Consider the following 71,644-nt stretch of genomic DNA (forward strand, 5'->3'; position numbering starts at 1 on the left):
TCAGGAGACAGAGAATCAGTAAGGAAGCACTGCCCCAAAGTGGGCGGCTGACCGCCTTGCCCCACAGACGTCCGACCACCTGCCCAGCAGCGGCGGGTCCACCGGCTTCCCCGCACACAGTACCCACCAGGAAGCACCACAGGTTGGGTCCCCGAACACGTCTAACAGATCTACAAAGACTGACCTCATACCGAGTAGCTTTTCTGACCACAATGTCGTGAAACGTGTCACAGCAGGAAAATCCGCAAACGCGGGCAGACTCAGCAACACAGTCGCGAGCAGCCCGGGGCAGAAACGAAATCAAAGGGAAACCAAGGAATCGTCTGAGAGCAGCGCAAGCGGGAACGCAACACGGTAAACCACGGATTCCGCGAAAACGGTCCGAGAGGAACCGCAGCCACAAACGCCTACCTTGGGAAAAAGCAAAGCTGTCGCGGCTTGGTGGCCCGTCGGCGGGCGCGCGGCGCTCGGTCTTGGGCTTGAAGTTCGAGCGCCACGTTGGGTGTAAAACCACCTACTCTGTACCTCGAGGAAATAAAAACAGAGCGAACTAAGCCCAAAGTACTCAGAGGGACGGAAATCGCAAATTCAAAGCAGAAATAGTAAAACGGAAACCGGAAAAACGAGAAAAAGCGTGGACGCGACCCCGAGCCGCGGGCAGGACCCGAGGGGGACGTTGGGGTCCCGCAGCCGCCGGCACGTCGCACTGCTCTCCCGGCCTCGCTGGGTCTCCTCCGGCGGCGGCCGAAGTCACTTCCCAGAAGGAGCCCGAGGCCTGTGTCCGCTCCCGCACCCGACGCGGCCTCGCCCCCTCCGCCGGGAAGCCCTCCTCCCGCCGCCGCGCATCGCACCTGCTCAGGCTCCCGCCCGCCGCACCTGCTCTCACACCTGCCCGCCATCCTCGTCCCCACACCCGTTTGTCCTCCGCCCCGGTCCGCTCCTCCCCTCCACGGAGCTGGGCGAGGGGTCGCCTCCTGACCCGCGGGTGGACTCCCCCGCCACAGGGCTGACGCCGGGAGCGAACCCCGCGTCCTGCGGCCCCGCGTCACCTCCAGCAGCCGCGGGCAGGGAGCCAGCAGGCTGTCGCTGGTCCGTCCGATTAGAGGGACCGCAGATGCCCTGCCCTCCGGGGCGCTGGGTTTTACTGGGCCGCGTGAGCCCCACGGAGGCTTCCTTACCTCCAACATCTGCCTGAGCCTCCCGCCCCGCACGGCCTCCTGTGGCCCCTGCGGCAGCCCCTCGCTGCGGCCTCACGCCCGCGTCCGTCAGCCGGGGCCGAGACGCGGGGCTCGGAGGGAGGCGGGGACGCGCGTCCCGCCCCGTCCGCGCAGGTGCACGAGCGCACGCCCGTTCCTGCTCCCGGGTTCGCCCGGAGCAGGAGGAAGCCCCCGCCCGGCGGGCCCCGCTGCGGAGCTGCGTGCGGGGAAGCGCCGGTCCGTCGAGCCGCGGTTGCAGGGACGGGGCTCCCGGCCCGACCTCCCCGCGGAGGCCCCCTTTCCGGCCGGCCCGGGTCGCGCTGACCCTCCGCGGGGAGCGCGTGGGCCGCTCGGGGAGGAGCCAGTTTCGTCCCGGGAGCAAATCACCATCATCGTCCGCAGGTGCGGCGGGTCAGCCGCGGGCTGTTCCGGCGGAGACGGGGAGGGGTGTGGCGGGGCAGCGGCGGGCGGTTCCCGGGGGGACGGGGAGGGGTGCGGCGGGGCAGCCGCGGGCGGTTCCCGGGGGGGACGGGGAGGGGTGCGGCGGGAGAGCCGGCCGCGCTCCCCAGCCCGGGGACCAGCTCGGAATCGCGGCTGGGGTCCGGCGTCGAGGGGACACGGAAGGCGCACAGGGAGTCGCGGGGAGCCCGATGGCCACGTGACCCCGGGCCGCTCCCGCGCCTGCGGCCTCTCGAGTGGACGGAATCTCCGGGGGGCGGGGCGCGGCTCGGTGGGTCGCGGGCCCGGGGTCCGCGGGCACCCTGCCGAGGGAGGAGTCGGCTTCTCACTCCCTCCACAACGCACCCCTGCTCTCCTCAAACAAACTAATAAAACCTTTAAAAAGAGCGGAAGACGTGACCCCGGGGGCGCCGGCGCGGCTCAGTCAGCTCAGGTCCCGACCTCCTTCCGGCCGCGGGGTCGAACCCCCGCCACTGCCCCACCGCGGGCTCCGCGCTCAGCAGGGAGCCCGCGTCACCTCCCCTCCGGCCCCCTCCTCGCGCCCTCGCTCAGCCTCCCGAGCTCTCCAGAGAGCTGTGACCGCCGCGCTCCCCGCGGCCGCACCCGGTGCCCGTCTGCCCCTCCCCTCTCCCGACCTTGGGACGCGCGATGGCTCGCCCTTCCCCCTCCCGGGGCCGCCCCGAGCGCACGGCCTTGGGACGGTGACCGACGCTGCGCGGACCCGCAGGGGACCAGTGCCTGAGCCCGGGTCGCAGCTCGTCGCACACCGGAAGGTCCGGAGGGCAGAGGCGGGGTCCGCGCATCAGGCGGCGGCCGGAGACCGGCCTCGGACGGAAGCTGCCTTCGCCGTTCAAGTTCCCACCGACCCGCCCCGGGTGGCCGCCTCCTCCCGGGTCCCTTCCCGCCTCCGTGCGTGGGGCCAGCCTCCAGCCCCCGCAGGAAAGCGCCCCGGAGCACTCCCGGTGCGGGATTTCCAGGGCGGCCTGCTCCTCGGTGTTTCCTCCCCTTTTCCAAATAGTGACCGTCCCCCCGGGGCAGGACGCTGGTCTTCCTAGACGTTAAATTCCATGCTTCCTGCCATTTACGGCCCGAGCTCTTTTTGGTCGGAAAATACCCCATTTCGAAAGCATCTTTCCCAGCCCAAATGCAGGTATCCCCAGTCCCCATTCGGCCGGCGTCCTGCACCTCTTGGGGTGTGACCAGACTCCCCTCTTGACTCGGGTCACTTGCGCGGGTGACGCATTCCCGGGCCTGCACCCGGGGCTGAGGGCAAAGCCATGCAGGAGACAGAACGTGCTCACAAGGGAACTCAGACCTCCGGCGCCCGCCACCCACCGGGGTCTCTGCACGCCCACAGTGCCCCCCACCCCTGGCACGACCATACACTCCGCATGAGTTTCCAACCGTCTTTTCACCAAGAAACTGCTCCTTGCTATCTTTTGTTTACTGTTGACTCCCCCCTACTTTCAGGGCTAATTCTGTAACACTGTTCTTCACCCACAATGTTTTATTTCAGTTTGAACACTTATAATTTTAAAGAACACTGTTTCACACTTGCTCATTAAAATACAAAATTCAGAGGCGCCCGGGTGCCTCAGTCAGTGAAACGTCTGCCTTTGGCTCAGGTCATGATTGCAGGGTCCTGGGATCGAGTCCCACACCGGGCTCCCTGCTCCTTGGGGGGCCTGCTTTTCCTCTCGCCTCTCTCTGTCTCTCATGAATGAATAAATAAATAAAATCCTTAAAAAAATAAATAAAATATGAAATTAAATAAAATGCAAATTTTAAGTGCCCCTGGCTGGCTCAGAGGAATGTGCAACTCTTGGTCTTGGGGTCATGAGTTTGAGCCCCATGTTGGATGTAGGGTTACTTAAATATTTTTTAAAAAATTAAAACATTAAAAAAATAAAATACAATTTTTAAAAAGATTTTATTTATTTATTTGACAGAGATCACAATTAGGCAGAGAGGCAGGCAGACAGAGAGAGAGAGAGAGAGGAGGAAGCAGGCTCCCTGCCGAGCAGAGAGCCCAATATGGGGCTAGATCCCAGGACTCCAGGATCACAACCTGAGCCAAAGGCAGAGGCTTCAACCCACTGAGCCACCCAGGCGCCCCTAAAATACAATTTTTAATGGATGTTTTCAAGCACACAAAACTAGACAATAATAGCATGACCTCCGCCCTACACACACACAATTAGGAACGCTTTGTCTACTTTAAACCACCATTTGCACGTCCCCCACAGCTCCCTGCCCTGCAGAACCATGCCCGTGCTCTCACGAGGCACCGCTGGCTGTTCCTGTTAACAGACCTAGCTATGACGAGGCATTCTAGGGGTGAAAACCTTGGTCAGTGAGTTCAAAGGGGAATGAACGGCTGGGGAGAGCTCACGATGGGGGTCTCGCAGAATTGCTGCTCTGCTGCCTTCTGGAACATCCAGGTCAGCCACTTCAAACCTCCTCACCAAACTGCACAGGTAAACTAATTAAGTGCCATCAACTACAAGCCTTACGAAGGTGACTAGAGCACGAAGACAGTGCATCGGCAGGTGGTGAGAGCAGAATAAAGCAGAAACGTTCAAAGATGGCACCATGGCTGCTGTGGTTGCATCTCTGCTCTGATTCATAAAATGCTGAAAGACCGAATGGGTTGTGTGTGTCACTGTTAGGAGCAGAAGATCTCAGCCCAGACGTAAATTCGTGTGCTTCGATAAAAAGGACACACAGATGGGTAATCTCTGCAGCCACCGGAAGGAGAGCTGTTGCCCCCGATCATTGATCATTGATCATGGATCATCTCGGGCCAGTGCCTGTCCGGGTCGGCCACGGTGCTGCGGGTTCCGAATCCGGCCTTTCGCCTGCGGTAACGTGGAAAGTGCTCAGACCTGCCGCCTCCCATAGGTCCCTTCACTTGCTTTCCGAGAGCTAGGCTTCCTCAGAGCCGGTCACTTCCGGAGCTCCGACTGGGAGTCAGCTGCACTCGCTCGTTCCCCAGACGGGGTGATCTCGGTGTGCACGGCCCCTCGAGGGCTCACAGCTGTTTGGACTTGGTTCTCTCAAGGGCCCGAAGGAGAAGAATCCGGAGCGAAGGCCTCTGGTTCCAGTAAGATTGTGTGTGGAACCAAGAGAGACGGGCCGTCACAGCCACATGAGCGTGCTGAGCCCAAGACCTGTCCTTGGGTGGTTCAAAGCTGCACATCCTGTGGAGTGGAAAGTGTGGGACTCAGGAGTGGGCGAAAGTCAGGGCAGAAACCACCATGGCCTTGGGGCGGCCAGATGTAAGGACTGAAATGAATTCCCGTGAAAACCAACTTTGGGGCTGAAGTAAAAATTGATCCTTCTAGAGCTGGCCACATAAAATATCAAAAGAATTTTTTTAAATGATGAAATAATTTTTTTCTACCGTGGTTGCCAATCGATGAGAGTCTCCTCCCATCCTTCCTTCTACATCTCCCAGCTGCTCCCAGAGGCGTCCACCTACCTTCGGTGCTGGTGCCGCTGCTCCCGCTGTGCCATCTTGGGCAAATGCAAGGAGAGAAGCCAAGGGTCAGCCTAGGATTTTGCCCGTAAGAAAGACCTTCAGAACGAGGGTGACACATCCTTCTCTCCTTCTCTCTCCTTCCGCTGTTCATCCCTCGCTTGCCACGTCCTTCCCCTCTCGGGCTACCCCAGTGCTGTCAGGGGGACCCTCTAGATCTCAGGGCAGTGAGGGCAGAAGCGGGCATAACCGCTGTGTCGCTGTGTGTTTTAGTCACCACACACGCAGGGACGCAGGTGGTGCGGAGGTAGGGGGTTGGGGGAGGGACAGCGGCCACGCGGTTGTGTCGCATGGGGGTGCCGGAGGGATGGGGGACAGCAGGCAGAGACGCTGGCGCGGCGCGGTTGAGTGGGAACCTCGCGCGGGTGCGCGTTCAGCAGACACCGAGCCTGCGGTCGTGGCTGGGACGCGGGGTTCTCGCCGGCGGAGGGAACGGTTCCAAGCAGAGAAGAGGGACACGCGCCAGGGAGTCCGCGGGGCTGGACCCGACGGGAGGAATTCACGCGGGAGCGCTTCCGGCTCATCACGGGGGGGGGGGGGGGGACGAGGAGCGACCCGCCGAGAGGGGCGGGCAGCGGCCGACTGGGGCGAGGCTCGAAGCGCAGAGCAGGTCTCGGTCTCTACAACCGGCCTCCATCGAGGGGTCCGCATGGCCCGGCGGCGCGGGGGACCCCACGGCTGCGTCCGGAGCACCGAGGAGCCGCGGGGATTCCGTCTGCTAAACCCGCAGCGGCCCCGCGGCCAGCCCGGGGCGGTATGCGCGGGGCTAAGAGCAGTGACGCCTCCTGCGTCTCCGCAGTTAAGTTCCGCTGCCGGGACTCAAAAGTTTACACATTTCTAATCCGGGTTTTTAGCCTCTACATGTTTCCCCAAGATGGAAAGAACCGCAGCGGATCTGCGTTCCCGCGTGGGAGGGCGGTTGGCAGAAAGCCGGGGGACACGTTCCCGCCGTCCCTGTTCCCTCCAGCTGTGACGACGGTGGCCTGATGCTCTCCGACGGTCGGAACAAACTCTGCGGAGAAGGAACGTCCGGTGACACCGGGAGTCCGACGACATTCGAGCTGTCCCGCCCGCTTCGCGCCGCACAGACGCACCTGCCCGCTGTGTTGTCGCCGCGGGCGCGGCCCTGCCGGACGCCGACCGTGTTCCCGCCGCGGCAGAGCGGCCGGTTCTGCGGGGCCACACGGACCGGCCACAAAGCCCAAAGCACGCGCCGCCCGACGCGGGGACACCGCGCCAAACCCCAGGCTGCCGTGTGGGCACGAACCGCCTCCGCCCAGCGCCCGCCGGCTGCGTCCCGCATGCGTCCGTCCCCCCGCCTGTCCCCCAAGGCCCGCCTGTCCCGTCCTGTGACTTTATGGGAATCCAAGCTGCTGCTGAGCTCGCTACTGTCGCTGCTTTGATGCATTTTTTTCACTTTTCTTCTGACGGGTTCGCTCCGACGGGAAGATCGGGATCCGAGGGTCTCTCAGCTGCTACAAACCCAGCCGTGCGGTTGCCACGTCTCGGGACACCGCGGACGCTGCGCTGCTCCGAGCACGAACCCGACGGCCGGGGCTGGCGGCGTCTCCGTTGTTGACTTGGCGCGGCCGCGCGGCCTGTTCCCGGGCTGACACCCCTCGCTCTCCAGTTCTCCCGCTTCTTTATTCCATCGGGAAATTCCCCCAACGACGGGCTCTCTGGGCGCGAGTTTCAGACCATTGTGACCAGGACGGAACGCTTCAAACACGCCAAATCAGGCGACACTGTGACGAGTCCCACGGACCCATCCTCCAGCCTTAATTACAAACTCGTGGACTTGTTTCTCTGTACCTCAAGTCCTCCCCAGCTCGGTTTTGAAATAGATATAGGACATCCCGTTGTTTCATTTTTCAATATTTCTGAGTTTCTCTAAATGAAAAGGTATATTTTTAATGTAATAATTCCATCACACCTAAATGGTTGTTAGTACAGGTTGGATCTTGTGGTAAATTGAATTTGTGGGAGATACCAAATGTCGGCTTTCACCTATGTTCCCTGGATTCTAAATATAGATCATCAATTTCCTTACGTTTCCTGATTAGATTTCTCAAAATGGTATCATGTTGGTCTATTACTTTGGCTTTCTTTGATATTACTGGCATGGACTATGTTCTCATCAGCATTGCAGTTTGCATTTACTGATTATCTATAAAAGCAAAAGGTGAAGAAATTTTCTGTTGTCTTTGTAAAGACTGTTAAGAAATTACCACCGATAATCCAATAATATTATTATTTCCCAGGTATCAGACTTGGTCAAGACCATAAACTTGATCTTTGACAGATATTTTCTTTATGCCAATGTTACTTACTGCAGTGGTCCTGGTTTTAAGAATTCCATTTTCACATTAAAAAAAAAAAAAAAAAACCTACAGTGGTGCCTGAGTGGCTCAGTGGGTTAAGCCTCTGCCTTTGGCTCAGGTCATGATCTCAGGGTCCTGGGATCCAGCCCCGCATTGGGCTGTCTGCTCAGCGGGGAGCCTGCTTCCTCCTCTCTCTGCCTGCCTCTCTACCTACTTGTGATCTCTGTCAAATGAATAAATAAAATATTTTTTAAAATTGAATTAAAAAAATTTAAAAACCTACAAAAATAGAAAAATACCCAGATTATTAGATATACATGAGACCTATCAACAGCATGTCAATAACCTACGGTGATGAAAACATTCTCAAATTAGATGGTGGTGGTGGTGGTTGTGAAATTCTGAGTGTGCTAAAAACCACTGAATACACCCTTGAAATGGATGAATTTTATGATATAGTATTTCTCAAATCTATCCAAAATATCCAACAGGAAACAAAAAGATGTAGACTTGAGATAAAATTATACCTACTTGGAGCACCATTATTTTTAAGACTTCATTTATTTATCGGAGAGAGAGAGTGTGTGCACAAGCAGGGGGAGCGGCAGAGGCAGGGGGAGAAGCAGGCTCCCCGCTGACTGAGGAACCCGATGTGGGACTCAGTGCCAGGACCCTGAGCCCAAGGCAGATGCTTCACCTCCTGAGCCACCCACGTGCTCCTCCTTCTTTCTTTTCTTTTCTTACTCCCGACCCCACCCCCAGGCCAAGAATTATAAGGATTTTTCTTTTCTTTCCCCAGATTTTCATTTCAATTCCAGGTAGCTAAGATGCAGGTCGCTTTGGGAGTGGACCTTAGTGATTCATCACTTACACACAACACCCAGTGTCCCTCACAAGTGCGCGGCTCCCTCCCCCGCACCTTCTAACCCACCTCCCCACTCCCCTCCCCTCCAGCAACTCTCCGTTTGCGCTCTGTAGTTCAGAGTCTGTTTCGTGGTTTGCCCCTCCTTTCCCCTCCATTGTCATCTGTTTTCTTAACTCCACATAGGAGTGAAATCATATGGTATTTCTCTTTCTCCCACTTATCTCGCTTAGCAAAATACTCTCTAGCTCTCTCCGTGTCATTGCAAATGGCAAGATTTCATTGTTTGTGGGTCGATAATATTCCATCTCGTATACGTAAATTAAAAGCTTCCGCACAGTGAAGGAAACAACCAACAAAACTAAGAGTCAACATACAGAATGGGAGTCGATGTTTGCAGATGACTATCTGACAGCGGGTTAGTATCCAAAATATATAAAGAACTTCTAACACCCAACATCCCCAAAGCAACTAATCCAGTTAACAAACGGGCAGGAGACATGAGGAGACACTTTCGGAAAAAGACCTACAGACACAAGACAAGGTGCTCAACATCACTGATTATCAGGGAAAACATATAAATCACAACTACAATGAGCTGTCACCTCCCACCTGTCAGAGTGGCCAGAATCAACTCCACAGGGACCAACAGGGGCTGGCGAGGATGCGGAGAAAGTGGAGCCTCCCACACTGTTGGTGGACGTGAAGCTGGTGCGGCCACTGTGCAAAACGACGGGGAGGTTCCTCCCTACCCCTTTTCCATGATACCTTCTTCTAGAATATCAACGTAGCTCATGCTGGCAATCACTTGCTGGATCCCTCTGGGGCCAGATATGCCCCGGAACAACTTGGGATTTCAGACAATTCTACACGAGACCTTTTTCTCACAGTAACATGGGCATTCCGCGAATGTTTCCACAGAAAAATAGATGACTCAAGACTATAAGGAGCTGTTTTAGTCTACTTGGCATGTGCTGACATCCGGCGAGCTCAAAGCTGCTCCTGTGTCTGACTGCTCCGGCCAGTCGCCGCCTCCCTGTGGCTTTAGGCCTCACTTCTGGATGTCCCCATCCCCTGCCACATCGCAACATCTGAGATACCGTCTTCCCAGCGACCTGTCGGAAGGGAGAAGAGGGTCTGGCTCCGTCGGCACGAAGGAGAGAGGCCCAGGAAGAAGTCGCCGTCTGCCGCCGTGAGAGCAGCAGAAACTAGGAAACGCGGGCGGGAACCTGTTCCGAGCCTCCGTGCTCCGTGCTCGGAGCCTGCCCGGCCGCACCCGACGGACCGGCTCGCGCTGAAGCGCCGGAGGGTCCGCTCGCCGCGTCCGGAACCTGCGCACCCAACTCAGCCGCGGGTGGGCGCGCCGCGACCTCCCCCCCGACCGCGCGGCGCTGCAGGCGCTCGAGGACTCGGGCCGTCGCCGCGCGGTCGCCCGCCCGGACCCGCGCCCCCAGGTGCGTGACCCGGACCCGCGCGCCGCTGTCACGCGCACCTGCCACTCCGCGTGGGCTGCGACCCCCGACTCGGGTCAGAACGTCCGCGCGGCCGGCCCCGCGCCTCACGAGAACGCTCGGACCGAGCAGGCGGCGCGCGCGCTCCCATGCGGCCGCTGCCCCGCGCGCGGCTCCGTGTCTCGGGGCGCGGCCCCGGCTCCGCGCGCGCTCGCGGCTCCCGGCGCCTCCGCCTGCAGGAGCGGCTGGTGCAAGCCCGGACGCCCGCTTTCTCACGCCGCCCTGTCTTCGGCAGAACCAGATCCAGCCGGGTCCGCGCGGCCGCTTGAAACCGGCGACAGGCGGATCCCCGGCTTCCAATCTCTCCTGCCCTCGGCGCTGGAGGTGCACGTCTGGGCACGCCAGAAGGTTCGGGAAGGGCTGCGAGCCGGCGCACCCGCCTGCGCACAGCTCTCCCCTCTGCGCCCCGAGACCTGCGCCCCGCGTCCGCCCGCCCGCCCGCCCGCCCGATCAGGCCACGGAGCTGCCGTCCCCCGAACAGGGACTCCCGACTTCTGTCCCTGCGTGGTCTGGCTCTTGCCCTGACCCTGTCACACCCGCTGCTCCTGGCTCACCCTGCAGCATCCTCCCTAACCCCGTCATTCCTGCTCAAGTCCCGCAAGCGCTTTCCTGCCTCGGCACCTCTCCCCTCGCCCAAGTCCGCTTACCCGGCTTCCCGGACGCGCGCACGGTTCGCTCCGCTTCACTCAGGCTTCTCTCCAGCTCGCTTCTTGAAGGAGGACTTTGCTCGCCCCTGCACGTCTACTCACAAGTACTGTCTACGGCACGTCAGGCATCGTGCTAGGTTCCGAGGGCGCAGCAGAAAACCAGAAAGAGGATGGAATTCCAGTGGGTAGGAATAAATGACCAAGGAACACGGCAGGGGTGTCCACTGTCACCACTGTTATTCAACACAGGATTAGATGGCCTAGCCTCAGCACTCAGACAAAGAAAAACACATAAAAGGTATCCATATCTGCAAGGAAGTCAAACTCTCACTCTTTGCAGATAACATGATACTTTATGGGGAAAACCCAAACACTCACCCCTAAATGACTAGGTCTCATACAGGAATTCAGCAAGATGACAAGATATAAAATCAATGCACAGAAATCAGTTGCATTTCTATACACCAACAGCAAGACAGAAGAAAGAGAGATTAAGGAGTCAATCCTATTTACAATTGCACCCAAACCATAAGATACCTAAGAATAAACCTAACCAAAGAAACAAAGTATCTGTACTCAGAAAACTATAGTACACATATGAAAGAAATGGAGGAAGACACACCAAGAAATGGAAAAACATCCCATGCTCATGGCTTTGAAGAATAAACATTATTAAAATGTCTATGGTACCCAGAGCAATCTACACTTTCAATGCAATCCCTATCAAAATACCATTGACATTTTTCACAGAGCTGGAACAAACAATCCTAAAATTTGTATGGAACCAGAAATGACCCTGAATAGCCAGAGGAATGTCAGAAAAGAAAACCAAAGCTGAAGGCTTCAGAATTTTGGACTTCAAAGCCTATTACAAAGCTGTAATAATCTAGACAGCATGGTACTGGTGCATAAACAGACATATACATTGATGAAACAGAAAAGAGAATCCAGAAATGGACCCTCAACTCTATGGTCAACTAATTTTCAACAAAGCGGGAACAAAAATTCAGTGGAAAAAAGAAAGTCTTTTCAACAAATGCGGGCTGGGAAAATTGGATAGCCACATGCAGTAGAATGAAACTGGACCATTCTCTTACCCCACACACAAAGATAAACTCACAATGGATGGAAGACCTCAGTGTGAGACAGGAATCCATCAAAATCCTAGAGGAGAACACAGGCAGTAACCTCTTCTACCTCGGACATGGCAACTCCTTGCTAGACACGTCTCCAAAGGCAAGGGAAACAAAAAGGGAAAAGAACTTTTGGGACTTCATCAAGATCAACAGCTTCTGCACAGCAAGGGAAACAAAACAAAGAAGCAACCCATGGAATGGGAGGAGATATTCACAAATGACACTACAGATAAGGGGCTAATACCCAAGATCTATAAAGAACTCCTCAAACTCAACACCCAAAAACCAAATAATCAAATCAAATGGCATGGAGCCCTGGGTGTTACACACAAACAATGATCTTGGGACACTACATCAAACACTAATGATGTACCAAATGGTGACTAACATAATTTTTAAAAATTTTAAAAAATATATAAGAATTTTTAAATGTTTAAAAATTTTAAAAAATAAAAATTTTTAAAAGTGTCTTCCAAAGAAGACATACAAATGGCTCAGAGACACATGAAAAAAATGTTCATCATCATTAGCCATCAGGGAGATTCAAATCAAAACCACATTGAGATACCACCTTACACCAGTTAGAATGGCCAAAAGTACCAGGACAGGAAACAACATGTGTTGGAGAGGATGTGGAGAAAGGGGAACCTCTTACACTGTTGTGGGAATGCAAGTTGGTGCAGCCACTTTGGAGAACAGCGTGGAGATTCCTTGAGTAATTAAAAATAGAGCTGCCCTATGACCCTGCAATTGCACTCTTGGGTATTTACCCCAAAGATACAGATGGAGTGAAAAGAAGGGCCGTCTGTACCCCAATGTTCATAGCAGCAATGGCCACAGTCGCCAAACTGTGGAAAGAGCCAAGATGCCCTTCAATGGACAAATGGATAATGTTTTTATCTGTGTATAGTTGATGCAAAGTGTTCCATTAGTGGCAGGTGCACAGTACAGGGAGTCAGCTTCTCCACAGTCATGATCTGTCGCCACACAGCACTCGCTCCATATCAGTGACTTTAGCTTCTGTGATGGGCCATTTCATTCCCATGACTTACTTTTCCATCACGGGCAGCCTGCCCCTCTTGCTCCCCTTCGCCCGTCTTGCCCATCCTCACCCCCGCCCCTCTGACAACTACCCGTTTGTTCTCTGTACTTATGGGTCTGCTTTTGGTTCGCTTATTCATTTTTTTTTAAAGATTTTTATTTATTTATTTGACAGAGAGAGATCACAAGTAGACGGAGAGGCAGGCAGAGAGAGAGAGAGAGAGAGAGAGAGAGAAGCAGGCTCCCCGCTGAGCAGAGAGCCCGATGTGGGACTTGATCCCAGGACCCTGAGATCATGACCTGAGCCGAAGGCAGCGGCTTAACCCACTGAGCCACCCAGGCGCCCCATTTGTTTTGTTTTTATATTCCACATGTCAGTGCAATCATACAGTAACTGTCTTTCTTACGTAGCAGTCATAGTTTGAGATGGAGATAACTACATCTTTTTTTTTTTTTTTTTAAATAAAAGGCTATTGACTGCCAGACAGGCTAAGTCACTTGTCCACCTCGAGTGGATAAGAATCAAATAGGAAACTCCTCAGGGTGGGGCAGACCCTGTTTGCCTCCATGTCCCTGGTGTGCCTAGCCCAGTGCACACTGCATTGCCAATGCTTGGTACATGTTTTTGGATGAAACACAAATCCTAAATAGTCACTTTGCACTCTGATTCTGGGCTGAAGAATTCCAAAGCGACCTTTGAAATTTAATCAACTTGTTCTTATGTATAATAAGCAAAAAAAAAAAAACAAACCAAACCAAACCTCTTGGTATCTAAGGTGCCGGCTGTGACGTCTGACCCATGGGACACTTCACAGCCCAGGCAAATCTGGCGCAGGGACAAAGGGAGGGACTGTAAACAAAGCAGGAGCACAGAGCAGGGGCATCACACAGAGGAAACCCAGACGGGGGTGGACAGGAGGAGAAGAGGGCAGTCGGGGGGGGGGGGCTCTTGCTTTGCACCAGCCGGAGCTCTGCTGTCCCCTTGGCTGGATGGGCTTGGCTGGAGACTCCCACTCAGGACCCCGGGGAGCTTCCTGGGTGCGGGGACGCTGTGGGCGGACGTGGGGTGCCTGTGTCAGGACTGGGCACAGCTCCAGCCACTGTTAGAGCCAAGCGCACAGACTTCACGTGAGCAGTGAGTGTGTTCATCTCATTGCTGCTCTCGACCCTCTCTGAGGTTAGAAGTGCGATCGGGGGACTCAGGACTCCACGTGGTGAAGGGACCGGGTGACGATTGCTCCAGAATGCAGATCTTCATCTGAGCCCAGCTGAACTGGGGGCCACCTCCACAACCGACTGACGTAAGTTCAGCACCGCCTTATACTTTCTACACCTCTGATTCCTCATCAGTAAAACGGGGCTAGAAAAGCTTCCTCCGCAGGTGAGTGCCACGGTGACACAGGGCCCTGCCTACAGAGTCTTTGTCTGGGAACCCAAGACCGTCCAGCCCCAGCCACTTGACATCTGGTATTATGGGAAACTCAAATTTGTTTTTTTTTTTTAAAGATTTTTATCTCTGTATTTGACAGGGAGGGGAGCAGCAGAGGGCGAGGGAGAAGCAGGCTCTCCGCAGAGCAGGGAGCCTGACGCAGGGCTCGATCCCAGGATCCCAGGATCATGACCTGAGCCGAAGGCAGACGCTTAACTGGCTGAGCCACCCAGGCGCCCCTCAAGTCCATTCTAACCAGGCGATCACAATATCGAACGCAGTCATTCACCCGGGTAGGTAACCAGTTCCCTCCCATAAAAAACGAGCCCGTCAAACTGAGAACCTTCAAATGGTCCTTCCAGCCCTAAATTTCCCTTCCTAGAGTAGAAGAATAATTTCCTTTTCCTCTCTTCCAACGTGTTTCCAAACAAGTAAAATGAAAATGTCACCCCAAATCCCAGGAGAAGGAGAATACAACATGAGTCACAGCATCAGCCTACCTGGGAAGCTGAATCTGTATTCTACGACTTCCTGCTGGGAGGCCTCGGGAAACAAACGGACCCTTTGATCTTTAGTTTTCACATCTGAAAGATGGGATCATTGGAGATTACTTCACTGCGCATGGAGATCCCTGTAAAAGACAGAAGCCAGAGTAGGATTGGCCTAAAGGTCATCTGTGCTGTGAATTTGGGATGATGCCAGGGAAGGTTCTGGGACAGAACGGGACTCATGGAGCTCTCAAACAGACCAGGGACATGTTTCCTAAATAGGGCAGCCTCAGACGGCGCACCAGTAGGTGGGAAAATCAGGCAGAACTGGTTTGAAAAAAAAAAAAAAAATCCCAGTGTCCTCACTTTGTGCTCGTAGCCCCAGAGAACCTCAGCGATCTTCTTTGGAGAAGAAGGCACCGCACATTAACGGTGACATTCCACTGTTTTGGAACAAAGACCATTTCCTGCTGTGAACCAGGAGGAAAATCTTCCTTTTGTTGTGATAGGTAACACAGACACCAGCAATACAAAGACAAAAGTAATAAGATGAAAAAAGAAATGGCTATCTTCCTCTGATTTATTTGAGGGCGGGATCTTAAAAGGTCTCCCTGCCTGGTCCATTCCCCTGTGGTTTGTGTTTCTTCCGAGGCCTCCCTGGACTCATCGACCCTGGGGCTGGTGGTCTGGTCATCGTCTGGTTCCCAGCTCCTGCTGAGGAGCGTGACACCTGAAAGTCCCCTCCGGTGCTCCATGCTTTGAATGAGCACGTGGAGAGCCCGTGACAAACCGGGCAGTGTACTGCTTTGCTAGGTTCTGTGGTTAGAGCTCCGAGTGACATAGACCCCACCTCTTTCCTCAAGGGGCTTACAGTCCAGTTGGAGAGACATTGCACAACTGAACAAGCATGCAAGTAATTTCATTCATTCACTCATTCAAATCCCAGTATCATCAACACCCAGTGTTAGATTTGTCTCACGCATACAATATAGTGATTCAACACTTCTCTACATTACTCAGTGCTCATCACAAGTGCACTCCCGAATTCCCTTCACCTATTTCTCCTGTCCCTCCTCCTGCCTCCGACAACCTCCAGTTTGTGCAAATAATTTAAAATAAATGAAATGAACAACAATCACTCTAGAAGGAAGTAGGGGGTTGCAGGGGTAAGGAATAATGACATTGGGTCTGATAGGAGATTTTCTAAGGATAAGACATTGAAAAACTCATGCAAAGGATGTCAAGGATTCCCCGAAATGGAAAAACAAGAATGGAGAGAAGGCTGTTTCAGAAAGAAGGGAATTTGTGTGGGAATTATTTCAGGCTGGAAGGATGTTGGAGTATTTGAGGAAGTAAAAAGGGCACCAATGGGGGTCCAGTGGGTATGACAAAAGGAGCCATGGCATGAGTTAAAACTGAAGTAATTGGCAAGGAACAGAAAATTGGGGGCTTGAGAGCCATGGTAGGACACGTGATGTTTGTTCTAATGATAATGGGAATGTGTCAAGGGCTTTAAGCAGTGGAGTAACCCTTTACGATCAATGATTTTGAAAGACCCCCCTCCCCCCCCGGCAGCTGCGTGGACACGGAGCAAGAGTGCAGGGAGAGTAACAAGATACGAGTTTATTTCATTTACTTGGTGGCATAGACGCTTGGATCTGTAGGAAGGCAAGCTGTGGAGAGAAACATGTGCAAAATGTATCATCGATGTGTTTGTTCTCAGATGGAGAGGTCCCTGGAGTCGGGCAACATGACCAGAGTCCGGGAGTTTGTCTTGCTGGGCTTGTCCTCCAGGGCAGACATAAGGGATGTCCTGTTTGCCGTCTTCCTGACCCTCTACGTGCTGACCCTCCTGGAGAACACGCTCATCATCTACCTCGTGTGCAGTCACAGTGAGCTTCGCAAGCCCATGTACTTCTTCCTGGGCAACCTCAGCTGCCTGGAGATGTGCTACGTGTCAGTGACTGTGCCCAGCCTGCTCGTGGGGCTGCAGACCGGACCCTGCCATGTGCCCTTCACAGCCTGCATGACCCAGCTCTTCTTCTTCATCTCCCTCATCTGCACGGAGTGCACCCTCCTGGCGTCTATGGCCTATGACCGCTACGTGGCCATCTGCCGCCCACTCCACTACCCTCTGATCATGAGGCCCCAGGTCTGCCTGGGCTTGGCCCTGTCCTCATGGCTTGGGGGGCTGCTGGTCTCGGTGGTCAAGACGTCTTGCATCGCCAGCCTGTCCTACTGTGGTCCCAACGTCCTCAACCAATTCTTCTGTGACGTCTCCCCTCTGCTCAACCTGTCCTGCACTCATGTGGCCCTGACCGAGCTGGTGGACTTCATCTCCGCCATCGTCATCTTCTGTGGGACACTGTTGGTAGCACTGGCCTCCTACTCCGCCATCGGGGTGGCCGTGCTCCGCATGCCGTCAGCCGCCGCCCGGCGCAAGGCCTTTTCCACCTGCGCCTCCCACCTGGTGGTGGTGGGCATCTTCTACTCAGCAGCCCTCTTCATCTACTGCCGTCCCAGCCGCATCAAATCCATGGACCTCAACAAGGTGCTGTCCGTCATCTACACGGTGCTCACGCCCATGTGCAACCCCGTCATCTACTGCCTGCGGAACAGGGAGGTGCACGCGGCGCTGCAGAGAACTCTCCACTGGCCTTGATCCCGGTCTCGGGTCACGGAACCTCTCGTCTCTGGACTGAAGATCGGCCATGGCCACGAAATTCCACACAGAATACCGGAAGGCGGAAGAAAAGCTGAAGGACTACGTTTCCCATCTAATAAACAAGGAGTTCACGTCAATGAAGAGCAAAGTCTGAATTACCCACGGGAAAAGTGAGCAATGTCTGTGAGAAAGTGGGTCATCACAGATGAATGACAAGTGACTGGTAAACTCACACGACAAGATGGTCCACCTTATTAGTAAACCAAGAAGTGCAAGTTTAACCCCATCATTTCATTCTTAGAATGAGAAATGCTTACGGATGTTTCTATGTGTCCCCACAAGTAGAGCTAGGTCACCGATACGGAGATATTTATAGCAACTTTGTAATGAAAAGAGAATGAGAAACAGCCTAATATCCATCCACAATGAATGGAATAAATACATTACATTCATTCGGAGATAAACACTGGGCCTGTAAATAAAAGGAAATAGATTTATATGTTTGACATGGTGATATGCTGATACATATATGTTAAATAAAAAATTAAGGCAAGGCTTTTATGTCAATCCCTTTGGACGATTACCTATCTATATTCTTTTTAAAAGGATATATTTATTTTTTTTCTTTGTTTAAGAGAATGTGTGCATGTGCAAGTGGAGGGGAGAGTTAGAGAGAGAGAACCAAGCAGACTCCACGCTGACCGTGGAGCCCGACCTCACCACCCTGAGATCATGACTTGAGCTCAAGTCGAGAGTTGGATGCTTAGCCAATGGGGCCATTCACATGTCCAACCTATCTATATTCTTAGTAGTGCCTTTTTAAAAAAAGATTTTATTTTTTTTACTTGAGAGAGAGAGAGAGGGGATGAGCAGGGAGGAGTGGTACAGGGAGAGGGAGAAGCAGACTCCCCACCGAGCAGGGAGCCTGAACTGGAACCCCATCCCAGACACTGGGACCACAACCTGGGCTGAAGGCAGACGGCTTAGCCAAGTGAGCCACCCAGGTGCCCCAATAGTGCCTTTTAATAACAGAAGCTTTCAATTCTGGTGAAGTCTAAATGATGAATATTTAACTATACAGGTATTATTTTTATATCCTAACAAAATCTGCCTATTTTCTTGGTCACATTGTCCTAAATGGTTCATAGTTTTAGCTTTCTAACTTGTGTGTAGGATGCCACTCAAAAATGTGTGTGTGTGTGAGGTAGAAGTTGAGCTTTATTTTTTCCATACATAATCCGTTTTTACCAAAACGATTGCTGGAAAGACCCTCTCATTGAGCTGCACTGGCATCCTTGTCAAACATCAGACTGAGCATCACAGTGTGATCTGCTTCTAGACTATTCTATTCTCTGTGAATCCACTGCTCTATTGTTTCACCAATGTGACACTGTCTTGATTACCAGAGCGTTATTGCAAGAATTACTGTCAGGAATTTTAAGTCCTCCCACTTAGTTCTTTTTCAAGATAGTTTTGGTTCTTCTAGGTTCTTTACATTACCATACAAACTTTAGACAACTATTTATTTCTATAAAAATGCCCCCTTAAATTATAAAGATGACTTCTTTGAGTCTAGAGATCCTTTTGAGGAGAATTGACATTTTTTGACAACATCAAGTCTTTCAGATCATAAATATGGCACACCTTTCCATTTACGTAGCACTTACAATTTTTGTTGTGTGTGGCTGACCCATGTTTCATTAGTTTCAGGTGTACAACAGGGTGACTCCACAAGTTCAAACACTATGCTATGCTCACCACAAGTGTAGCTGCCACCTGTCCCTGTACAACCGATTCCCATATCACTGACCATATTCCCCATGCTGTACCTTTCACCCCTGTTATGTATCCATTCCATCACCAGAAGCCTGTGCCTCCCGCTCCCCTTCACCCAGTTAGCCCATCCCCCACCCCTTCCCTCTGGGAACCATCAATTTGTTCTCTGGGTTTGCAGGTCTGATTCCGCTTTTTGATTGTTTATTTATCCTTTTTATTTCTTAGATGCCACACAGGGGTGAAGTCATATGGTATTTGTCTTTCTCTGTCTGACTTCTTTCACTGTGCCTAGTCCCCTCCAGACCCATCTACGCTGACATGATCTCATCTTTTCTAATGTCTCTGTAACATTCCAGTGTGTATGCGAGCACATGTGTGTGTGTACACATAAACACCACATATGTCCGTGTTCATTCATCTGTGGGGGACTCTGAGGTGGCTCCCATATTTAGCACTTTGAACCTTTAGCTGTCCTGTCAGCAATGCTTCAGATTTCTTACTGTGGAGGTCACGTGGGTATTTCTGTCAATTTATTTCGGTGTATTTAATGTTTTCAATACTTTCGTATACTTGTTCTGTAAATTTTATTTTCCCATCACTGCATCTAGCATTTAGAAACAAAACTGGTTTCTGTGCACTTGTCCTGTATCCTACAATCTTCCTAATCTCAGATACTAGCTCTATTGTGTGCTCCATAGATTCCTTAGGATTTTCTGTGAAAATAGACAGGTTACCTGCAAATAGTAATGCTTTTCCTTCTCTTTTCCAATTTCTATACCTGTTCCGTCCCTCTTCTTGGACCATGTGTAGTTTACACACCGAGCCCTGGGAGCTGCAAGCCCATGGGAACCCACTCAGCACTCGTGCATCTGCAGCTCCCAGGGCTCAGTGTGTAAACTACACACAGTCCAAGAAGAGAGACGGACACTCGTGCAGACCCACAAGGGCTGAGTGGGTTCCCATGGGGCTGCTTCTGGTCCACTTGGACACACCCGGGGCATAGCCTAGAGGTGCTGTGCTCTCCAGTTACCCTGTGTGCAGCTCATCGGACTCTGGAGCAGGGGCATGCTGGTTTATGTCTCTCCTGTGCCATGACTCCGTGCAGCTTGCCAAGGGGTGCCCTCCCTCCTGCAGCTGCCCAGGGACCCAGAGTCTTTCCTTATAGCCCCCATTATCCTCCAGAGCCTTGGGGCTCCCCACTGAAACTCTGATCTGTAGACAGGCAGGGAAAGAGAGAGGGAGAGGCAATGAGAAGGAGGCATCACCCGAGTCTGCAGGGCCAGGTCTGGCAGTTATAGGTGTCGCTGCTGCCCACACGTCATTGGCCAGGAATGAGTCACATGGTCATACCGATGTGCAGGGGATGCTGGGAGATGCAGTTTAGCGGCACGCTCCTGATTCTGCCCCATCACTGCTAGACACACAAATGAGCACAGAAAGAATAGTGTCGTTTCTCATCCGTGAGGTCTGAAAAATGGAGACCATTTAAGAGAATGAGTGTGATTGAAGGGGTATAAAACGTGCATTCTCAGATGTCTTTGATGGAAGTGAAAATTTACTTTTCAGATAGTAATTTTTTGGGGGAGAATAAATATTTTTATTTTATTTTTATTTTCTTAAAGATTTTTTTTAATTTTTTATTTTTTCAGCATAACAGTATTCATTATTTTTGCATCACGCCCAGTGCTCCATGCAATCCGTGCCCTCTCCAATAACCACCACCTGGTTCCCCCAACCTCCCATCCGCGCCCCTTCAAAACCCTCAGATTGTTTTTCAGAGTCCATAGTCTCTCATGGTTCACCTCCCCTTCCAATTTCCCTCAACTCCCTTCTCCTCTCCATCTCCTAATGTCCTCCGTGCCATTCCTTATGCTCCACAAGTAAGTGAAACCAATGATACCTGACTCTCTCTTCTTGACTTACTTCGCTCAGCATAATCTCTTCCAGTCCCGTCCATGTTGCTACAAAAGTTGGGTATGCATCCTTTCTGATGGAGGCATAATACTCCATCGTGTATATGGACCACATCTTCCTTATCCATTCGTCCGTTGAAGGGCATCTTGGTTCTTTCCACAGTTTGGCCACCGTGGCCATTGCTGCTATAAACATTGGGGTACAGATGGCCCTTCTTTTCACTCCATCTGTATCTTTGGGGTAAATACCCAGTAGTGCAATGGCAGGGTCATAGGGAAGCTCAAATTTTAATTTCTTGAGGATAGTAATTTTGTAACGTGGATAAAGATGTTGAATGTACATTGACCAGCAGTCCGAATTCCTAATTGTATATTACAGATCTGTTTCTGCGTGGGGGCAGAATGAGCATGCCAGGATATCTATGGAAGCAAGGTTTGCACTAGCAGAAACTGGACAGCTCTACAAATATCCCCTAATACAGGACTGGGAAATACATTAGGGTCCATTACGGGCCAGCCCCGTTCCAGACTTTCCTTCTTCCCTCCAGCATTCCCTCTGACCACACATCCCTAATGTTCCATGGTCAAGTATTCCAAAGTTAAGGCAATTGCCTTTAAGAAAAACATCGTCAGGGCAGGGGCCGGATATTAGCCTCCCCCAACCCCCAAATCAACAAACATCTCATTGCCAAGAATACAGAAATAAGAGTCTCTTCTCTGCGTGAGATCACATTTTAGTGGTACAAGAAAAAGCAAGGAAGGACTGATAATAAAGCCAAGAAGAGCCATATTAGTGTCAGGAGCTAAGCAGGTTCTAGACTTTAGGGAAAGACTTAACATAAATTGACTGTTGTGTGTCCATTACGGGGCTAGATCTGTATACATCTGTATTGATGTAACTTTAGATCCTCTCTGAGAAGGGCATGTGATCTCCATCTGACAGGTATCAAGAACACAATCAATAACTACCACTTCCTGAGCACCTAATACGTGCTAGGAACCATCATAGGTGCTCCATGGGCACTGACGAGCTTAATCTTCACGAGAACTCTTCCAGGGCACCATCATCCTCCCTGTTTCATAGAGGGGGACGCGGAGACTCGAGGAGGTCCGAGTCACACAACCTCCGGATGATAGATCAGGAATTCAGATTCAGATTCTCACGCTCCACGTTCCAGGACATCTCCCCAACGCTGGAGATGGAGCCCAGGCATTCCTTCAAATTCCTGGATACCTGCTAGGGATCAAGCCATGTTTACCTTAGCACGCTTCTCCCTCAGCGGGGAGGAAAGGGTTAATTCCTGGTGTCTGGAACAGGACAAGTGGGTGAGAGCTTCTCTAAGCAGGTGAACATGAGTTTGAGAGACGAGTTGGATTTCATTTGGAGGGGAAGGAAAGGACAGTCTGGACAGAAGGGCCGACATGGGCATAGACGTGTGAAATGCATCGTGTGGTGCTTGTGTGTCTAGGATAAAGCTCTGCAAGTACGTGCACAAGTAGTTAAAGTATTTTAATCGTCATTCCCTTAAAGGATGGGAGGAGCAGAGGACATAGTGGAGAGAATGTGGTCACACATTAGCTCAGTGGTATTTTGTGGTGTTTGTTGACTGCAGCATATGACAGACCAATAGTTTTACGGCTCCTGAAAGAACGCTGTGTTACAGCTACGGGCGCATTACTTTTAAATCTGACTATGTCATCTGATCACACAAACGGAGAAAAGAAAAGGGTAAAATTGAATTTGAGAGTTCTCTCTCCAGTTTTGCGTTGGGCATTCCAGGAAGGGAGAGACCTGTTCGTGGGTGTCCATAGCCTAGAGAGGAAAAGGTGTGTTTCAGGCATAGGACGCCTAGAGTAAATGCTAACTCCGCAGCTAAGATATCCAGCCGGCTGTGGAGAAAGGCTATTTCGACTTTCTCTGTGAGCTGGAAGAATGTTCTGTCTCTCCGTTTCTTGTCCTGTTTCAAGCAGAGGTGATCTTGTAACACTTCTGAGAGACTGAGCTCAGACCTCCCTCCTGCACGCAGTTCCAAATCTCCAGGTTCCCGACTCTGAACACCCAAGGGCTGCTCATCTCTCGCTGTGATATGTGTATGTGTCAGTTTCGGGGTCATTATCTCAGACTCCTGGGAGCAGCTTGAGAGCAGGAATTGCGTCTCATTCAGCACTGCCATGCCAGCATCCTGCACAAATCCTCGCATCTATTATGGGCTCCATCTGCGTGAGAACGGACTTGGAGCCACCCTCAGCGGCGAGCCGCCCTCCCAAGCCCCCACACAATTCATGAAAAGTTTTCTCTTCCATCTTCTCTCTAAATCCACAGAGATCAGGACAGCCCCCTTGGGTCCATCTGTTGGATTTAAACTGTTCCTTCTGCTTGCAGCTGGCTGGAAGGACAGAGTTCTCCTGGCCCCAGCTCAGAGAACACATGGGTGCCAACATGGAGAGAGGCAGGTGAAGCCATCGCTCAGGACCAGAGACAGCTTCTCCCAAACCTTTCTGGCGTCCTTGAATTGACGGGCCAACTCTTCAAGTCACTGGTGTCTTCACTCAAGTCCAGGGGTAGAAGCTGAGTGTCTTTGCTCCCCAGAGTCTCCTTTAGAAAAGAAAAGCAGGACCTGCGTCATCCTAGGTAAGAGGTAAGAAAACACGATCACTTGATTTGGGAACGAAAAAACGAGAAGAGCAGAAAAGTTCTCCCTCCTACCAGTCACCCGTGGGGTGCTCGGCACTGCTGGTCCCATGGAGACTCCCCGAGATTCAGAGCCCGGGACAGTGTAGATGGTCCCAACTGCAGACAAAAGACACGAGGGCAAAGAGTCAGAGCCCTGGTCTAGGGCAGGGACCGAGCCCGGGCTGGAACCAGTTTCTGTCTGATCCCCAAACCCTTCTCTTAACCCGAATGACAGGATATTTTAATCTGAGGCTTCTAAAGGAAATGCATCAGGTCAGTACTGGCAGTAAAGACCACACGGCGTGGCACACCTAGCTGTTGGTCCATGGAGCGTGTGACTCCTGGTCTCAGGTGTGTGAGCTCGCACCCTGTGTTGGGTGTAGAGATTACTTTGAAAAAATAAAATCTTCAAAAAAATCCCATGGCACAGAACATGAGAGGAAATATCAAAGGGAATCACATAGGATAAAGATAAGTGTTCTTTGATAGATTTCTGTTTTACGTGTGTGTGCGTGCGTGCACGTGCCATCGCGATGGGTAATAGCGTGAATGTGAGTGACTGCACTCCATTTTCCTGCGTGTGGATCTTGTGCACATAGAGTGCAGGGAAGAAATGAAAGCCGTGTTCACACAGTATCTTCTTCATTCCTGATGGAAATATTGTTACCATTGTCAGTGTAGTTAACTCCGGCTGAGAGAGATTAAGTATCTAGCTCATGGTTACACAGCGAGCAAGCTGCTGGTCATATACTTCTCTGCAGGGGTGAGAACCGGGTCAGCCATAAGGAACTCTCAGACCCTTGGTGCAACCGAGGTGTGACAAATGTGCGTGCAGTGTGCCGGAAATGTTTGAATCATCCCCGGGAGCCCAGCTCCTTCCCTGGTATACGTCCCCATTCTTCAGAACATTAATCAAGGGCATTCTAGAGCTTCTAATGTCATCAGAGAGGCAAGAGAGCCTCAAGCAGCCTTCAAGACGAAGTGAGGGTAATGTTGGAACAGCTAGAAGGGAGAGGCGGGCCAAAGCAGGACCAGGGTACTGCAGAGCGGACAGAGAAGAAGTCCAGTAGAGAAGAGGAGGCCATGGCCAAAGGCTGTAGCAGCAATTCATTTTCAGAACCAAGGACAGGGACCCTGCCCGCCCTTTTAGCTGCTCAGCCCTCGTTCAGGACCAAGAACAGCCCAACAGGCCAGGTGGCCTTGTTCAGAGCTAAGAACATCCACCCCAGTCTGAAGCTGGTCTGAAAAGACCTATAAGCACCAGCATTGCTGCTTTTGTCTTTCTCTGACAGACTTATTTCACTTAGCATTATACCTTCTTTTTCCCTCCATGTTGTTGCAAATGGCAAGATTTCTTTCTTTTTTATGGCTGCGTAATATTCCTTTGTGTATATACACCACATCTTTATTCATCCATCAGTTGATGGACACTTGGGCTGCTTCCACAAACCACCATATTGAACACCTGAAGCTAATATTACACTGTATGTTAACTATATTGGAATTTACCTAAAGAATAAAATAATAAAGTAAAATAAAGACATGATGACTCCCTTGTACACATTAGCTATCAGCACCACGCTCTAACCAACTGAGCTAACCGGCCAGCTCACACTAGCTATTGTAAGAACATGACTGTTCATCTTTGAAACCCCTGTGTGCTCTTCCTAGACCACTCCTCCCTAGTAAGATGTATCCTTCCCGAATTTTGGGCTCGTTATTCTCCTATTTTATTTTGCCACATGACTTTGCATCCCTAAACAATGTATTTCTTAAAAATTGTTGCGCAGTTTGACTGCTATGTAAAAGGAATTATGAGTGTTTGCACACTTATGTAACTTTTCCTTTTTGGTTCAATACAACACTTCTGAGATTGATTTATTCATAATATTGATGTGGTTCTGATTCACTCATTTATTTGTAGAATAGTATTCCATTATATAACAAGATCATAATTTATTTATCAATTCTACTACTGGACACTTGGGATGTGTGCAGTCTCCTTTTTTCCTTTTTGCTAGTAAAGCAGTGTTGCTGTGAACAGCACTGAACTCCAGATATGTGCTTGGACATACAATTTCTGGGACATAGTAACATCTTAAAACGTACTACCTGATGCCAAATTGTTTTCTGAAGTGAGCATACAATTCAGACTCCCAGCAATTGTGTACGAAAGTTCTCATTATTAAACTTAAAATTTTCAGACATTTATGTTTGTGCCAATTCTGTGGATGTGAAGGGGTATCTAATTTTGGTTTTAATTTCCATTTCTTGGGCTCCTGATGAGATGAGCATTTTTCCATGGTTTGAGTGATGAATTATTCTTTGATGAGGTATACTTTCAGGACTTTTCCCCCAATTTTCAGTGGAAATAAGCTATTTTGCATGTGAATTGACCGATTTCTTCATATATCCTACATAGGGATCCTTATTACTCATTGGTATCGCAGAAATATTTTTCCAGTTTGTGACTTCTCATTGTTTTCTGGTGATCAAATTTTTTTTTGATGATTAGACTTTTATATTTTATTTTTTAAAAAAAATTTAAAGTTTATTTATTGAAGAGATCTCTACACTCAATGTGGACCTTGAAAGAAAGAAATCCAACCTAGAAAAGACCACTTAAAATCATCAAAAGAGGGGCGACTGGGTGGCTCAGTGGGTTAAGCTTCTGCCTTCAGCCCAGGTCATGATCTCAGGGCCCAGGGATCGAGCCCCACATCGGGCTCTCTGCTCAGCGGGGAGCCTGCTTCCCCCTCTCTCTCTGCCTGCTGCTCTGCCTACTTGTGATCTCTCTCCCTCTGTCAAATAAATAAATAAAATCTTTAAAAAAATCATCAAAAGAAAAGAAAGAATGATCAGAGCTCTCGCCTCCATTTTACAGACAAGATAACTGAGGCTCACAAAGGTTGTTTTGCTGAACATCACAGATTTGCTAAGCAAAACTGTGGAAGTTTTTTGATTCTGGTTTTGCAACTTCCCAGCTCAGCAGTCCTCCTGACAATGGTCAGCCTACGGCACGTGCAGTGGCTCTCGGTGCCCCTGATGCTCTTCCTCTTTTACTGTTTTTCTCCTGCCTGGATCACAGGCTCCACCTACCTATTTCTTTCTTCACTCAGATGGAGAGGTCTCTGGAGGCGGGCAACATGACCAGAGTCCAGGAGTTTGTCTTGCTGGGCTTATCCACCAGGGCAGACATAAGGGATGTCCTGTTTGCCGTCTTCCTGACCCTCTACGTGCTGACCCTCCTGGAGAACACGCTCATCATCTACCTCGTGTGCAGTCACAGTGAGCTCCGCAAGCCCATGTACTTCTTCCTGGGCAACCTCAGCTGCCTGGAGATGTGCTACGTGTCAGTGACTGTGCCCAGCCTGCTCGTGGGGCTGCGGACCGGACCCTGCCATGTGCCCTTCACAGCTTGCATGACCCAGCTCTTCTTCTTCATCTCCCTCATCTGCACGGAGTGCACCCTCCTGGCGTCCATGGCCTATGACCGCTACGTGGCCATCTGCCACCCACTCCACTACCCCCTGCTCATGAGGCCCCAGGTCTGCCTGGGTTTGGCCATGACTTCATGGCTTGGGGGGCTGCTGGTCTCGGTGGTCAAGACGTCTTGCATCGCCAGCCTGCCCTACTGTGGTCCCAACGTCCTCAACCACTTCTTCTGTGACGTCTCCCCTCTGCTCAACCTGTCCTGCACTCATGTGGCCCTGACCGAGCTGGTGGACTTCATCTCTGCCATCGTCATCCTCTGGGGTTCCCTCCTTGTGGCCATAGCCACCTATGTGGCCATCGGGAGGGCCGTGCTCGGCATGCCGTCAGCCGCTGCCCGGCACAAAGCCCTCTCCACCTGTGCCTCCCACCTGGTGGTAGTGGGCATCTTCTACTCAGCCACTCTCTTCATCTATGCCCGTCCCAGCCGCATAGAAGCCATGGACCTCAACAAGGTGCTGTCCGTCGTCTACACAGTGTTCACGCCCATGTGCAACCCCGTCATCTACTGCCTGCGGAACAGGGAGGTGCACACGGCGTTCCGTAGAACCCTACACAGGTCCCGAAGCTGACCAGCTGAACAGGCCATGGGGAGATCTCAGGTTATCAATACTTTTCATTTTTATTGAGATATAATTCACATCTCATATACTTAACCTTTTAAAACGTGCAGTTCAGTGGATTTTAGTATATTCGCAAGGTTGTGTGCCCATCATATTGATGTAAATGTTGGGTGTTCATCCTTTCTGATGCCTGAGTAATATTCCATTGTATATATGGACCACATCTTCTTTATCCATTCATCTGTTGAAGGACATCTTGGCTCCTTCCACAGTTTGGCAATTGTGGACATCGCTGCTATCCGAAGGTTATTAAGGAGGGCACGGATTGCATGGAGCACTGGATGGTAACACAAACAATGAACTATGGAACACTACATCAAAAACTAATGATGTACTCTACGGTGACTAGCTTAACATAATTAAAAAATTGTTTAAAAAAAGAAATTAAAATAAGAGTTGCATACTCTACTGACTGAGCCAGCCAGGTGCCCCAACAAATCTTTAAATTTTTAAAATTTAAAGACAAGAATTCTCAAAGAGTAAAACCACTTTCTGCAAATTTCAAGATTAATACAAGTTACTAACTGAAATTGGTACAATGCTTCTGGAGGCCAATTTGACAATATGCATCAAAATCTTTTTTTTTTTTAAAGATTTTATTTGTTTATTTGACAGACAGAGATCACAGGTAGGCAGAGAGGCAGGCAGAGAGAGAGAGGGAAGCAGGCTCTCTGCTGAGCAGAGAGCCTGATGCGGGGCTTGATCCCAGGACTCTGGGATCATGACCTGAGCTGAAGGCAGAGGGTTTAACCCACTGAGCCACCCAGGCGCCCCATGCATCGAAATCTTGAATGTGCGTGGGCTTTGACAGCATACCTGTTAAGAAGCTTTTGCCAAGAATGTAAGTTAGGATGCTTGCAGCAATGAATTTTGTGCTTTTGCTTTTTTATATTGATTTTTTAAAAGTAGGCTCCTTGCCTGGTGTGGAACCCAAGGCAGGGCTTGAACTCACCACCCTGAGATCAACACCTGAGCTGAGATCAAGAATCAGATGCTCGACCCACGGAGCCACCAGGCACCACTCCATGTGCTCTTAATTGGTAACTATTGGGAGAAAATTATATTTGGCAATGCAGGAGTAGTCAAAATAAATTACAGCACAGCCACACAATGGAGTCTTAGAGTGTCATGAAAAATAACTCCTGTAAGCACACTTACTGCCATGACCAATGTCAATCACACATTATGATGTGGAAAATTCGGGTTACCACATAACTACATTCTAATGTCTAAATGCAGTGTGTGTACATAGGGATATAGAAGAGAATGTGAAAATCCATTCTATACAAATGTTTATGGTAATTGCCACTATGTGAGAGATGTTGGGAGGGCTTTGCTTTCATTTTCATTGTGTTGTATTTTGTCGATTTTTTTTTTTTGTGTGGCCAGGATGCATGGCTTTTGTCATAAAAATGTATTTTTCAATGAAAAAGTCACTTTAATCTCTGTCTCTTGTGGCCATAAGACAGAGCTGAACCTCCTTACCCAGGAATTCGAGATCCCATTCTGTCCCTGTTTCAGCCACACTAGACTCAACATTACTCAGACATTTCAAGTCTGTCACATCTATGCCTTTGGGCTGTTCAATCCAAATGCCATGATCTTCCTTGTCCTCCCTTTGCATGCTAACACCTTGAAGGTCTGGCTTCCGGGCCCCTTTGTTATGGAGTGCTCCCTAATGGCCCTGATACTGAGGCACGAATGCGTCTCTCCTCTTTCCATTTTTCTGTGGCTCTCACTTCACACATACAGACCACAAACGGAGCGCTATAAAATCAGGACCCCATAGCTCTCATTCGGTGATGCCAGCGCTCAGAAAAAGACCTGGTATGTGTTAACTGCTCAGTGAATTTGGTCCAATAAATAAGTGAACAATTCCTTGAAGAAAGACAAAGTCTTCATGCTCTCCATCCTTTCAAAATTCATAACTATTATAATACCTGATGCTTGTAGGGAATTTGCTTAATTCCAGACCCTATGCAAAACCCCATATACAGATCAGTTGCATTTTAAGCCTTACAGCCACACTGTGAGGGAGGTATGTGTGACAGAGAGTGTTGTCATCTCCCAACCTCAGTCCTTCCTTCTGCTTTTAGTAGTAGAGCCACCAGATCTCAGCTGCAAACACAGCCACCCAGAAAACAATGTTTCCCAGCTCCTCTCTTGTCCTTACATGGGGTCATATGAGTATGCATTGGACAAAGTTTTACGTTATGTTCTTTAGAGGAAAGACACTTTCCTTGTACTACTTCCTTTGCTCTCCTTCTCTTCTGATTGGAATACAGACATGGCAGCTGGAACTGGAGCTGCTGTCTTGGATCCTGACCTGGAAGCTTCGTGCTGAGAATGGTAGAGCAAGAGATAGGGGGACTCAGGTTCTTTGACATTTTGGACTGTCTTATCAACCCCAAAATAATGCTGTGACATTGATGAGAAATTAGTTCCATCTTGCTTAAGCAACTATTTTTTTGCTGATCACCTAACTGATATGATGCTGTATTAGTCAGCTATTGCTACAATACTGCTGTGTAACAACAATCCAGAGCAATGTTCAGTGGCTTCAATAGCACACATTTTCCCCCCTTGGATTGTGGATCTGTGGCTGACTGGTGGTGTTCTGCTTCAGGCTTTGGGCCAGGTTTAGTTCTGTTCCACTTGTTTGCTATCACAGAGGTAGGATATGCTCTTTTCAAGCCAAGAAGCAAGAAGGCAGTAGACACAGTTAGTGCTTCTTTAAAAAAAAAAAAAATATATATATATATATATATATATATAGAGAGAGAGAGAGAGAGAGAGAGAGAGAGTGTATACACACACACACACACACACATATTAGAGAGCATGAGCAGGGTAAGGGGCAGAGAGACAGGGAGAGAGAGAATCCAAAAGCTCAGAGTCCCCACTGAGTGCAGAGCCCCACACAGGGTTCAATGCCAGGACCCTGAGATCATGACCTGAGATGAAACCAAGAGTCAGCCGCTTAACTGACTGAGCCACCCAGGTGCCCCAGGTAATGCTTCTTCAGGCATCAGCTCAGAACTCTCAATCTGATCCACATTCCACTAGCCAAAATGAATTATATGGTCATGCAAAAGTCATTGGGATCAGGGAAGTGTGTTTTATCCAGAGTAGTCATGATAAGGGCAGTGAGTAGAGGAATTGTGAGAAAATCATATAATATACCTGAAATAATTCTATTATTTGTATTTTATATAAGTAAATTAGCATCAAGAGATTTTTAAAACCATTTAATTGAGGTACAGTTGATATGTAAAAGGCCGTACATATTAACATACATGACTTTTAAACTAGGATCTTAAAGAGAAATCTGCATTCCCACATTCATTGTAGCATTATTCACACGAGCCAAGATGTGGAAAAAACTAAATGTCCACTGACAGATGAAGGGATAAAGAAAATGTGACATATATGTACAATGGAATATTGTTTAGCCCCCCCCCCCGCCAAAAGCAGGGGATTCTTGCCATTTGCAACAACATGATGAACCTGGAGAACATTATGGTGAGTAAAATCAGCTAGACACAGAAAGACACTGCATGGTATCCTTTTAGGGAGCAGAGATCTGGTGCCCATCCCTAGCTAAGGAGGCTCAATTCTCCAGGCAAGCCAAGATCATGAGCATCCAGGACCACAAGGTACCTGAGTCAGATGGGCACAAAAGAAGTTGTGTCATTACAGCTGCTGCCTGTGTGACCTTGAGCCACTTACCACAATTCTCTGAATGTTGGCTTCCTCATCGTTAATTGGAAATAGTCATCTACCTACCCCACACTGACTGATTTATCACATGAGGTAAAAGTTACAGAGTGGTTTGCATCAGCTAAAGGGAGGGAGGAAGTTGTATCAACTGATACTACATATTTTCCAAACTATTTGAACTAAATCGTCTCATTTCACAGATCATATTACTTAACATACTACTTCTGTCACTTAGCAATGCCTGTGTGACGCAGGCATACAGAGAATTTCCATGGCCATTTTAAAGGTTTTCAAGACATGTCTCCAAAGGCAAGGGAAACAAAGGCAAAAATGAACTTTTGGGACTTCATCAAGATAAAAAGCTTCTGCACAGCAAAGGAAACAGTCAATGAAACTAAGAGGCAACCTACAGAATGGGAGAAGATATTTGCAGATGATACTACAGATAAAGGGTTGGTATCCAAGATCTATAAAGAAATTCTCCAAGTCAACACTCAAAAAACAAATAAACTGGTCAAAATATGGGCAGAAGACATGAACAGACAGTCCTCCAAAGAAGATATACAAATGGCTAACAGACACATGAAAAAATGCTCAATATCACTAACCATCAGGGAGATTCAAATTAAAACCACAATGAGATCCCACCTCACACCAGTTAGAATGGCAAAAATTAACAAAACAGGAAACACAAGTGTTGGCGAGGATGTGGAGAAAGGGGAACCCTCTTACACTGTTGGTGGGAATGCAAGCTGGTAGAGCCACTCTGGAAAACAGTATAGGGGTTCCTCAAGATGTTAAAAATAGAGCTACCCTATGACCCAGCACTTGCACTACTAGGGATTTACCCCAAAGATACAGATGTAGTGAAAAGAAGGAGCACATGCACCCCAATGTTCATAGCAGCGATGTCCACAATAGCCAAACTGTGGAAGAAACCAAGATGCCCTTCAACAGATGAACGGATAAAGAAGATGTGGTCCATATATACAGTGGAATATTACTCAGTCATCAGAAAGAATGAATACCTACCAGTTACATGGACATGGATGGGACTGGAGGAGATTATGCTGAGTGAAGTAAGTCAGTCAGAGAGAGTCAATTATCATATGGTTTCAGTCATATGTGGAATGTAAGGAATAACACGGAGGACATTAGGGGAAGGGAGGGAAAACTGAAGGGAGGAAATCGGAGCGGAAGACAAACCATGAGAGACTATGGAATCCAGGGAACGAACAGGGTTTCACAGGGGAGGGAGGTGGGGAGAGGGGGCAACAAGGTGATGGGTACCGGGGGGACACATGCTATGATAGGCACTGGGTGTTATACGCAACTAATGAATCACCATGCAAGACAGAACAGAGAGATCAGGAGGTCTCACACTAGGAATTCAGTGGTTTGGCCTGTAAGTGACGTAATTGTTTGTTGGCCCGAAGAATTTATATGACGTCACTCATACACCGAGAGCCCAGAAGTGCCATCTTACATGTCCCCAGCAGGTACTGGGCTGGAATCACTGATGAAGAGCATTAATAACTATCTCAGTATCTATAGCACAAAGATAAAATGGCAATTGCTGTATCCAAGTATATGTGAATTTAAACTTTGATTACTATTGGCCAATTGTTCTACAAAGACACTGCCTCAATCTACAGTCCTGCAGTGTCTCAGGGAGTGCCTCTCCCCACCCCCCTTCAACCAACAATGGGTTTTCTCAAATAATTATTTTTTTAAATTTGATCTGCAGTTACTTTGATTTTCATGAGAAATGAAAGTAGTGGTGCAAGTTGAGTATCATTCCATAGGTTTATTGGCCTTTCTTATTACTTAAAACCCCAAACTATTAGGTTATTCATCTTTGGGAAAATAGTCCTGAATGGGTATCTTTGTAGTTCAGATTTTGCTCATTTCCTTCATTTTTTCCTTCAAGATAAATTCCCAACTTGGACTTGCTGGATCCAAGGGCATTCAGATTCTCAAGACTTTATGTATTTATTAACAACCAGCCCTTCTACAATGCACCCGTCTATACAGTCACAAACAACAGCAGAACATGCTCCTTCCCCTGGAGGTATTGTCAACACGAATTTTTACTACTTAAATTAAAAATTAAAGTATGCATGATAGATAAGTGGATCAAATCAACACACTGTACACCTTAAATTTACACGTTATATCCCAATTATATCTCAACAATGTGGGGAAAAGTAAAAATAAGTTTAAAATAAATTTCAGATGCGCTAGTGTGATGAGTCATCCCATAGAAGGTCATTCTTTGAATTTCTTTTTTCTCCTGTAATACATTTATTTATTCAATTATAAAGGTCATACAAGCTTACTGCTAGATATTCAAATACATACATGGAAAATATGGGCCTCCTGTGGTTTCACGCCTAAAAACCGTTTGGTATATACCCTTTCTGACGCCTTTCTAGGTATGTGGTAGCATGAATAACTATTGTAATTAGTGTCTTTATCATTACTGTTTCACAAAACTTTGACATATTCATGTATTGCTTCTTCCATCTTTAACTCAAAAACAGACCACCTCCTCACCATAGTATCTTGTAGGTATCAGTGGTTTAGTTCAATTTCTTCCATGGATCCCTGTTATTTCATAGTATGGATACAATGTAATATATTTAAATCATATCCTGTTGGTGGGCATTTGGATTATTTCCAGCAATTTCCAATAAAATAACATGTATTCCAAAGCTTATTTTGCAATAGACATTCTTGTACATGTGTTTTGAATGATAGTATTTTTCACAATGTTCTTCAGGAGGCATGGAGGAAATTGCTGTCCTCGAATTAAACTTACTAGAGAGGTTGCACATTTTTTGGAGAAGACCATCAGTCACGTTTTTCCTTGATTAACCTTCCTCTTCATGACCATTTTTCTTTTGCTTTTCTCTTGGAGTATTCCTATTTTTCTCATTTATTTTAAGAACATCTTTATCCATTTTGTTGCAAATATTTTCTTCCAGGTTTCTCTTTGCCTTTGAGCTTGTGTGTGTGCATTTGGCTGTGATAGTTTTATTGTTTTTTTAAGTTTTTATTTGAATTCCAGTATAGTGAATGGACAGTGTAATAATAGTTTCCGGTGTTCAACAGAGTGATTCAACACTTCCATGCATCACCCGGTACTCATCCTGATGAGTGCCCTCCTTTCTCCTCCTCATCTCCTTAACCCTTCCCCATAGCCACCTCCCCTCTGGTGACCATCATTTGCTCTCTTCAAATCAGGAGCGGGCAAGGTCGGTTCTCGCTGAAGGGACCCAGCGTGAGTGGAGAGTTCTCTGCAGCGCCGCGCGCACCTCCCTGTTCCGCAGGCAGTAGATGACGGGGCTGCACATGGGCGTGAGCATCGTGTAGACGACGGACAGCACCTTGTTGAGGTCCGTGGGGCTGATGCGGCTGGGGCGGGTGTACATGAAGAGGACCACGGCATAGAAGATACCCACCACCACCAGGTGGGAGGCGCAGGTGGAGAGGGCTTTGCGGCGGGCGGCTGCGGACGGCATGTGGAGTATGGTCCTCCCAATGGCCATGTAGGAGGCCAGAGCAACCAGTAACGACCCACAGAAGATGAAGATGGCGGAGATGAAGTCCACCAGCTCAGTCAGGGCCACATGGGTGCAGGACAGGTTGAGCAGAGGGGAGACGTCACAGAAGAAGTGGTTGAGGACATTGGGACCACAGTAGGACAGGCTGGCGATGCATGTCGTCTTGGCCACCGAGACCAGCAGCCCCCCAAGCCATGAAGTCATGGCCAAGCCTAGGCAGACCTGGGGCCTCATGAGCAGGGGGTAGTGGAGTGGGCGGCAGATGGCCACGTAGCGGTCATAGGCCATGGACGCCAGGAGGGCGCACTTGGTACTAATGAGAGCTATGAATAGAAAAAGCTGAATTATGCAGGCAGTGAAAGACACATGGCACGGACTGGACCTCAGCCCCACGAGCAGGCTGGGCACAGTCACTGACACGTAGCACATCTCCAGGCAGCTGAGGTTGCCCAGGAAGAAGTACATGGGCTTGCGGAGCTCGCTGTGACTGCACACGAGGTAGATGATGAGCGTGTTCTCCAGGAGGGTCAGCACGTAGAGGGTCAGGAAGACGGCAAACAGGCCGAGCCTTATGCCTTGCTTGGTGGATAAGCCCAGCAAGACAAACTCCTGGACTCTGGTCATGTTGCCCGACTCCAGGGACCTCTCCATCTGGGTGCAGAAAGAAATAGGTTATTGGAGCCTGTGATCCAGGCAGGAGAAAAACAGTAAAAGAGGAAGAGCATCAGGGCACCGAGAGCCACTGCACGTGCTGTGGGCCGCACGTTGTCAGGGGGACCGCTGAGCTGGGACGCTGCAAAACCAGAATTGGAAAACTTCCACCTGTGCTTAGCAAATCTGTGATGTTCGGCAAGACAACCTTCGTGAGCCTCAGTTATCTTGTCTGTAAAATGGAGGTGAGAACACTGATCATTCTTTCTTTTCTTTTGATGACTCTAAGTGGTCTTTTCTAGATTGGATTTCTTCCTTCCCTCCTTTCTTCCCTTCTTCCTCCTTTCTGCTTCCTTCCTTCCTTCTTGAAAAGTTTCCCAGGATCTAAATGGTTGCCTGTACTATGCTAAAGAAAGGAAGGACCACATTCCTTTGTTCTGAGATGTATACCTCTTTTAACTGGTTGAATTTCTGGAGGAAACTTGCCATTGCTTATTAGAGAAAAGTACCATCAATACTGGTTTTTCTAAGAAAGACCAATGAGTAATTTCCTTCATGAATATTTCTAAAAACAATTTTTTTTTCTAAAAACATTTTTTTTAAAGATTTTATTTATTTATTTGACAGACAGAGATCACAAGTAGGCAGAGAGGCAGGCAGAGAGAGGAGGGGCAGGCTTCCCGCTGAGCAGAAAGCCCGATGCGGGGCTCGATCCCAGGACCCTGGGATCCTGACCTGAGCCGAAGGCAGAGGCTTAACCCACTGAGCCACCCAGGTGCCCCAAACATGTTCTTTTTTTAAGGAAAGAAAATACATGTGTGAACATCACTTATGTGCCCCTATATACTGTAGTGCAATTTTATTTTTAAAAGATATTTTATTTTGGGGTACCTGGGTGGCTCAGTGGGTTAAGCCTCTGCCTTTGGCTCAGGTCATGATCCCGGGGTCCTGGGATCAAGCCCCGCATCGGGCTTTCTGCTCAGTGGGGAGCCTGCCCTCCACCCCGTCTGCCTCTCTGCCTGCTTGTGATATCTCTCTGTCAAATAAATAAATAAAATCTTTTTAAAAATATTTTATTTTATTTATTTGACAGAGAGAGCACACACAAGCAGGGGGACTGGCAGGCAGAGGGAGAAGCAGGCTCCCTGCTGAGCAGGGAGTCTGACGGAGGGCTCAACCCCAGGACCCTGGGATAATGACCTGAGCCGAAGGCAGATGCTTAATTGACACCCAGCACTTTTTTAAACACATGGAGATCAATGAATTTTCACAATCCTACAAAAACAGCCTGGTTTTACCCATTCCTACACAACTGTACTGAGGCTCATAGGCAGTAAGTAGCTTGTCCAAAGGGACAGAGCTATAGAAGTCATGGTCCTTCGCCTCTGTCATTAATTATGAGGAACCAGTGTGATTTTTTAGGTGACCGGCATGCAGAAAACATGCTCTTTGGATTTATTTCTGACTTATCATTGATCATATACACGAAATAGCAACTCTTTATTGAGTATGTATTATGCACAAGGTGCCTGAAATCAAACAGTAAACAAAACCAACGGTTGTGAACTTGAAAAGTTTATATTCTTGGTGCTGAGGAATAGAGGAAGCAAACAAAAGGACAAACACAGAAATAAATCTTATCGGGTAAATGCGACAGAGAAAGCAAAACAGGATTGTTGCCACGTCTGGAGGAACGAGCGGAATACTGAGCTGATGGAAAAGCATTTGAGGCAGAACAGGAAAAGCGAGGGCAAAAGCTGTGAAGTCAGAGAGGGGTTAGCATGGCCAGAGACACTAAGAGCCAGCGTGGCTGAGGAGAGAGGCGAGAGGGGAAGAAATTGGTTTTCCTCCCACCAAGCGCTGAGCAAAGTCCACTTCCTGGAGCTCCGTCCCCACCCCGTGTACTCTGTCTGCAGTGTTCGGGTCTGGGTCAAACATCCAGCGAAATAATGAATTCTCCGACACAGAGTAAGCGGGTGGGACAGAGCCCCGAAACTGCTCACACATGTATACACACCAGCTCAGGACAGAACTTTTATTGAAGATAAGCGGGAAGGAGAGGGGTCTTTCAATAAATGGTTTTGGGTGATTAGTTATTTCTGTAGAAAAATAAAAAGAACTGGGAGCCATGCATCACACCACAAGATGTAAATCAATTTCAGGTGAATGACAACATCAGGGTAGAGTACAAATCTCTGAAACTGTAAAAAAAAGTTTATTTGTATGGCCTTGGTGGTGTAGAAAACCGTAAGAGTCTAGGAAAAGAATTCAATACTTGGATGCTTTAAAATGTAAAAATCTAATCACCAAAAGGAATCTGGTCATTACAAAAAAATGGAAAGTGACAAACTAGAAAAATATTCCTGCAATAGGTAAGAGTAACAAGGGTTCCTTATGTAGGATCTACAAAGAAATCGGTCAATTAATGTGCAAAACAGTCTCTTCCATAGAAAACTAGGGAGGGGCACCTTGGTGGGTCAGTCTGTCAGGTGTCTCACTCCTGATTTTATTTTATTTTATTTTATTTTTTTAAAGATTTTATTTATTTATTTGACAGAGAGAAATCACAAGTAGGCAGAGAGGCAGGCAGAGAGAGAGGAGGAAGCAGGCTCCCTGCTGAGCAGAAAGCCCAATGTGGGGCTTGAACCCAGGACCTGGGATCATGACCTGAGCCGAAGGCAGCGGCTTAACCCACTGAGCCACCCAGGCGCCCCTCACTCCTGATTTTAATCTCAGGGTTGTGAGATTGATCCCACATCAGTCTCCCTGGGAGCACGGAGCCTGCTTAAGATTCTCTCCTCTGCTCCTACATCACACCACCCACTCGTGCCCTCTCTCCAAGAAAAAAAAAAAAGAAAGAAAGAAAAGAAAAGAAAAAAAGAGAAAAAACTGGGGAAAAAGGCCTGTAAGTGTATCTCACCAAAGAATTTCATCACTCGAAACATGGAAATATGCTAATCTCCTAGGAGCCTAAAAATGGAAATTAAAATGAAAATTAGGTGCCGCTTCACAACCATGGAATTAGAACAAATATAGATGTCGGAAAATATTAATTTTAATAATGAGAACTTTCATACATGATTGCTGGGAGTCTGACTTGTATGCTCGCTTCAGAAGACAACGTGGTGGGGAGCCTGGGTGGCTGTGAGTTAAAACCTCTGCCTTTGGCTCAGGTCAGGGTCCCAGGGTCCTGGGATCAAGCCCCACATTGGGATCTCTGCTCTGCGGGGAGCCTGCTTCCCCCTCTCTCTCTGTCTGCCTCTCTGCCTACTTGTGATCTCTGTCAAATAAATAAATGAAATCTTTATATAAAAAAAGGAAGGCAACTTGGCATCATGTAGTAAGTTGTAAGGTGTGACCATGTCCCAGAAATTGCATGTCCAATCATATATCCAGAGTAAGTGCTGTTCACAGCAACACTGTTTTACTAGCAAAAAAGAAAAAAGGAGACTGACACATCCCAAGTGATAAACTGTGATCTCTAATACCGAGGACCTGAGAGGTCCTTGTGGCTAACGGGGATCTCACCTATGCAGAGCAGTTTATGACCAGCAGCTTGCTCGCTGTGTAACCATGAGCTAGATACTTAATCTCTCTCAGCCGGAGTTAACTACACTGACGATGGTAACAATATTTCCATCAGGAATGAAGAAGATACTGTGTGAACACGGCTTTCATTTCTTCCCTGCGCTCTACGTGCACAAGATCCACACGCAGGAAAATGGAGTGCGGGCGCTCTCATGAGTTTCTACCCTTGTCGCAGCTAAGAAACACATTCACCCTATTACCCATCGCAATGGCATGTGCACACGCCCGCACACACACACGTAAATCAGAAATCTAACAAAGAACACTTACCTTTATCCTATGTGATTCCCTTTGATATTTCCTCTCATGTTCCGTGCCATGGGATTTTTTTTTAAGATTTTATTTTTTCAAAGTAATCTCTACACCCAACACAGGGTGCGAGCTCACACACCCGAGACCAGGAGTCACACGCTCGATGGACCACCAGTTGGTTGTGCCACGCCGTGTGGTCTTTACTGCCAGTACTGACCTGATGCATTTCCTTTAGAAGCCTCAGATTAAAATATCCTGTCATTCGGGTTAAGAGAAGGGCTTGGGGATCAGACAGAAACTGGTTCCAGCCCAGGCTCGGTCCCTGCCCTAGACCAGGGCTCTCTTTGCCCCCTCGTGTCTTTGTTTGCAGTCGGGACCATCTACACTGTCCCGGGCTCTGAATCTCGGGGAGTCTCCATGGGACCAGCAGTGCCGAGCACCCCACGGGTGACTGGTAGGAGGGAGAACTTTTCTGCTCTTCTCGTTTTTTCGATCCCAAATCAAGTGATCGTGTTTTCTTACCTCTCACCTAGGATGACGCAGGTCCTGCTTTTCTTTTCTAAAGGAGACTCTGGGGAGCAAAGACACTCAGCTTCTACCCCTGGACTTGAGTGAAGACACCAGTGACTTGAAGAGTTGGCCCGTCAATTCAAGGACGCCAGAAAGGTTTGGGAGAAGCTGTCTCTGGTCCTGAGCGATGGCTTCACCTGCCTCTCTCCATGTTGGCACCCATGTGTTCTCTGAGCTGGGGCCAGGAGAACTCTGTCCTTCCAGCCAGCTGCAAGCAGAAGGAACAGTTTAAATCCAACAGATGGACCCAAGGGGGCTGTCCTGATCTCTGTGGATTTAGAGAGAAGATGGAAGAGAAAACTTTTCATGAATTGTGTGGGGGCTTGGGAGGGCGGCTCGCCGCTGAGGGTGGCTCCAAGTCCGTTCTCACGCAGATGGAGCCCATAATAGATGCGAGGATTTGTGCAGGATGCTGGCATGGCAGTGCTGAATGAGATGCAATTCCTGCTCTCAAGCTGCTCCCAGGAGTCTGAGATAATGACCCCGAAACTGACACATACACATATCACAGCGAGAGATGAGCAGCCCTTGGGTGTTCAGAGTCGGGAACCTGGAGATTTGGAACTGCGTGCAGGAGGGAGGTCTGAGCTCAGTCTCTCAGAAGTGTTACAAGATCACCTCTGCTTGAAACAGGACAAGAAACGGAGAGACAGAACATTCTTCCAGCTCACAGAGAAAGTCGAAATAGCCTTTCTCCACAGCCGGCTGGATATCTTAGCTGCGGAGTTAGCATTTACTCTAGGCGTCCTATGCCTGAAACACACCTTTTCCTCTCTAGGCTATGGACACCCACGAACAGGTCTCTCCCTTCCTGGAATGCCCAACGCAAAACTGGAGAGAGAACTCTCAAATTCAATTTTACCCTTTTCTTTTCTCCTTTTGTGTGATCAGATGACATAGTCAGATTTAAAAGTAATGCGCCCGTAGCTGTAACACAGCGTTCTTTCAGGAGCCGTAAAACCATTGGTCTGTCATATGCTGCAGTCAACAAACACCACAAAATACCACTGAGCTAATGTGTGACCACATTCTCTCCACTATGTCCTCTGCTCCTCCCATCCTTTAAGGGAATGACGATTAAAATACTTTAACTACTTGTGCACGTACTTGCAGAGCTTTATCCTAGACACACAAGCACCACACGATGCATTTCACACGTCTATGCCCATGTCGGCCCTTCTGTCCAGACTGTCCTTTCCTTCCCCTCCAAATGAAATCCAACTCGTCTCTCAAACTCATGTTCACCTGCTTAGAGAAGCTCTCACCCACTTGTCCTGTTCCAGACACCAGGAATTAACCCTTTCCTCCCCGCTGAGGGAGAAGCGTGCTAAGGTAAACATGGCTTGATCCCTAGCAGGTATCCAGGAATTTGAAGGAATGCCTGGGCTCCATCTCCAGCGTTGGGGAGATGTCCTGGAACGTGGAGCGTGAGAATCTGAATCTGAATTCCTGATCTATCATCCGGAGGTTGTGTGACTCGGACCTCCTCGAGTCTCCGCGTCCCCCTCTATGAAACAGGGAGGATGATGGTGCCCTGGAAGAGTTCTCGTGAAGATTAAGCTCGTCAGTGCCCATGGAGCACCTATGATGGTTCCTAGCACGTATTAGGTGCTCAGGAAGTGGTAGTTATTGATTGTGTTCTTGATACCTGTCAGATGGAGATCACATGCCCTTCTCAGAGAGGATCTAAAGTTACATCAATACAGATGTATACAGATCTAGCCCCGTAATGGACACACAACAGTCAATTTATGTTAAGTCTTTCCCTAAAGTCTAGAACCTGCTTAGCTCCTGACACTAATATGGCTCTTCTTGGCTTTATTATCAGTCCTTCCTTGCTTTTTCTTGTACCACTAAAATGTGATCTCACGCAGAGAAGAGACTCTTATTTCTGTATTCTTGGCAATGAGATGTTTGTTGATTTGGTTGGGGGAGGCTAATATCCGGCCCCTGCCCTGACGATGTTTTTTTTAAAGGCAATTGCCTTAACTTTGGAATACTTGACCATGGAACATTAGGGATGTGTGGTCAGAGGGAATGCTGGAGGGAAGAAGGAAAGTCTGGAACGGGGCTGGCCCGTAATGGACCCTAATGTATTTCCCAGTCCTGTATTAGGGGATATTTGTAGAGCTGTCCAGTTTCTGCTAGTGCAAACCTTGCTTCCATAGATATCCTGGCACGCTCATTCTGCCCCCACGCAGAAACAGATCTGTAATATACAATTAGGAATTCGGACTGCTGGTCAATGTACATTCAACATCTTTATCCATGTTACAAAATTACTATCTGAAAGTACTGCATGGATTTACACTCCCATCAAAGACATTTTATACCCCTTCAATCACACTCATTCTCTTAAATGGTCTCCATTTTTCAGACCTCATGGATGAGAAACGACACTATTCTTTCTGTGCTCATTTGTGTGTCTAGCAGTGATGGGGCAGAATCAGGAGCGTGCCGCTAAACTGCATCTCCCAGCATCCCCTGCACATCGGTATGACCATGTGACTCATTCCTGGCCAATGACGTGTGGGCAGCAGCGACACTTATAACTGCCAGACCTGGCCCTGCAGACCTCGGGTGATGCCTCCTTCTCATTGCCTCTCCCTCTCTCTTTCCCTGCCTGTCTACAGATCAGAGTTTCAGTGGGGAGCCCCAAGGCTCTGGAGGATAATGGGGGCTATAAGGAAAGACTCTGGGTCCCTGGGCAGCTGCAGGAGGGAGGGCACCCCTTGGCAAGCTGCACGGAGTCATGGCACAGGAGAGACATAAACCAGGGTGCTGAGGTGCTCAGTGAGGTCTGTCACAGTCGCCGATCGTGTCGTGCTGCCCTTTGCTGTCCTCTTAGACTCATGTCTTGGCCCAGCCCCTGCTCCAGGCTCCGATGAGCTGCACACAGGGTAAGTGGAGAGCACAGCATCTCTAGGCTATGCTCCGGGTGTGTCCAATAGTACCAGAAGCAGCCCCACGGGAACCTACTCAGCACTTGTGGGTCTGTGGCTCCCAGGGCTCAGTGTGTAAACTACACATGGTCCAAGAGGAGAGACGGAACAGGTGTAGAAATTGGAAAAAAGAAGGAAAGGCATTATTATTTGCAGGTAACTTGATTATTTTCACAGAAAATCTTTATGAATCTATGAAGCACACATTAGAGCTAGTATCTGAGATTAGGAAGATTGTAGGATACAGGACAAGTGCACAGAAACCAGTTTTGTTTCTAATGGGCAAATAAAATTTACAGAACAAGTAAGTATACAAAAGTATTGAAAACATTAAATACACCGAAATAAATTGACAGAAATACCCACGTGACCTCCACAGTAAGAAATCTGAAGCATTGCTGACAGGACAGCTAAAGGTTCAAAGTGCTAAATATGGGAGCCACCTCAGAGTCCCCCACAGATGAATGAACACGGACATATGTGGTGTTTACGTGTACACACACACATGTGCTCGCATACACACTGGAATGTTACAGAGACATTAGAAAAGATGAGATCATGTCAGCGTAGATGGGTCTGGAGGGGACTAGGCACAGTGAAAGAAGTCAGACAGAGAAAGACAAATACCATATGACTTCACCCCTGTGTGGCATCTAAGAAATAAAAAAGCACGGGTTGCAGGGAGCACTGGGTGTGGTTCATAAACAATGAATCTTGGAACACAGCATCAAAAACTAATGATGTATTGTATGGTGACTAACATAACACAATAAAAATTTTTAAAATTTTAAGTGCTAAATAAATGGAAAGTCGGGCCATATTTATGATTTGAAAGACTCAGTGTTGTCAAAAATGTCAATTCTCCCCCAAACGATGTCTAGATTCAATCCAATCATCATTATAATCGAAGGGGCATTTTTAAAATAAAAATGTATAGCAGAGTCTAAAATTTATATGGTAATGTAAAGAACCTAGAAGTACCAAAACAATCTTGACAGAGAGAGAGAGATCACAAGCAGGCAGAGAGGCAGGTAGAGAGAGAGAGAGGGAAGCAGGGTCCCTGCTGAGCAGAGAGCCCAATATGGGGCTCGATCCCAGGAACCGAGATCATGACCCAAGCCAAAGGCAGAGGCCCAACCCACTGATAATGATAATAATTTATTTATATATTTATATTTATATTATATTTATATACATTTATATTTATTTATATATAAATATATATTCTCATATATATTTATATTCTCATATAAATAAATAAATAAATAAAATCTTTAAAAAAAAAAAAAGAAGGCACTATTAAGAATACAGGTCGGGGGGGCGCCTGGGTGGCTCAGTGGGTTAAGCCTCTGCCTTCGGCTCAGGTCATGATCTCAGGGTCACGGGATCGAGCCCCACATCGGGCTCTCTGCTCAGTGGGGACCCTGCTTCCTCCTCTCTCTCTGTCTGTCTCTGCCTACTTGTGATCTCTGTCTGTCAAATAAATAAATAAAATATTAAAAAAAAAAAAGAATACATGTAGGTCGGGCACCTGGGTGGCTCAGCTGACTAAGCATCCAACTCTTGATTTCTGCTCAGGTCATGATCTCAGGGTGGTGACATTGGGCTCCACACTCTGCACAGAGTCTGCGAGAGATTCTCTCTCTCTCCCTCTGCACCTCCCCTGCCCACGTGTGCATGCACTTCCTCATAAATAAATAACTAAATCTTAAAAAAGGGACCTTAGATAAGTAATTGCTAGTAACAGAGAAATGGGGAAGAAATTGAGAAAAGGCCCTGTCTTAATTTTTTATTCTATATGTATATATCAGCATATCAGCATGTCAAACATATAAGTCTATTTCCTTTTATTTAATAGCCCCAGTGTTTATCTCCGAATGAACATAATATATTTATTCCATCCATTGTGGATGAAAATTATGTTGTTTCTCATTCTCTTTTCATTACAAAGTTGCTATAAATATCTCTGTATCTGTGACCTAGCTCTACTTGTGGGGACACATAGAAACATCCGTAAGCATTTCTCATTCTAGGAATGAAATGATGGGGTTAAACTTGCACTTCTTGGTTTACTAATAAGGTGGACCATCTTGTCGTGTGAGTTTACCAGTCACTTGTCATTCATCTGTGATGACCCACTTTCTCACAGACATTGTTCACTTTTCCCGTGGGTAATTCAGACTTTGCTCTTCATTGACGTGAACTCCTTGTTATTAGATGGGAAACGTAGTCCTTCAGCTTTTCTTCCGCCTTCCGGTATTCTGTGTGGAATTTCGTGGCCATGGCCGATCTTCAGTCTGGAGACGAGAGGTTCCGTGACCCGAGACCGGGATCAAGGCCAGTGGAGAGTTCTCTGCAGCGCCGCGTGCACCTCCCTGTTCCGCAGGCAGTAGATGACGGGGTTGCACATGGGCGTGAGCACCGTGTAGATGACGGACAGCACCTTGTTGAGGTCCATGGATTTGATGCGGCTGGGACGGCAGTAGATGAAGAGGGCTGCTGAGTAGAAGATGCCCACCACCACCAGGTGGGAGGCGCAGGTGGAAAAGGCCTTGCGCCGGGCGGCGGCTGACGGCATGCGGAGCACGGCCACCCCGATGGCGGAGTAGGAGGCCAGTGCTACCAACAGTGTCCCACAGAAGATGACGATGGCGGAGATGAAGTCCACCAGCTCGGTCAGGGCCACATGGGTGCAGGACAGGTTGAGCAGAGGGGAGACGTCACAGAAGAATTGGTTGAGGACGTTGGGACCACAGTAGGACAGGCTGGCGATGCAAGACGTCTTGGCCACCGAGACCAGCAGCCCCCCAAGCCATGAGGACAGGGCCAAGCCCAGGCAGACCTGGGGCCTCATGAGCAGGGGGTAGTGGAGTGGGTGGCAGATGGCCACGTAGCGGTCATAGGCCATGGACGCCAGGAGGGTGCACTCCGTGCAGATGAGGACTATAAAGAAGAAGAGCTGGGTCATGCAGGCTGTGAAGGGCACATGGCAGGGTCCGGTCCGCAACCCCACGAGCAGGCTGGGCACGGTCACTGACACGTAGCACATCTCCAGGCAGCTGAGGTTGCCCAGGAAGAAGTACATGGGCTTGCGGAGCTCACTGTGACTGCACACGAGGTAGATGATGAGCGTGTTCTCCAGGAGGGTCAGCACGTAGAGGGTCAGGAAGACGGCAAACAGGACATCCCTTATGTCCGCCCTGGTGGACAAGCCCAACAAGACAAACTCCTGGACTCTGGTCATGTTGCCCGCCTCCAGGGACCTCTCCATCTGAGGAGAGACAAAGTTTGTTGACATCCTGGTTTCTTCAGAGACACAGTAGTTAAGAAAAAATTAGGAAATTGTTCACAGTGCATGGAAACCCTAGGACTGGGTTAGCCAGCTTCTGTTGGAAACTATTACAGACAAATGCTGAGTAGAATCTGTGGGCCAAACTCTGAGCATGAGATCACAGTCTTTACTCAGATTGGCCTCACTAAGTTTGTGTCCTTACACAATCAGACCTCCTGAAAATTGGGAGAGAATCATTGGCTTCCCATGAGCTTGTTTTAATAAATAAAGGAATGGATGGGAATTGGTATACCAAATAAGAAATAGGGATTGTTATTATTTCTGTTCCAAAAATGTGATTATTGTAGGTTATATTTTTCCTTTCTTTGTGTAATCTGTGTAGGACTTTGGAAGTAGTCTATAAATCTGGAGTAGAGCAAGATGGTCAGCCCTTTTGTTTGAAAGTGGTCCTCTTCTCAATGCAAATTTATTTTCAGAATCATATTAGGCTGTAGGTCACCAATGATGATGTTCAAGAAGAGTGAAGAGGGAGGAATCCCCCAAAAGACTGACACTCCTTTCAGCAGAAGGCTGGAAATATCATTTATTGTATCAATGTGTGTGTTATCACAAATACACATGGGCATTATTTCCCCCCAAAATAGTTATTTCCCCCCAATACATTTCAAGAAGCTGAGGCTGACTGAAAAAATTGTTATTGTGCTCTAGAACATACGATCTCATAATGGAAACTTCTATAACTCATTGAGGCCCTCATATGCATTAGTAACTTGCCATAAAACCTACTTATATTCATTGGTTTTATGCCATAACACAGATATGGAGCCAAACAGATAAATTCACTTGCCCAAGACCATACAGCCAGGACACAACAACACAAAGAAAGACACACGGCTGGGCCAGACGTCTATGCTGTGCCAACTCCACTCCATTTCATCTTCACGATCAAGCCTGTAAAGTCTACACCCGGGACATGGAGAGTAAAGAGGTCAAGTGACCCAACTAGAGAATCCTTCTGACTCTAGGCTGTCATTCACCAAATTCACTTGATGGCACTCATTAAACTTCCCTTTCTATGCTAGGTGTTGGGAGTACATGGGTGAAGAAGACACATATAGTCCAAGTCTGTGGCCACTGATTTCCTAGGAGAAAGAGTCAATGAAACAAACCAATAAAAAAAAAATCCATTCCCGATTAGAGGGGGCTGTGAGATTGGTATTCAAGGCTATACGAGCAAAAATAATTGAGGATGAACTTATGACAGAGTCAGCATCTGCCAAGCTTTCATAAGAAAGACGTCTCCTCTGCACAGCAATGTTAGGGAAGAAAGGTGTCCTCAGAGTCAACCTCTCAAGTTACATTAGCAGGTACCTGGGAGAACTTCCTGCATGAAAGAATTTGTCACTCTAAGTTTTCTCCTAGCTGCAGAGAGCCAGAGTCTTCCCAGAGGCTGGATTTGTAGATCCTAAGGTTCTTTGCAAAGGCACAAAGAGCACAAGCTAATTCAATTCTCAGGACACACAGGTGTTGTGTACGTTACTGCACAAACACAGACAGGGCAGCCGCGGCTCAGAGATGTGACCACCACCCACTTCACAGCTGTCAAGAGGAAATTGCACCCCAGTGAGCGCTTCCTGGACAGGAGTCCACTTACCTTCCATTTCCCATACGCCTTAGTCCTTCCCCCCAACTGAGACTTCTTGTTCCTCATCTTTTCGGTTCCGGCTCTGATCCTTACCTTCTCATCCGCACCCCCTTGATACTCCTCCGCCCACCCTTTCCTGAGTGTCTTCCCCAACCTAGGACTTCAGATGAACCAAGAGACCCTTGGATAATGTGCAGCAAGACCAGTGAGAGCAGCCCTGGAGGCCACAGTAGCATCCCGAATCCCAAAACTAGATATTCAGACTATTCCATCCCCAAACTCGTTGTCATCCACGAATTCTTTGCTAAGAGCTGCGCTAGGTTCAAGGGAGCTGTGGCGGTCTGGTCCCCAGGGCAGTCTGGGCCACAGAGCTTTATCTGCCATCTCAACCACTCTACTCAACTTCAGGCGTATGTTATTCAAAAGGACAGATAACCACCTCTCCTCTGAACTGTACGGTGTCCCCACTCTCAGGAGAGGGCGACATAGTGTAGTGGTTAAATCCTGAGCTCAGATGTATACAGAAGTGGGTTTCGTTCCTGTTGTTCTAAATGAAACCCAGAATTTCTCTCATGAGAAGACAGACCCTTGGCTGGTGAAGTCTTTAGCGATCATTATTTATTAAGTAAGGGGCTTTGTGCAAAGAAGCAGTGCGCCAAAAGTGATGGCCACGTGAGCACGAACCAAACTGGTTTTAGCCTCAAAGTGCTCGAGAACGTTCAAGCAGTGGAACTCTGGGAAAGTCACTCAATCCATTTAATCCTGCCTATAAATTAACATACAATACATGGATAAGTACTAAGGGAGGGTTAGATCATTAATATTTCCAAAGTATTCATAGTCAGTACCTGGGATGCTTTGGATATTCTATAAAAGACTGTCTCTCTCTGTTGTTCCTTGTCCTCACCCCCCAAGACGAACATCTGGTCTCCTCGCATGACGGTTGAAGGACAATAGCTTCAGATCTGTTCTGGCTGATGCCGCTCCTGGAAGAGGCTCAGATGCACTCAGCTCCTGCCCAGAGGAGGAGATACCGAAGAGTAGTTCAGTCCATGTTGGAAGAAGCTGTTCCTGGTTCTGAACGAGGCACCCACTTCTCCCACCCTTGTTTCTCTTCGTGGTTCTGGATGCTCTAAGTTGCCGAGTTGACTCTCCTCACGGTGAGAAGGAGGCAGAAAGCCTGGCTTAAATTGGAGCTCTGGACCTCAGAGACCTTCCCTGGTCTCTGTAGATTTGGAGAAGAGTTGGTGTGAAAAACACTTTTACTGATAACTCTGTGGAGCCTTAAGGGGAGGAGGAGCCGTCACGCATTGACTGACTTGCTCCTGAAAGCCTGGTCTTGTGTTTGCGTCCTGGGGGATACGGATGAGTGGTAAAATCGTTCTTGCCTTTGGTTGATAAGTTTGGTTACGGAAATACGTGTTCATAACTTGTTCTGAGAAGAGCGAATGCATCTGAGGGCCACAGGAGAGGACTTGCCAGGACAGACTGGAGGCTAAGACAGCGCTGCCCATTGAAAGTGGTGGCAGGTGTGGGTATCGCACCTCCATGTTCACATCAGTGTCATCCACAACAGACAAAAGATGGGAGTCACCCAAGTGTATGTGGATGGAGGCAATGACAAGCAAACTGCAGCATATACATAGAATGAAATTTAGCTCTCCATAACAAGGACGGAAATTCTGATGCATGCTACTACACAGTAGCATGCATGGTGGCTCAGTGGGTTAAAGCCTCTGCCTTCAGCTCGGGTCATGATCCCAGGGTCCTGGGATCGAGCTCCATATCAGGCTCTCTGCTCCGTGGGGAGCTTGCTTTCTCCTCTCTCTCTCTGCCTGCCTCTCTGCCTACTTGTGGTATCTGTCAAATAAATAAATAAAATCTTAAAAAAAAAAAAAGACATTATGCTAAGTGAAATAAACCGGTCACAAAAAGATGTTGTGTAATGTCACTTATATGAGGTGCCTAGAGCAGTCAAATTCCTGGAAAAAGAGTGTAGAATGGTAGCTGGAGGAGAGAGGAAAGGGGAATTAGTGTTTAATGGGCACCAAGCGCCCATTCTTCCAGACAAAGCCTTCTGGAGATGGATGGCAGTGATGGTTACACAACACTGTGATTGTACTTACTGCCAGAGAACTGTTCATCTAAGGATGGTTAACAAGGGCAAATTTGATGTTACATATATTTTTCCACAATTGGAATCACTACAACCTTTATACCCAACCTTAAGACATTTGTGTGACTCTTTCCACACCTTTATCCTTGCTCACACAAACATCCAGAGGCCTAAAGTATATTGACTCCTGAGGAACCTTCCAAAGTGTTCTTTCTGATAAGACATTACCTTTCCTCCCAATGAAATCCAATTCAACCCTTTAAACTTCACAGGAAACTTCAGTCTCCGAAAAATATTTATGAACCCTCTCTTTTCTCTAGTCACACGGAATTAGTTCCCTTCTCTGATAAAACAGCATGGTGTGATGTGATTACTTCTGCGACCATGGCAGGCGATTGGCAGGTGATACACATTCACGCTCCAAATGAGATTGTAGGAATATTCTTTCTTTGTTTTGTTTTGCTTTGTTTTTTTAATGAATTAATTTATTTTTTAAATGTCTTTTCAGTCCAGAATTCATTGTTTATGCACCACACCCAGTGCTCCATGCAATCCACGCCCTCCCGAATACCCACCACCAGGCTCACCCAGCCTCCCACCTCTCTCCCCTCCAAAACCCTCAGTTTGTTTCTCAGAGTCCACAGTCTCTCTTGGTTCGTCTCCCCTCCAATTTCCTCCAACTCCCTTCTCCTCTCCATCTTCCCATGTCCTCCGTGTTATTAGGAATATTCTGCATGGTTGGAGCCTGACACATGACATTCAGCTCTTGACCCAAATCTGAACAGCTGCAGAACCTTCATGATTTACTGTCTCTGAACCTCCCTATACAATAAGATAACCCTTCCTTCCTGCCAGGTTCATTGAAGGGATAAAAGTATTTAATGCATGTAAGTCCCTGGGCTCAGTGCAAATTATATACCCCGCACCTAGATGCAATAACATTGCCACGAGACAGGTATGAAACCAAGACATCTTGGAAAATTATATTAGCAAGTATGTGTCCCATGTTCAGTGTGGTAATTGACACTTAGTAGATACTCAATATATACTAGCTCATCTCCTTCCCAATGTTCAAAATAATGACCCAGTGTGCTACTACAACACTCCTCACACTGAATTGCAACTTTTTTTTTTAATTTTCCGTGTCCTTAACTACAAAGAGTTATTTCAGAAAAAGAAATTTGTCTTTTCTTTCTGTATCCACAGAGGCAAGCACAGGGTTTGACTCACAGTGCATACTTCGGGGATGTTTGATGACGGCACACGGGTAGGATAAAACTAGAGGTCTGCTTCTCACTTCCTAGAGAGTACTGGGTCTCGTAAAACACAGGCTTGACTTCAGAAGGCTTTCTCATGATACATTCAGGAGAGGAGACAGGAGGAAAGAGGAGGGATCTGGGAGAATGGTGGGCTGGAACTAAGTGTCCCAAGGTTTTGTTGGGTTCTTTGGTTGTTGGAAGGTCTGAATTAGAGACTAGGACTTAAAACTTAGGGTTTACAAGGCCATAAGGTTCTTAAATCCAGTACCCATTGGGTCATGTTTCCAAGAAGAGCCCAAAAAAATAGTGAGAAGGACAAAAAAAACCCCAAGGACATCTTCTTGAGAAGAGCATCGTAAAGTGACCTTGGCTACCACTGGGTCCAGGCCAAACACATAACTGCAGTGTCAGGCAAGGAAACTGGGGCTGAGACTGTATCATTTTAAGTCCTTTGGTTGCTAAAAAGAGAAGCTAACGTTGGGTCACTTAAGTCAAGGAAGTGGTTGGAGACAGTGGGATTGCTAAAGGACCATATTTTACCAGGATCACGGACCAGGACAGTTTTGGCAAACTGGATAAGAAGTACCAGGCCAACCACAGAGAAGAGTTGGTTCCATATTCAGTCCTTGTTTTGCTCAGCGATTCAATTCCAGGGAGAAAGTGTGGGAGTGACTTAGTTTGGGGACACCAAGCCAACACCCTATACGTGGTGAGGGCAGAGGGAAAGACTTCCATCAAACTGTCAAAGACAAAAGACTGTAGGGAATAGGGTGCATGTAGCTTCCCAAAGACAAGTCCACCTACGGTTATGGGAAGAAGGATGAAGGAGTGCACAACAGGAGAATCAACAGATGTCATGAGAGATGCCCTATGGCTGACTAAATTGGTGGCTTATCGCATACCAGGAGGCCCAGCCTTTTCCTCCTCCCCTTCTCAGCTGTACTGGGCATGGGGTTGATGGCCCAGTGACCACTTCTATATTCTAAGTGATGGTAGAACTGAGGTTCTTGGTCATAACTGTCCATAGAAGTAGGCTGAGTGGATTTCAGTGGTGAAGACCTCAGAGTTTCAAGGTAGGAAAGAGAGTTTGGTTAGATTGTAGACCACTTTCCTTTTAGTGTTTGCTTTGGGATTGATATGTGGCCTTCCTTATCCTCTCCCTTCTAGGAGGGATCTGCTAGGCTACCATATCCATAGCTCTATATTGCCATCGCCCAGGGCACTTTTTCATGAATACATATTTCTGGGATGTGATCTCAAAGTTTCTGATTTGGTAGATCGGGGTGGGGCCCACATTGGGTGTGACATCTCCGTGCTTAATGACCGCCCCAGGCATTTCTGAACCACATCTTAGGAAAATTCTGCACATTCCTGAAAGATCATGAGGGCCCAGACCATGCTGTCATATTCGCCACAGTGTCCCAAAAGCCTCAAGAGGTACCTGACACATAGTTCGTGTTCGATACACACTTGTTTGTTGTTCGACGCCAGAGTAAAGAGAAAACACTTGGGAAAGGTGAAAACATTGGCAGAACTGGTCTGATAACAAAGAACAGGAACTCATTCAGCCGTGTGCAGTAGTTGTGCCTTTAGACCGGTTGTCTCATTGATCGCCATCTTTTAATCCTGGGTGGAGGAATGGCAGGCGTTCTTCCTCAAACCCTTTCCCATTTAGACAGGGTGAGACCAAGCCTCAGAGAGACTTGTCCAATAACCCGTATTGAAGGATTTCATTCCATGCTTGAACTCCAAGTCCCCCAGTGCCAAATCCAGCCTCCTGGGAATACTATAGGATGTTTCCTCCTGAAGATAGAGCTTTGGGCTTCTAATCTATGTGGACAACTATGGGAATAATGAATGCGGATCATTAACTGAGCACCGATTGTGTTCCAAGCACCATGCTAGGTGCTTCCACACATCCCCTTGTTCAATAGTAACAATCCAGTATGGTAAGTATGGTTACTATTCCCACTTCACAGATGAGAAGACTGAGGCTCAGAGAAGTCAAGCCCTAGTCTGTACAACCAAGAAAATAAAGAGTGACAATTCACATCTAGATTTGTCTTCTAGGAAAACCAGATGCCTTCAAAGGTAGACCATAAATTAAAGGGAAGCAACCTCTTCTCTGATACACTTACCTATATTAAAAAAAAAAACATTCTTACTGAGCTTTGGAGAAGAAATGATGTCACTCGCATACCAGGTTAATTATTAGAGAAGAGATGAGTAAATCAGGGCACTGAGAGGGGCAGAACACCAAACCAAATGACTTAAGTAAAAGACATATTTACTGGTCCATCTAAGAGGAATTTCTAAGGGCAGAACAGACGTCAGGCATGGCTGAACTCAACAAAATCATAAGAACTACATCTTTCCCCCCATCTACCACTACTGGTTCTGATTTTCTTTGCAATAATGCCATTATCAAGCAGGAACTCCCCTGTTAAAGACCAGATAGTTGGTGGCATCTACAAGCTTACATCCTTAACAGCTATGCACAAAGAGAAGTTTGAACAGAAATCTCAGTGTCTGGCTCTCTAAAGGAAGTTCTAAAGGCCCACTCCTCCTTTTGCCAGTATAGTTTGTCATATAACCTCACGGTTCCTCCCACAAAGAGACAGAGTGTACTTCCCTACCTTGTGACTACGGATATGGCCATGTGACTTGCATTGGCTAATGCCATCTTCTTAGGTGTGACATGGCTAAAGGTTTGAAAATCAGTTGAAAAATTGGGCCTTCTCATTCAGTGACTGTAATGAGAAAAATCATGCCAGAACTCTGGACCCAGGAGAAGGATGGGAAACGTGTGGACCAGACTAACTAACTAAACCAAGTGTATGACAGTCAACACTCATTTGCATGAGCAAGCCTACCCAAGAGCAGAAGAACCACCCAGAAGACCTCAACCTAGATTAGCTAACCCTCAGTTGATTGAAGAGTCACAGGACTAAATGATACGCTTTCACACTCTACATACTAGCATTCTTGGGGCACTTCCTACCTAATACACTTTAGTTGACCCAAATTAGGCTCATTTGTCCACCACTACCAAATAATTGTAATCAGGGAATGAATTCTCTGCCATGAGCCTTTTCTAAAAATCAGCACCACCATGACTGCAAGAGGAAAAAGATACAGTTTCCCAGAAAAAAGTCAGAGTACTATACCACATATTTGCATATAGATCCTTGTCAAACCTCCATCAATAATTCCTGAAGAGGTCATTCACGGGGTCCAGATTCCTGGCGATGGCAACACACGCGCCCCAGGGCGGCCTTCACCTCCTTGTTCCGCAGGCTGTAGATGAGGGGGTTGAGCATGGGGGTCACCAGGGTGTAGGACAGGGACACTACCTGCTTGCTCTCGGGGGAGTAGCTGGCCTTGGGACGCAGGTGGATGACCCCCGTGGTGCCGTAGAACAGAACCACCACCGTGAGGTGGGAGGCGCACGTGGACAGGGCCTTGCGGCGCCCGGTGGCAGATGGCATGCGGAGCACGGTGGCCAGGATCTTGCCATAGGACGTGGCTATCAGACAGAAGGGAACCATGATGACCAGCACCGTGGCTGCCAACACATTGGCCTCAAAGACGCTGGTGTCCCCACACACCAGGCTGAGCAGCGGGGCGATGTCACAGAAGAAGTGGCGGATGCCATGGGGCCCACAGAAGGGGAAGCTGAACAGCCAGACAGTGAAGACCAGCGACACGGGGACTCCAGCCAGCCAGCACATGGCGGCCAGCAGGCGGCAGAGCTGGGGGCTCACCAGGGTGCCGTAGCGCAGGGGCCTGCAGATGGCCACGTGGCGGTCCCAGGCCATGGTGGTCAGGAGGAAGCACTCGGACGTGACGCACGACAGCACCAGGAGCAGCTGCAGGGCACAGCCCGCGGGGGACATGCCCCGCCCAGGCCGCAGCAGGGTCACCAGCAGCCGGGGCACGATGTCCAGCGAGAAGCAGATCTCCAGCAGGGCCAAGTGGCGCAAGAAGAAGTACATGGGCGCGCGCAGGGCCGGGTCCAGGGCGCTCAGCAGGACGATGAGCGTGTTGCCCAGCAATGTGAGCAGGAACATGGCCAGGAAGAGCACCGCGAGCAGTGGCCGCAGCGCGGGCACGTGTGCGAAGCCCAGCAGGACCAGGTCGTGGGGCGCGCAGCTCCGGTTGGCGCAGGGTGGGGCTTTGGGGGCGCCCGGGGGAGCCCCAGTGGTCGGCATGGACCTGGGTGGGCGCAGGAGCTCTGGGAGGGGAAGAGGTAAGGAGAGGCCATGAAGGGCAGAGCTGGGCCTACGCGGGCTCTGTCTCCCCAAAGTGCGCTGCGTAGATCAGGGGAGGCATCTATCCAAAGGGAAATCAGCATGGGCCACACACAGGTCCTCCTTGAATGCCCTCCATGAGCCTGGGAGGGGATCCCAGGGCCTCAGGAGGCCTATGAGGCCCTGACTGGCCCGGCCCACCCACCTTCTGACCTCTTCTCCATGGAGCTGCATCCACCATGCCTGGTCCTGCCTCAGGGCCTTTGCACTTGCCATCCTGCCCTTTGAGATGCTGTTCCCTGGATGTTTGTATCACTGGTTTCCTTTTCCAAGATCTGTGAGGACTGGTTCTTGGCTACCTCTCCATCCCCATCTTCTTCTGATCTTCTCGCTCTCTAAGTCCAGCTTTAAATACCTCCCTCTCACCCCAGGGCCTTTGCACTTGCACAATTATGTCCCCCCAGCTGTGGGTACGGTTGGACCTTTCTCATCATGCAGGTCTCCACTCAGATTTCACCTTTCAAGATCCCCTACCTGAAGGGCCAGAAAGAATGTAACCAGACACCCCCTCCACTCTACATAGTTTGGAATTAAATTGACTTTACTTTTTCTTTAATAATCTATTTTCTTCCATAGAGTGCATCATGAGAGTAGACACCTTTCCATTTAACGCCCAGCTGAACTTATTCTCCATTATATGGTACGATAACCTCTCTCTCACACAGGGTTTTTGTGAAGAACAAATGACATGGTACACAGACGTTCTGGGCACTGGGGCGGCCACATAATGAGTCCGTCGGTGTCAGTTTTCGTTACTGAAGCCAGATTAACCCACATCACGCAGCTGTTTTCATGCTCTTGTTACATACAACATGAAGCTTAAATATGAGTGCATTCAAGCTCCCTCGAGGCACAGCTCCCACACTGATTCTTTATTTAGCCAGAGAGAAGAATTCCCCGCACCGGCCACTGTAGTGTGCACGGAGCTGGGATCTGAGGATGAACAGGAAAATCAGACCTGTTCCCTGACATCGTGCTTCCTTGGGGGAACAGAGGGATGCCTTCCTCAGAAGTGAGGATGTGGAGAAAGGAGAACCCCCTTACACCCTTAGTGGGAATGCAAGTTGGTGCAGCCACTTTGGAAAACAGTGTGGAGATCCCTTAAGAAATTAAAAATAGAGCTTCCCTATGACCCTGCAATTGCACTACTGGGTATTTACCCCAAAAATACAGATGGAGTGAAAAGAAGGGCCGTCTGTACCCCAGTGTTCATAGCGGTAATGGCCACGGTCGCCAAACTGTGGAAAGAGCCAAGATGCCCTTCGACGGACGAATGGATAAGGAAGATGTGGTCCACATATACAATGGAATATCACTCAGCCATGAGGAAGGATGGACACCCACCATTGCATCGACACGGGCGGGCCTGGAGGGGATTATGCTGAGTGAAGTCAGTCAGGCAGAGAAAGTCAATGATCATGTGGTTTCACTCATATGTGGGACATGAGGAACAGAGCAGAGGACCGCAGAGGAAGGGAGGGGAAACTGAGTGGGAAGAAATCAGAGAGGGAGACAAGCCATGAGAGACTCGGGCGTCCAGGAAACAATGTGAGGGCTGCGGAGAGGGAGGTGAGTGGGGGAGGGCAAGCAGGTGATGGGGGACCGAGGAGGGCACGTGTTGTGGTGAGCACTGGGTGTGACACGCAACAGATGAGCTGTTGACCACTACACCAACAGCTAACGATGTACGATGTGTTGGCTAACTGAGTTTAAATAAAACAGAAGGAGAAGAAGGAGGAGGCGAGGCTTCTCTGTATGGCATCTCGACCCCGGGCGTCCCGCCTCGCTCCCATCAGACGCTCCCTCAACACGTCCTGCTCGAACCTCTGCCTTGCCCACGATTCTCTCCCGGCACTAACACGAAGCCTGGCTTTTCTGAGTGGCGAACATCTACCTCAGACAGTTATGTTCCCCGGGACCTACGTCAGGGTCTGGCACACACAGAAGGGGCTCAGACACATCTGTTGAGGGTGCCTGGGGAGCTCAGTCAGTTTAACGTGTGCCTTCAGCTCAGGTCATGATCTCAGGGTCCTGGGTTCGAGCCCCGCATCGGGCTCCCTGCTCAGCGGGGAACCTGCTTCCCCTCTGCCTGCTGCTCCCCCTGCTTGTGCTCTCTCTTTCTCTCTCTGAAGCATAAATAAATAAGACTTTAAAAAAACTTCTGTTGACTAGCTAGGGAGAGGATGTGTTCTCAGTTCTCACCGCGTCCCTGCACTTAAGCACACTCTCTGACCTTCCCGGGTGCTTACTCACGGCGTGCGCATCCAGCCTCCTGCTGGCCGTCCCCACATGTGTCCCCGCAGCCCCAAATCGTGCCAAGCTCAGACTGCGTGGCATCTGACTGAAGGGAGCAGGACTGGCTGGGGAACAGGTGTTGAAGCTCAACATGTGCCATCTCCTGGTCTCGCCATTCCAGCAAGACGACTCTCTCCCTGCGAGCATCATCGTCTCAGCTACAGGTGGATTTCCTATTCAGGAACCTGACTCAGAGCTACAGGTGACAGGCATGAAACCCAGAGAACCGAAGTGCCCTGAAGTCAGTGAAACCACTCTCTCCCAGCCATCTGCACACGCAGACAACGCCCCCCACGGCGGCATCGCTCACCGTGGCCCCGACGTGCAAGTAGCCTGAGTGTTCACTGACCGACAAGTGGACTGAGAGAATGGGACACACATATATAAAATAACATCTATAAAACACACATTGTATATAAAACAATATACACGTATATGTAATGTGATACACAGAACACAAATCCCACAGAATATATGTATTCCATATGCTATGCGAGATTATTCAGCCATAAAAAATCAAAGGAAAATCTGGCACTTGGGGCACCACAACAGAGCTAGAGTGTGTTGTGCATAAGTTAGAGGAATACAAATACTGCGGGACATCCCTCAGAGACAGTCTTTATTTTCTAAAAGTATTTATTTATTTGACAGAGAGAGAACACAAGCAGGGGGAAAGACAGAGGGAGACACAGGCTCCCCGCCGAGCAGGGAGCCCGATGTGGGGCTCAATCCCAGGACCCCGGGATCATGACCTGAGCCAGAGGCAGAGACTTAATGGACTGAGCCCCCCAAGTGCCCCATATATGGAATCTTAAAAAAAAAGTTGAATTCATCGACACAGAGTGGAGTGGTGGGTGTCAGAGGCTGGGGGCATGCAGAAATGCGACGTTGGGGGCACATGGGTGGCTCAGTCAGTTATGTGCCTGTTTGCAGCTCAGGTCATGTGCCCGGAGTCCTGGGACGGAGCCCTGTGATGGGCCCCCCTCTCAGCAGGGAGCCTGCGTCTGTCTCCCTCTCCCTCTGCCCCTCCCCCTGCTCATCTTGCTCTCTCTCTCAAATTAATTAGTTAATTAATTAAAAGGAATGAGATGTCGGCCAAGGGTACAAACTTTCTCTAAGATGTGGATAACTTCTGAGGATCTAGTGCACAGCATGGTGGCTATAGTTAATAACACTATACTGTATTATTTGGAATTTGCTAAGAGAGTAAACCTTAAGTGTCCTCACAAATGTGCCCCCACAAGTGTAATTGAGCGTGATGATGGACATGTTAACTTAATTGTGATAATCATTTCACAGTATGTACCTGTATCAAATTATCACCTTGTATACTTGCAAGATATACAATCTTATTTATCAATTATGTCTTAATAAAGCTGGAAAAAATCAATAAAACAAAACAGAAAAAAAAAGAAAAAGAAAACTAAGCCCGGAGAACATAACTGTCCTGCTCAAAGTCAAGAGGAAACCAGCATCTTTACACCGAACAAATTCCCCAAAGTCCCACCACCATTAAGCCGCGGACCAGATATTCCCCTTCAAGCCCTTCCATCTACCCGGTCCACACTCCACCCCGACGGGAGCATGAGAGCTCTGCGGGAGCCCCTACTTGGGATGTCATGGAGACCGCTGGGTTTGCTCTCATCTGAACCCCAGATGAGAGCTTCAGGGTGGGAATAAACATCTGGGCATCGTCAGGACAGAGGGAATGTCCCGTCGTGGATCGAATGAGCTTACTGGGGGACATGTTGAGTTAATTTCTCCAAATTTCCATCTCCTCGTCTGTAGTAGGGGGAGGGCATGGGACTTGCTCCCCTTACCTGGGCACTCACTTTAACTGTGTGAATTGCTGTTGTCCTATCTTCCTTGCTTCCCATATGGGGAAACTGAGGCCAGAGATGTTAAGTGAGCTTGCCCAGGTGAATGGAAAAGCATGGATCTGAGCCCAGTGTCTGGCTTTGGGATGAGCTCTATCCCATGCAACCTCTACATGCCGCAGACTACAGTTTATAAAGGAACACCCTAGTCTCCTCCCACATGCTTGTCCTGTTCACCGCAAGCCCACGCAGAGCACCCCTCCTCTTGCCTCCATCAGTCCTGGAGGATGAAGGCAGCCATAGAGTACTCACACTTGTGCTGAGAATGATGGCCTCCGCTCCCCTGGAACCACGAGAACATGAGCAGAGCTCGGACAGAGCAGGGTTCGAATCTAGGCCCCAACTTCTTCTGACCACATGAGCATGGGCAAGGACCTTTGCCTCTCTGAACGTCCCCTCCCTAGTAAAGAAACTGGGAGAAAAAAAAATTTTTTTTTAAAAAAGACCCATCTGCAGGGTCATGGGAATCCGATGAGGTTACATGTCAGAGACAACAACACCTATAAAACCCAGCTTGGAGAAACACACTGCCAAGTAGCGGCCGACAAGACACATACAGGTTGTAGCGAAATGACAAGCTCGTTTCACTACAAAAATTGAGTATTTTTCAAGGAACATGTGTTCATACACTATTACTATATCCCTCAGTTTCGCCTCCTGTAAAGTGGGGATGATGGTGGTTTTTACCCTAGATTAATCAGTACGGCAGCGCCTGGCCTCCAGTAAGAGCCAGAGCAGCAGTGACCATGTTACGGTTAGGCAGAATCACCCCCGGTGCCCTCCGAGCTGCGCGGCCTTGGGCAGTTTTGGCCCTCACGGAGCCTCTGCTTCCGCACAAGCAAACTGGGCTGAGAAGACCTGAGCCTCCAGGTTGGGAGGGCAAAGTTTCATTTCTGTGGATACGCAGGCACTTGTCAGATGTGAGTCCTGACATTCCTCTGGATGCTGAGAGATCCAAGAGAGGCACCCGGTCTCTGGCCTTTCACGCACAAACGTGTTGAGGGTGGGAACTCAGGAAGCATTTGACGGGTTGCGAACCATACTTCCTGCAGCATGGATAGGGTTCCTGGTTAAAGAATTTTAGGTTCCTTCAAGCGACCTCTCTCACTTCCCTACTGTGATTCTAGAGCCATGACTAACACAACACCCCCACCAAGTACTCGTTGAGCCCTTGCTTACATTTCTCTTATGATGGGGAACTTACCACCTCTCATGACAGCCCCTCCATCCCTTGACTTTGAGAATGATCACAAAAACCTTCCCAGCAGCATTCACATATATGGTTGGCCACAGTGTAAGCTGGAACAGATTCTTTGAAGAGCACAGTGACGATATCTGCCCATGTTTACACTCAGGAAATCTGGCCCCGCAATTCTACTTCTAGGAATGTTTCCTACTGATAGATGTGCATATGCACGCAGAGGTCTGTGTGTGAGGTTAGTTAGAGCTGAGCGCTATTTCAAAGAACTGAAGACTGAAAAGAACCTAATGTCCCTTGATGGGCCTGGGGTATGCACTATATTGTATGCTTACAGTGCCCAACTCCACAGTCCTCCTGCATGAGCAGCGTTAGCGCGTAGTAGCAGGTGCACAACGCTGCAGGCTGTGCTGTCCTTTCTAAAACGGCAGAAGTTATGCATACATATACACACACATATGTACATATATATGCAACAGATATTTCTGGAAAGACATGAAAGATTCTGCTAACAGGGGCTGCCACTGGAGAGTCTCACTGGGAGTCAGAGACACAACAGATATTAGTCATCATACATCCTTGGGACATTTTAAACTTCGTCCGTGGGTATGTATTTTGCTTAGAAAAATTTTGCCTCTGCAGAAATTTTAGACATTGAAGAAGTAATGAAAGCCTTCACAAACAAACGTACTTGCTATAAAAACATTTGATCCACTTATAGGAGGTATCCAGGGGTGTCGAATTCATGGAGGCCAAAAGTAGAATGGTGGGTGCCAGGGGCTAGGGGAAGGAGATATGGGGAGTTGCTTAAGGGGCACAGAATTTTAATTTGCAAGATGAGAAAGTTCTGGAAGTTGGTTGCACAACAACGTGAATATACTTAACTATAGAACTATATACTTAAAATGGTAAAGATGGTAAATTTATGTTATGTGTATTTTATCACAATTTAATAAAATAAAAAATTTAAATACATTTGAAATAACACAAGTATGTACAAAACAGAGCATTCCCCAGAAACCAATGCCCATTTCGAAGTAATAATCAGGATTTATAGTCTGGCCTTGTAGCCTTCAGATTTTTATGTACATGAAATGTTTTATATGATTTCATTTAACACTTCAGAATCAGCAAAAAATTAAGGTTACAAAAATTGACCTGTAACTCCACAAAGATCATCCCCATGGATGTTCAATGCAGTACATACATAGATACAGATTTCATTTTGAAAACGAAATTAATTTTCAATCACATTTTACATTTTAGCATGTCCATGGAGGATTTTTCCATATTAATAAAAATATTCATGATCATGATTTTAATTAGTCACAATATCTTGTCATATGATGTTGGCAAATAATATTTAAAGAAGTCTAACTTACATAAGTGACCTGAGGCAGTTTTGTTTCCAGCTAAATTAAGAGAGTAAAAGTAGTTACCTCAAGGTTGCGGTAGGAACAAATGGAGCTCACACATCAAAATTCTTAACACGGGCTAAGAATTTAACCTGTTAATTAACATGTTAATTTAACACATGGAGAGCATTTGATGAGTGCTGTCTTACCATCATTGCTCTGTGATCAAGTTGTATTCGATTTTTTTAGAACTCTAGAGAATGCCACAATGGATACCTTTTTGGGTAAGTGTGGAGATTGTTTCATCTTTTTAAATGAATTATGGTAAAAAAAGGATTGAGAGAATGAGGAGGGGTGGAAGGATGAAGGAGGAAACGGGACAAGGGGGACAGAGGGAAGGAAGGGAAGGAGACTGGGAGGATGAGAGGAATTATTTTACAATTATAGAATGTAAAGTTTTCTAGGAGATCAGCCAATGCCCATCATTTTTGGACAGAAAAGGTGAAGCACAGAGAGGGCCAGTCTGCCTACATGACCCACTGGTCCCTTTGCCACACCCCCATGCTCTTACTGTCATCCTGTTCTGTAGGGTTATCTTCAGATGATGGATGAAGCAGGAAACAGAAGCTCAAAGAACTTCACCAATTCAGAAAGCAAAGCGGGGGGCATCCATACCTCCTGCTCCCCCATCAGATCCTCAGAGAACCATCTTTTTCTCCCTGAATAACCAAATGATGCTCTACTTGCCAAGAAGACTCTTGGCAACCAGTGCATCCACAGCTCAGAAACTTGGCTGAAGGCAGGCTCAACGAGATATAAACTTCTGGCCAGGGACCTTGAGGCTGTCATTCTCCCCGAAGACCTCAGAATCAGGGCTCACTCACAAGCAGTGGGGACATGGCCCTTGCTTTCTATCCACCCCTTCTCTGACACAGCTGAAAAGCAATATACCTCTCCACTGTGCAAAAACCCAGTTCCATGGCAAGGGGGCTCGATGTTGGCAAGGGTGTGAACAAATAGGTCTGCTTCTAGCTTCTAGCTTCTAGCTTCTGGCAGGTGCACCAACTGACACAGTCATGCTGGTGCATGAGCAGATAGACAGGTTAAAACGAAAGCCTGCCTTCCCTGATGCATCTTACACCTGTTATGATGTTTATAATCAAAAAGAGGGAAAAAAAGAAGAGATAACAAATGCTGGAGAAGATGTAGAGACGATGATGATGGAGAATATGATGAGGATGATCATAGTGATGGTAGAGATGGTGGTGATGGTAATGATGATGAGGATGATGGTGGTGATGATGATGGTCATGGTGATGGTGAGGATGATGGTGGTGATGATGGAGATGATGAGGGTGATGGTGATGATCATGATCATGATGAGGATGATGATCATGATGGTGATGGTGATGGTGGTGATGGTGATGATGGTGGTGATGGAGATGATGATGGTGATGGTGATCATGATGGAGATGATGAGGGTGATGGTGATGATCATGATCATGATGAGGATGATGATCATGATGGTGATGGTGATGGTGGTGATGGTGATGATGGTGGTGATGGAGATGATGAGGGTGATGGTGATCATGATGGGGATGATGATCATGATGGGGATGATAGTGGTGACAATGGTGGTCGTGGTGATGGTGAGGATGATGGTGGTCATGGTGATGGCGACAGTGGTGGTGATGGTAATGATGGTGATGATGGTGAGGATGATGGTGGTGATGATGGTGGTGATGACGGTGGTAGTGGTAATGACGATGATGGTGGGGATAATGGTGGTGAGGATGATGATGATGGCGATGGCAATGGTGATGATGATGATGGTGGTGGTGATGGTGATGTTGGTGATGATGGTGATGGTGATCATTATCAGGATTTTGTTATTTTTTTTCCAGGATCCTGAGGAAGGAAGGCATTTGCAGGAGATAAGGTCAAAGGTGGCAAATTGTATTTGGGGGGATTTTATTTCTGTTACAATGGGAGATGACTGCAGAATTTTAACTCAGCAAGGGACATGATCTAATTTAGGTTCTTCTGAGTTCCTTTCATGAAGCTCAGGATGAGAATTAAGAAAGTGACATAGATGAAATGTGTCACTGGGGTTGGCACACAGTGGATGCTCCGTGAGTCATGGTTGACATGTCACTGGCTAGCTCCTCCTCTAGGCTAGGAGTTTCTTGGGGACAGGGTCTGTGTCTGATTTATTTCAGTGTCTCAGGGCCCAGCATAGAGCATGGCACAGCACAGGTGTGTGTCTGTTAGAAGTCTTCAGTTGCAAGCAACAGCAACCGACTCTGTCAGGAGCAAAGGAAGTCCAGTCCTCCATGTCTGTATCAGCAGGAGCGGAGGACCCCCTAAAATCTGCACACTCCTTCTAAGAATTCCCCCTTCTCTCCCTTTCTACTCTAATACTCTCAACTTTGCCATTGCTCTCTGCCTTGAAACTATCAGGATTTAACTCCTTGGGTCCTTTTCACTCAGTATATGAAAATCAAGTCTCCTGGGCTATTTCTTATTCTTTGGACTCAAATTCCCTTACATATCTATGGGCAGAGAGGCAAAACACCCAGGCATTCCCCATTCCCTTTCTAGCTTTTATAGTCTGGGATCATTGAAGCTGCTAGATTCAGCCATGCCTGAAACCCACCCTGCTCTCCATTGCACTTATCACCATCAATCATGCCATGTACTTCATGCATTTTGTACATTGTATGACTCTCCCACCAGAATGAGGGTAGGGCTTTAGTCTGTTTTGTTCACTACGGTATCCCCCGTCCTCAGAACAGCTGGTAAAATCTGTGGAAAAGGCAAATCACGTTATCTCAGAAAACACAGAACTGAGACAATTTCAAGAATACTAAAGGATTCTCTTCTGGAATCTTAGTGCTAAGTTGACTCTGAATGTTTTCCATCCTTGAGGCACAAGAAGGAATAGATGAGCCACCCTTTGGCCAAAGGAGGACATGGTGTCATAGTTGGACATCTCACCAAACATAAGTATAGTACTTCCCAGTTTCTGTAAGAGTGCATTCCAGCTGCAAGATATCAAATGTCTTTTAAAAGTGGCTTAAGTCAGAGAACGAGAAGAGAAGCCACAGGCTAAAAGGAAATACTGCAAAAGACACATCTGATAAAGGACTGCTATCCACAATATACAAAGAACTCTTAAAACTCAACAATAAGAAAAAGAAAAACTCAGTCTAAAAATGGGCAAAAGGTCTTAATAGACACCTCACCAAAAAGATGTACAGATGGCAAGTAAGCATATGAAAATACACTCCATATCATATATCTCAAGGAAATGCAGATTAAATAAGACACCACTACAAACCTGTTAGAATGCCCCAAATCCAGAACACTGACACCACCAAATGCTGGTGAGGATGTGGAGCAACAGGAACTCTCATTCACAGCTGGTGAGAACACGAAATGATGCTGCTACTTTGCAGGACAGCTTGGAGTTTCTTACAAAACTAAACATATTCTTATCATATGATTGGGTGACTGCACTCCTTGAAATTTACCCAAAGGAGTTGAAAACTTAGGTCCACACGAAAATTGGAATGGGGGGTCTTTATAGCAGCTTTATTCCTAACTGCCCAAACTTGGAGGCAACCAGGATGTCTTTCAGTAGGTGAAGGAATCAACTGTGGTCCATCCAGACTGTGGGACATTATTCAGTGCTAAAACGAAGTGAGCCATCAAGTCACAAAAAGACATGGAGGACCTTAAATGTATAAAACCAAGTGAAATAAGCCAATCTGAAAAGGCTATGTACTGTGTGATGCCAGCTAAGTAACATTCTGGGAAGGCCAAACGCACAGAGAAAAGATCAGCGGCTGTCAGGGGTTGAGGAGAAGGAGCAACGAATAGGAGGGACACGGAGGAATTTCAGGGCAGTGAGACTGCTCTGTATGAGACTGCGGTGACAGACACAAGTCATTACTCATTTATCAAAACGAGGTACAACACCTAGACGGAACCCTAACGCAAACTGTGGATTCTGGGCAATAATGTGTCAGTAGGGTAGGTTCATCACCTGTAATAAGTGATGGGGAAGGTTGATAATGGGGAGGCTGTCTGGGGGCAGAGGGTGTATGGGAACTCTCTTTACCCTCTGCTCCATTTTGCAACAAACCTAAACAAAAATATAAAGCCTAAGAAATTAACTAACAAATCAAATCACTATTTTAAAAGTGGCTTAAGGGGGTGCCTGGGTGGCTCAGTGGGTTAAGCCTCTGCCTTCAGCTCAGGTCATGATCTCAGGGTCCTGGGATCGAGACCTGCATTGGGCTCTCTGCTCAGCAGGGAGCCTGCCTCTCCCCCACCCCTGCTGCCTGCCTCTCTGCCTACTTGTGATCTCCTTCTCTCTCTCTCTCTCTGTCAAATAAATAAATAAATAAAATCTGTTTTTAAAAGTGGCTAAAGCAAGGATAACTTCACTTAGCAAGGGCTTACTGTGTGCCCCACACTAGGAGCTCTTCAAGTGTTACAAACGGTTTTGTAGCAGCAGTTATTAGTGCCTCCACTTTACAGATGAGAAACACAGAAACACACAAGATGCTGGATTCATGCTAAGTAGGAGGGAGCTGTGCCAGGTTTCAAGCCTGGATGTCTGATGCCAGATCCCACACGCTTGGCCACTTTGCTATAATAATAGCCAGCACCTAAATTGTACATATACGGTCCAGGCACATCTTACAAGAGCCATGCACGTCAATTTCATTCTCTAGCAATACTAGGGGCTGATTATCATAATCATCATTATCATCATCCCTACTTTACCCATGAGGAAAACTGAATTGCAGATAAGTAATTGGCCTGAGGCCATGTTGGCAGTAAAAGGATGAGGTGGGATTGGATTCATGTAGCCTTGCCCCAGAGAACATATTTCCATGACATTCTACTGCCTCTAGAACCAATAATAAGTTTGCTACGTCTTAAAGTTGCCAAATCAAATACAGGACACTCAATTAGATTTGTAGCTATATAAATTTATGTCAATATAAATTTAATACATATAAACAAAGTTTCTTTGAAGCATAATTATACCAAGGATATTTTAGAATAAGTACGTCCCAAACACAGCATGGGAAATACTTATACTTTTAAAAAGCTTGCGTATCTCCAATTTAACTGGGGGTCTTGCATTTCTATTTGCTAAATCTGGCAACCCCACCACCTCACATAACAAAATGACCATAGATGGGCAGTTCCAAATTAGTAAATTTAATGTATCAGTGATATCAGTTTTGCTTCTCTGTCTCTAGGTTTTGTCCTCATGATCACAGAACGGCTGCCAGTGCCCCAACCTCACAAGACAATATCCAAAAGCTCAAAGGGAGGAAGGAAAGGGGAGGGTTGGGAACAAAGCCCCTCTTTCTGCCTCATTCTTTGTAAGGTGGAGGAAACGCTTTCCTTGGAGCCCCAGGAGACTCCTCATTGCATCTCATTGGCCAGATTGGTCACGTGCTCACCCCTAAAACCAATCACCAGCAAAGGAGAAAAAGGTTATTCTGATTGGCTAATGCAATCCTGATGGTCTCCCCAGGCTGAATCCCTGGTTCCCTGAGCAAATTGCCTGTTTGATCTGGGCTCTCAGAGCAAAGAGGGGCCAGCCTCTGCTGGGTAATTAGTACTGCCTGACAAGCCACCCCAAACCTGACGCATAAAACAACGCTGTTAACATCCTCCTGAGTCTTGGAGTCAGGAACTAGGACACAGTCCAGCAGGATGGTTTGTCTTTGCTTTATGCTGTCTGGGGGCCTCGGCTGGGGAGCTCGAAGCTGGCGGCGATGCCAACGCTGGGAGCTGGAGTGACCTGTGTCTCCACTGGTGTTCGGGCTGTCAGCCCTGTAGCCAGAGTGCCTACACGTGGCCTCTCCACATGGTGTCCTTGTGAACTGGTTTGGGATGTCACAGCAGGACCTCCAGGCTCTGAGGAGGGAGGGAGGGAGGAGGATGAGGAAGCACAAAGTGGGAGCATTTTTTAGAAGATTTATTTATTTGAGAGACGGCATGTGAGCAAGCACAAGCAGGGAGAAGGGGCAGAGGGAGAGGGAGAAGTGGACTCCTTGCTGAGCGGGGAGCCGGACCCTGGTCTCAGTCCCATGACCCCGGGATCATGACCTGACTGGAAGGCAGACATTTAACCAACTGAGCCGCACAGGCACCCCTCAAGCCTCAGTCCTAAGAGAAGCCCTTCCGATTCTGCCTTGTGGAACCAGCCATGGTCCTCCTGGCGTGTGCTCCCCATTGCAGCAAGCTCAGTAACCCTGACTTTCTGTTGGGACAGCAGGTTGTTCCTGGAGGCCTTGCTTGTGGGTTTTGACAGTCCCTGTATCTGGGAATGGTACGACCACGTGTGGAAGCCAGAAGGTCTGGAGGTCATTGCTTCTGCTCGTCATGCTTGAGCTCTAAAGTGGGACACAAAACTGGCTTCTCGGGGGTTGGAGATCTTTCCAAGTCTCTCATACGTGCACACACACACATTCCTTTGGGCCACTTCGTGAACTCAATTATGCGTTCATTCCTTAGGCAAAGATGTGTAAAATTCCCGCTCTGTTCCAGACCCTGTGCTCAGCAAGGCTTCACGGCCCTCGGGACCTCACCAACTAAGGGTTATGTTTACTAGAAATAACAGGATCACGGGTGGACATATCAGCTCTCTGTGGCCTCAGTAATCGGCCTCAGAATCCACAAGGCATGGCGGCGGTATAAAACGAGAACGTGTGCTGAGCTCACAGACCTGTGGTCTCACACATCCCAGCTAAGCTTCCCGGGGCCTCTGCTGCCCGCTGTGGGTCACAAGGTGGTCTTACTGATTCCGTCCGGGCTGTCCCACATGGGGGGTATCAGCGGGGAGTCACGCGAGTGTTGGAGCTACCCGTGGCTACATGACACTATTTTTAAGCCACCAATTTGGTGGCCTAAAACAATGCATACTTCTGGGTGGGTTCTTCAGGTCAGGGTTTCATGAGACGGCAATCCTGTCCACCGGGGCCTCATCTCAGGCCAAGGCTCAGCCGGGGGCAGATTTACTTCCCAGATGACACAGCTGGTAGAATTCAACCCTTGTAGGCAGTCAGACTGAGGGCCTCAGTTTCTTGCTGGCCTTCTGTGGTGGACAGAATAATACCCCTGGCCCCTGCCAACGATGTCCACATCCCAATCCCCAGAACCTGGGGGTATGTTTTGTGACCGGAGGATGGGAGGGCGCAGGTGGGGATGACTTGGGGGAACTCTCCTGGGTCATCGTGGGCTCCATGCAGTCACGAGAGTCCTTAGATGGGAAAGAGGGAAGTAGGAATGTCTGAATCTGAGACGCAGGATGACAGAAGCTGAGGTCTGAGGGATGCGACTGCTGGCCCTGAAGCCAGAGCAGGGAGCTGTGAGTCAAGGAGATGCTGATCTTCTTTGTGATCTTCTGTTACTTGGGGGCAAAAGCATCCCAGCTGACGTGGTGCTCCTATCGGGAAAGAGGGGCACCCAGGGGTTCTGTCGGTGAAGCCTCTGCCTTCAGTGCAGGTCATGATCCCAGGGTCCTGGGATCGAGCCCCTTGTCAGGCTCCCTGCTTAGCAGGGAGTCTGCTTCTCCCTCTCCCTCTGGGCTCCCCCTGCTTGTGTGGTTGCGCTCTTTCTCTGTGTCAAATAAATAAATAAAATCTTTTTTTTTTAAAAGATCTCATTTATTTATTTGACAGACCACAAGCAGGCAGAGAGGCAGGCAGTGAGAGGAGGAAGCAGGCTCCCCGCCGAGTGGAGAGCCCGACGCAAGGCTCGATCCCAAGACCCTGGGACCATGACCTGAGCCGAAGGCAGAGGCTTTAACCCACTGAGCCACCCAGGAGCCCCTAAATAAAATCTTTTTTAAAAAAATCAGGAAAGAAGACGGTGGCAGAAGAAAAAAGGTTCTCCATCTCTGCACCGAAGGCCTAAGTTATCGTTCTGTCTACAATCCCCTCTGAGAGTCTTCCTTCCCTGCCCAGTGAAGAATGCACTGAATGACCCAAAGACATGGTCCCCTCTGGGCCTGGCTCCTCCAGCCAGGACTGTCCTCTCCCTGCGGTCTGCAGGGAAGTCTGACCCTGCACAACTGTGATGATTCCACCGGCAGTGATGGCCCTTGGAGGACACGCCTCCAGGGGCAGGTGTGGTGCACGGAGACCGGGGAGGGGGCAGAGCAGGTCTCTATGCAGGAGACAGTGCTGGCCCGGACAGTGCTGGAGAAGGGCAAAGGTGGAGGGATTGGGGGTGAATTTTGGTGGTAAAACTGCATGTTTGTTTTAGCAGCAAATGTGACCAAAGCGCAACCCAAATTAGCTTAAGTTGAAAAGGAATTTTCTGGATCATGTAACTGGGAAGAATGGAGGAGGTCACAGGGTCAAAGAAAGCAAGCAAAGCAATGGAGCGCTAGGGAGAACTAGGGATCCCGCCTTCCAGGTCTTCCTCTGTCATCCTCCACCTCTATCTTCATCGCTCTCTTCACGCACCTCGACATTCTGCCTCCTCTACCTCTCTATCACCCAGACACATGGGTGTTCCCTACACATGATCTCTCACATTCTAGGTATGGAGAAACATGGCTGACCTCTCCCCAGCTCTGGCAAAACTTCAGGACCCCAGAACCCTTCAGTCCATCCCAGCAAAAAACGAAGGAGCTGCGTGTGTCCTGCCTGTGCTGAGAACCACCGGAGGTCACCAGGGGTGAGACATTATGATTGGCCAAGCCTGAGCCTGGAGCCCTCACCTGCAGCCAGCTGGGGCAGAATACTGTGATCCAGAGCCCAGTGGCACTAGCAAGAATGGGGCCACTCCCCCACGACAGAGGCATGTGGCAGACACACCCCATGTTCCAGCAGGGAGATTCATGGGGTGCCAATAATATTTGTTTCCCAGTGAGGTTGTGGGTTGCAAGAGTGTGTTCGTTTGTGAAACCCACCGAGCTTCATGATTAGGATTCATGTACTTTTCTGTACGTAGGTAACACCTCAATAAAAAGGTTTTATTTTATTTTTTATTTTTTAACTTGATTCTATTATGTTATGTTAGTCGCCATACAGTACATCATTAGTGTTTGATGCAGTGTTCCAAGATTCATTGCATATAACACCCAGTGCCCCATGCAATCCGTGCCCTCCTGAATACCCATCAGTGGGCTAAAAAGTTTATTTAAAAAAATGACTCAGTCCATCCATGCTCTTGCAAGTGGCAAGATCTGAATATTTT

The 71,644-nt window shown here is 48.3% G+C and overlaps 5 protein-coding genes across 5 annotated transcripts; 2 read left to right on the plus strand and 3 right to left on the minus strand.

Moving 5' to 3' along the window:
• The first annotated feature begins 16,351 nt into the window (after positions 1-16,351).
• Positions 16,352-17,290, plus strand: LOC125089450 (olfactory receptor 5-like). Its single transcript, XM_047711694.1, has one exon. The coding sequence runs from the start codon at positions 16,352-16,354 to the stop codon at positions 17,288-17,290; it is 939 nt and encodes a 312-aa protein (XP_047567650.1).
• A 9,485-nt stretch (positions 17,291-26,775) lies between these two features.
• LOC125088601 (olfactory receptor 5-like) lies at positions 26,776-27,720 on the plus strand. Its single transcript, XM_047709796.1, has one exon. It carries the CDS (start codon positions 26,776-26,778, stop codon positions 27,718-27,720), a length of 945 nt encoding a protein of 314 aa, XP_047565752.1.
• A 7,013-nt stretch (positions 27,721-34,733) lies between these two features.
• On the minus strand, positions 34,734-35,708 carry LOC125089447 (olfactory receptor 5-like). The gene has a single exon (XM_047711692.1). It carries the CDS (start codon positions 35,706-35,708, stop codon positions 34,734-34,736), a length of 975 nt encoding a protein of 324 aa, XP_047567648.1.
• A 9,684-nt stretch (positions 35,709-45,392) lies between these two features.
• Positions 45,393-46,331, minus strand: LOC125089449 (olfactory receptor 5-like). The gene has a single exon (XM_047711693.1). The coding sequence runs from the start codon at positions 46,329-46,331 to the stop codon at positions 45,393-45,395; it is 939 nt and encodes a 312-aa protein (XP_047567649.1).
• An 8,262-nt stretch (positions 46,332-54,593) lies between these two features.
• LOC125088602 (olfactory receptor 10A7-like) lies at positions 54,594-55,583 on the minus strand. Its single transcript, XM_047709797.1, has one exon. The coding sequence runs from the start codon at positions 55,581-55,583 to the stop codon at positions 54,594-54,596; it is 990 nt and encodes a 329-aa protein (XP_047565753.1).
• Between the last annotated feature and the right edge of the window lie 16,061 nt (positions 55,584-71,644).

The sequence above is a fragment of the Lutra lutra genome, chromosome 17 (genome assembly GCF_902655055.1).
Source record: "Lutra lutra chromosome 17, mLutLut1.2, whole genome shotgun sequence".
Classification (NCBI taxonomy): Eukaryota; Metazoa; Chordata; class Mammalia; order Carnivora; family Mustelidae; genus Lutra; species Lutra lutra.

Coding starts and splice junctions, on each gene's coding strand:
- LOC125089450 (XM_047711694.1), top strand. CDS start 16,352: ATGGAGAGGTCCCTGGAGTCGGGCAACATGACCAGAGTCCGGGAGTTT.
- LOC125088601 (XM_047709796.1), top strand. CDS start 26,776: ATGGAGAGGTCTCTGGAGGCGGGCAACATGACCAGAGTCCAGGAGTTT.
- LOC125089447 (XM_047711692.1), bottom strand. CDS start 35,708: ATGGAGAGGTCCCTGGAGTCGGGCAACATGACCAGAGTCCAGGAGTTT.
- LOC125089449 (XM_047711693.1), bottom strand. CDS start 46,331: ATGGAGAGGTCCCTGGAGGCGGGCAACATGACCAGAGTCCAGGAGTTT.
- LOC125088602 (XM_047709797.1), bottom strand. CDS start 55,583: ATGCCGACCACTGGGGCTCCCCCGGGCGCCCCCAAAGCCCCACCCTGC.